At 36.9% G+C, this 72,089-nt stretch overlaps 1 protein-coding gene across 1 annotated transcript; it reads right to left on the bottom strand.

Annotated features, from left to right (window-relative positions):
* Positions 1-20,366: 20,366 nt before the first annotated feature.
* On the bottom strand, positions 20,367-70,698 carry LOC131050476 (uncharacterized). The gene is made up of 5 exons (XM_057984662.1): positions 70,567-70,698; positions 65,576-65,670; positions 65,295-65,452; positions 27,953-28,085; positions 20,367-20,657 (listed from the first exon to the last, which is right to left on the bottom strand). The coding sequence occupies exons 2-4, from the start codon at positions 65,660-65,662 to the stop codon at positions 27,992-27,994; spliced, it is 339 nt and encodes a 112-aa protein (XP_057840645.1). The 5' UTR covers positions 65,663-65,670; positions 70,567-70,698; the 3' UTR covers positions 20,367-20,657; positions 27,953-27,991.
* Positions 70,699-72,089: the final 1,391 nt, after the last annotated feature.

Raw genomic sequence — 72,089 nt, 5'->3', positions numbered from 1 at the left:
AAAGACATGTGTCTTCCCATGTGGGAAGACATATATCTTCACTACGTAACCCCTCATCCACTTATATAGCATGCTTACATTGAGGAGGATGCATACACCAAAATTGATAAGTGTGGTGCATCTTTAAAACACGCTATAGCAGATAAAATACAACTTTCAAATCATATCTCCATCTCTTCTATTTTGATCATAGAATTTTGAAAGAACTTAACATGGTATCAGAGCCAAGTTAAGGAAGATCATATTAAAATTCTGTAACGATCTCATAAACTTTCACCAGGCTCTTGCTAAGATCACATTCCCATAATCCTAATGACAACCGGAGTTAGGTTTGAAGATAGATTAGATGGAGCATCAAAGATTCTATGTTGGAAATTTAGGATCATGCTTGTTTTGAAATAAAATAAAATTGACACCCATGTCAAAAGTGAAATTCCTGAACCCTCTAATGATACAGAGAAAATTCAGTGGAGCAAGGACAATGAGAAGGCCCTTAAGATAATTGTGGATTCAGTAAGAGACCACATTGTACCAGTCATTTCTAAATATGAGACGGTCTTTCAGATGTTCAAAGCACTAGTTGGCATTTATGAAATCAACAACACTAGCAGGGTTCTCACCCTAAAGAATCAACTACACCATATAAAGATGAATAAAGGAGAAACAGTTACATCCTATTTCTTGAGGATCACTGAGCTTAGGGATAAACTATCCACTATTGGACATCTAGTAGACAACAAAGAACTTTCTATGATGGCCCTAAATGGACTTCCTACCTCATGGGAATCATTCATTCAAGAAATCAGTGCTCGTTCTAAATTTCCTAAGTTTGATAGATTGAAAACTGATTGCATTCAAGAGGAATCTCCGCTTGTCACAAGAGGAATAAAACAAAACAATGGTAATGAAGACATTCAAGTTCTAAACTTTAATTCCCACAATAAAGAGGGACAACAACTCAAATGGGAAGAGGTCTTCAAAGAAGAAGAGAGACATTTCTGAAGTACAATGTTTCAGATGTGACCAATATGGGCACTATGCAATGAAGTGTCCAAACAAGATCAAACAACAAGCTTCAATGGCAGAAATTAAGGAAGGGAGTAATTCCGAGAAGCTAGTCTTGTACTCAGCCCTCTCTAGTCAAGTCACCTCCATTTTCAACACATGGGTGATTGACATCGGAGCATCTCGACACATCAGTGGATTTCGTGAGCACCTAGATACACTTGAGGAAAATTCAAATGAAGAAGTGACAATTGGTGATGACTCAAATTATCCAGTTATGGGAATAGGAACCTGCAATATCAACCTAAAGTCAGGCATATCCCTAGAGCTGGCTGGAGTTCTATTTGTACCTGGTATAAAGAGAAACCTTGTCTCAGTTTATGCACTTGAAGATAAGGGTTACAAATTAACCTTTATGGAAGGAAAGGTACTTGCTTGGCCAAATAACTCCACCATCAAGAAAGCCCACACCATTGGAGTAAGGCAAGGGAGCCTCTACAGACTTTGTACCACTCCACCTCTAGCCTCGATTCATGAGACTCCAGATTCGAATGAACTTTGGCACAGAAGATTAGGGCACCTTCATTTCCATGCCCTACCTAAGATAGAGAAGATGGTGATCGGCTTACCCAAGCTAAGTTAAAATCTGAAGGAGCCTACAAAGGGTGTGCCTTGGGAAAGAATACTAAAGGGTCTGTTAATTCTAGCAACAGTAAATCCAAAAATGTATTAGAATTAGTTCATTCTGATTTATGTGGACCCATGTTTCTACCCTCATAAGGGGGATTTTTATATTATGTAATATTTGTAGATGATTATTCTAGGAAGACCTGGATATATTTTCCGAGGTACAAAGAGTCTGGAGAAATCCTTTCTAAATTTAAGGAATTCAAAGCTCTTGCAGAAAATATGATAGGTAAGAAAATCATAACCTTAAGAACAGAAAATGGGGGGGGGAATACACTTCTGATATGTTTAAAGATTATTGTATAAATGTTGGGATTAATAAGGAGTTAACTGTACCTTATAACCCACAACAAAATGGGGTAGCTAAAAGAAAGAATAGAACTATAGTAGAAGTTGCTAGGGCTATGTTGTTTGACCAAAATATAGAAACCTCATTTTCGGCTGAAGCATCTAGGACAGCTATGTACATTCAAAATAGATGTCCTCATTCTCTTGTTGACAATAAAACCCCTAAAGAAGCCTTTACTGGCAACAAACCTGACATAAGTCATTTCCGGATCTTTGGGTGTCCAATCTATATTCATGTCCCCAAAGAAAAGAGGTCAAAGTTAGAACCTTCTGAAAAGAAAGGAGTATTTATTGGGTACAGTGAAACCTCTAAAGCCTACAGAATATAAATACCTAGTCAAAGACAAATTGAACTAAGCAGAGATGTCATCTTTGAGGAAGACATAGCATTCAAGAGGTCCAAAAGCTCTAATGAATTAGAACACCAAGATCCTCCTACAAGCTTGGATGAGGATTCCACCCCTGAGATTCAGAGGGAGACCCCTGAAGATGTTGAGCATGAAGTTCAAGGCTTACCTTTAGAAGAAAATTAACCCGAAACTAGGAAGAGACCACTTTGGGCTAAAAAGATGCTTCAAGAAGCTGAAAAAATATGTTGCTCCAAAGGGGACCTTCAAAGAAAGTAAGAGACCTAACCTATTTTCCAGTTATACTGCCTTGATGAGTGAGATCATTGGTGCAAAACCTTCCTGTGTTGGAGATGCGCTCAAGCATCAAGTTTGGAAAGATGCTATGTCAGAAGAGTATCAATCAATTTTGAAAAATGATGTCTGGGATATTGTGCCTAGGCCTAAAAGCAAATCTGTGGTATCTTCTAAATGGCTCTTCAAAATCAAACATGCAGCAGATGGCAGCATTGATAAGCACAAAGCAAGGTTTGTTGCCAGAGGTTTCTCAAAGAAAGAAGGTATTGACTATGAAGAAGCATTTGCTCCTGTTGCGAGATAAACTTTTGTCCGAGCAGTTTTGGCTATTGCAGCATCTAAAGGATGGAAAGTCCATCAAATGGATGTCAAGACTGCTTTTCTAAATGGTAAGATTGAAGACGAAGTTTATTTGGAGCAACCTGAAGGTTTTGTGATTCATAAGGTTGAATCACATGTCTGCAGATTAAAGAAAGCTCTTATGGACTGAAACAGGCCCCCAGAGCATGGTATGGAAGAATTGATCACTATCTCTTGGAATTAGGGTTTTTCAAGAATGAAGCAGATCCAAATCTCTACTACAAGGTAATCAATGGTGAATTATTAATTCTTATTCTTTATGTTGATTATCTACTAATCACTGGAGAGGATAATTGTTTTTCTCGATGTAAGAAAGAATTAGCCTCTAAGTTTGATATGAAAGATTTAAGAATTCTTCACTACTTCCTTGGATTGGAAGTTTGGCAGCAGGCAGATGGTATAATCCTTAATCAAGGAAAATACACCTATGGAGACAAATCTGCACAAGCTAAAGGAAACAGCTGCAGAATCTAAGTTTGCAGATCCTACACTCTACAGACAGATTATTAGATCTCTGATGTATTTGGTAAACACAAGACCTGATATATGTTATGCTCTAAATGCACTAAGTCAGTTCATGTGTGAACCCAGGGAAATGCATCTTGTTGCTGCAAAGCATATTCTAAGATATCTTTGAGGAACTATTGGTTTTGGTTTCAAATATAAACATGTAGAACTTGACCTATATGGATTCACTGATTCTAATTGGGTTGAAAGCATAGTTGACAGGAAAGCACATCAGGATGTTGCTTTAGTTTAGGATCAAGAATGATCTCATGGATATGTAGAAAACAGTCTTCAGTTGCTCAGAGTTCTACAGAAGCTGAATACATTACAGCCTCCATGGGAGCAAGAGAAGTTGTATGGCTCCGGAAATTGCTTGTAGGACTGTTTGGTCAGCCCTTAAATCCTATTTTCATCTACTGTGACAATCAGAGTTGCATCAAGCTTTCAATGGATCCAGTATTTCATGACAGGTCTAAACACATTGAGATTCCTTATCACTATGTTCGAGATATGGTGGAAAGGAATGTGATTCGACTAAATTATATTAGCACAGGTGATCAGATTGCAGACATTCTTACCAAGCCTCTCTCCAGGATCAAGATTGAACACTTTAGAGATAAACTTGGTATGGTTGAAAATGTTATTTAATTTTGAGATAGAGTCTCATTTATTCTAATATACTAATATATTTAAAAATGTTTAGTGTGTAAACTCTTCTATTTGTCATGTGTGTGACTCCATGACTGCATGGGCCTTCTGTGAACATTATTGAAGGGTGACGACTTTTCAATAATGAACACTTGTTTCAAACTGATATTGTAAGGTGACGATTTTACAATTATCAATTTAACTATCTTGATGGATATCATGTGACTTGATATATGTGGACATGTCATGATAGTATATATATCTCTGAGACATTATGGTAGATATATGTTGGTTGATATCATTAAATAAACCATAATTATGATAGAGATCTTCATGGTGAATATTATGAACATAATATTTGTGGACATGCCATGACATCATTATCAGTATGGTAGGCATCATGTGACTTGATGCCAATGCACATATCTTACTTGATAACTATGAGTTATGGTGAGTATCATGAGACTTGATATTCATTATTGAACCATATCTCTGAATATCACTATGGTGTGATATCTCCTCTCTTCACAATCAATGGATGAATTGTGATGTTTTCTCTAATATGAAATGTGTCCTCCCTAGTTAAGAGGAAGTGATAAATTTTGTAACGTTGATCATAATAATATATATATATATATATATATATATATATATATATATATATATATATATATATATATATATATATATATATATATATATATATATATATATATATATATATATATATATATATTTGGCCAACGGTTACACCGTTCATGGTATCCGGTGGTAAAGCGATTCTCAAACAAGTCACACTCCTTCTGATCGGGTAAGTAAACAGTGACTAGTTTATATATTGTGGTGAGAGGTACATAGGGAAGAGATGTGTCTTCCCACGTGGGAAGACATATCTCTTCACTATGTAACCCCTCATCCACTTATATAGCATGCTTACATTGAGGAGGATGCATACACCGAAATTGATAAGTGTGTTGCATCTTTAAAACATGCTATAGCAGATAAAATACAACTTTCAAATCATATCTCCATCTCTTCTATTTTGATCACAGAATTTTGAAAGAACTTAACACAAGAATTTAAGAAGCAACACTAAATAACCCAAAAAATATATTTTGACCAAAAACTAACTCTATAACTCAAAATTCAAGTTATATTTAAATCCTAAAAAGTACATTTTATAATCTTGACTTAAGAAGCAAGGAAGAGACACCTTTCTTAAAATTCTCCCACTTGTCGAATGCCTTGCAAGAGAAAAGGGAGCACTAACACCATCAACTAAGTGTTAGGGATCAAGAGAACCATAGGCTCATAACACTACCTAAACTCTTGTATGCTAAGTAGCTTTTTGTCAAAGCACCTATAACATTCTACAAAGTGTCAAATTTCTTCAACTTCACCCTCCCATAATCTAGCATGTCATGAACAAAATAGCATTGGACATACGCATGCTTTATCCTTGCATGAAAGTTTAGAAGCTTTTCCAAACTTATGGCACTCTTACTATCACTTAGAATTGTAATAGTCAGATAAACATTTATTCTCGCATTTGTATTGAATCCTTATTTAGTGATAACATTTGAGTCTCTTAATACCTACATTTTAACTTTCTTTTGTACAACTAATTGTAATCCATAAATTAAAGACTCGTGTTCAACAACATTATGTGTAAATGTTGAAAATTTGAAGAGCAATAAAATTTATATAGTGATAATAACTTTATTGAATTTAGATTAGATTTACAATGAATCGTGTAATTACTTATATATATGTTTTGGATTTTTAAATTATGTAAATTAATGGAATGTAGACTTTTTAGTTTATTGTATATTTATATTTTTTTAAAATTAAAAAAAAAATGTAATATTTTGTAAAAATTGACATTATAATTTAGTTGATAATAAGATATTAAAAAATAAAGTTAACAAAAACATCACTGTTCATATAGAAATCTTTTTCTTTCAATTTTTTTTGGTAACTCAAAACTTTACTACATCCATTATTTTTTCTCTATTTTGATAAGTATATTTTTTAATTTCTCAAACAAACTATTATAACTACATTAAAAAAACCAACATCATTTTCGGGAGGGTGACAAGAGAATGGTGAGGAGCAGGTTTTGAGGGTTTCAAGGGCAGTTTCAGTATGGAGGATTCCCTAACAAGAATGGTTGGAGAGAACATTTGATCCCTGGTAATAACGGCAACAAAGAAATATCAACAGAAGCGAAAGCGGCAGCAGTGGAAATAAACGTTTCAAACGAAGTGGAGGAGGATTTGGATATGTGGACAAAACATGCAGTTATTGACAAATTTATTGGTCTCAGATTCAGTGGAAACATAATAAAAGAATGGGTGTTCAATAATTGGGATTCCAAAGTAGTTATTAAAATCATGCCTAAAGGTTTTTTCATTGTAATTTTCTCGGATGAAGATGTAAGAAACAAAATCTTATCACAACAGAATTGGTTTGTGGAGGAATGTCCGCTTTATTTGCAGCCTTGACAGCCCAATTTCAACCCATTACCATTGGTGGTTTACAATCACCCTGTATGGATTAGACTATACAATCTTCCTCTAGAATATTGGAATGATTCATGCCTTGAAAAAACTGGAAGAATGTTGGACACTTGATTGATATTGATAATGGAATCTCGGAAAGCGACTCATACTTGTACGCGAGGATGAAGATAGTGGTTGTTCAAAAAATCCCCTTACATCTTTCACTTTTGTTAGGGGATAATGTTTGGATGCAGCAAGTGGAAGTCGAAGAGCATTATCCGACTTGTGGGAGATGCGGCTTAAAGAACCATCAAAGCGTAGATTGCAGAGTCTTTGTCAAACTTGGAAGGAATGCCAAGAAGTGGGTAGAGAAGTCAAACAGTTAGTTAACGGTTACAAATGCAAATAAAGGGGTTGTCACTAACAAAACCTTAAATTTGGGTTCTAAATCTTCTTCTCCTAAGCATGTGTGTTCTAGTGCACGATCGGGAGCCGCTATCGAGGATGAGGTTAGATTGCCCCTGTCCAGTCTAGATCTCAAAGGTTTTTCAGACAATGAAATTAATTACGACTTGGAATTGGGAGATGAATTTCATTTGGATAATGAATTCATCAACACCGATCCAAGAAGTATTAGCCAATCAACAAACATTCTGTTGGGTAAGGCTAAAGGTGGCAGAGGTAGGAAAAGCAATAGACAGAAGAGGGAAGATAGGTTCAAAGAGAAAGGTATTATTAGTGTGTTGGATTTCATGAGAAAAACCAAGGGAGATGGACTCTCCCTTGGAGAGAAATGAGAATAACTACTTGGAATGTCAGGGGACTCTCTACCCCTGACAAAACTCGCTTGGTCAAAAGTGCTTTAATTAGACTATAGAGTGAAATTATCCTGTTGCAGGAAACCAAGCTTAACATGGAAAAAGCATCAAAATTTCTTCTTTCATGTAAAAATTGGGATGGTTTTTTCAAGAAGCCAATGGTTCTACAGGTGGATTGGCTATTCTATGGGATCCTGATAAAGTTTCCAATAAATTGATTCAGAAATCTGAGAATTAGATTTTTTGTTGGGTCAAATTTTTAATAGAAGATGTCGAATTCCCATTGTGTAATGTATATGGGCCTACCAAAACAGAGGACAAACTCAAAGTATGGATTGAACTATCGGAGCTAAACAAAATTTTAGATTGTAAGAAAGTGTTGGTGGCAGGGGATTTCAATGCATTGCTAGATATTGATGAAAAGAAGGGTGGTTTAAGAATGACCAATCAAGTTATGCAAGATTTCAGGGAATTTGTGTCAAACAACAATCTTTTTGACGTGGTTCCGAAAAATGGTTGTTTTACTTGGACCAATAGAAGAGCAAAGTTTGCAAGCATTTCAGAGAGGCTTGATAGGACTTTTGTTGGTCTGTTTTGGGTGGAATCTTCTTTTAATTTGGAATCACGTATCCTTCCTTTTTCCCTTTCAAATCACTTTCCGATACAAATTTCCCTCAATGACTCTCTATTAAGTTCTTTCAAAATTTTGTGATCAAAATAGAAGAGATGGAGATATGATCTGAAAGTTGTATTTTTATCTGCTATAGCGTGATTTTAAAGATGCACCACACCTATCAATTTCGGTGTGTGCATCCTCCTCAATGTAAGCATGTTATATAAGTGGATGAGGGGTTACGTAGTGAAGAGATATGTATTCCCACATGGGTTGACACATATCTTCCCTATGTACCTCTCACCACAACACATAAACTAATCATTGTTTACTTACCCAATCGGAAGGAGTGCGACTTGTTTGAGAATCGCTTTACCACCTGATACCATGAACGGTGTAACCGTTGGTCAAATGTGATAAGTTAACTTTGGTTTTATTTATCATTTGTTAACGAATATACTACAGTTTAACTTATTAGTATATGTCATCAAATTAATATATATCGCAAGCATGAAATAGCACGATCGATGTTACAAAATTAACACTCCCTCTTAACTAGGGAGAACACATTTCATGTTTAGAGAAAACATCACAATTCATCCATTAATTGTGAAGAGAAGAAATATCACACCATAGTGAAATTCAGAGATATGGTTCAATAATGAATATCAAGTCTCATGATACTCACCATAACTCATAGTTATCAAGTAAGGTATGTGCACTGGCATCAAGTCACATGATGCCTACCATACTGATAATGATTTCATGGCATGTCCACGAATATTATGTTCATAATATTCACCATGAAGATCTCTATCATAATTATGGTTTATTTAATGATATCAACCAACAGATATCTACCATAATGTTTCAGAGATATATATACTATCATGACATGTCCACAAATATCAAGTCAGATGATATCCATCAAGATAGTTAAATTGATAATTATAAAATCGTCACCTTACAATATCAATTTGAAACAAGTGTTCGTTATTGAAAAGTCGTCACCCTTCAATAATGTTCACAGAAGGCCCATGCAGTCATGGAGTCACACACATGACAAATAAAAGAGTTTACACACTAAACATCTTTAAATATATTAGTATATCAAAATAAATGAGACTCTATCTCAAAATTAAATAACATTTTCAACCATACCAAGTTTATCTCTAAAGTGTTCAATCTTGATCCTGGAGAGAGGCTTGGTAAGAATCTCTGCAATCTGATCACCTGTACTAATATAATTCAGTCGAATCACATTCCTTTCCACCATATCTCGAACATTGTGATAAGGAATCTCAATGTGTTTAGACCTGTCATGAAATACTAGATTCATTGAAAGCTTGATGCAACTCTGATTGTCACAGTAGATGACAGTAGGATTTAAGGGCTGACCAAACAGTCCTACAAGCAATTTCCAGAGCCATATAGCTTCTCTTGCTCCCATGGAAGCTGCAATGTATTCAACTTCTGTAGAACTCTGAGCAACTGAAGACTGTTTTCTACATATCCATGAGATCATTCCTGATCCTAAACTAAAGCAACATCCTGATGTGCTTTTCCTGTCAATTATGCTTCCAGCCCAATCAGAATCAGTGAATCCATGTAGGTCAAGTTCTAAATGTTTATATTTCAAACCAAAACCAATAGTTCCTCGAAGATATCTCAGAATATGCTTTGCAACAACAAGATGTATTTCTCTGGGTTCACACGTGAACTAACTTAGTGCATTAACAGCATAACATATATCAGGTCTTTTGTTTACCAAATACATCAGAGATCCAATAATTTGTCTGTAGAGTGTAGGATCTGCAAACTCTGATTCTACAATTGTTTCCTTTAGCTTGTGCAGATTTGTCTCCATAGGTGTGGTATGGATCTACAATCCAACATTCTAAATCTCTTTAGTATATCAATGGTGTATTTTCCTTTATTAAGGATTATACCATCTGTCTGTTGCCAAACTTCCAATCCAAGGAAGTAGTGAAGAATTCATAGATCTTTCATATCAAACTCAGAGGCTAATTCTTTCTTACATGAAGAAATACAATTATCCTCTCCTGTGATTAGTAGATCATCAACATAAAGAATAAGAATTAATAATTCATCATTGATTACCTTGTAGTAGAGATTTGGATCTGCTTCATTCTTGGAAAACCCTAATTCCAAGAGATAGTGATCAATTATTTCATAGCATGCTCTGGGGGCCTGTTTTAGTCCATAAAGAGTTTTCTTTAATCTACAAACATGTGATTCAGCCTTATGAATCACAAAACCTTCAGGTTGCTCCAAATAAACTTCTTTTTCAATCTTACCATTCAGAAAAGAAGTCTTGACATCCATTTGATGGACTTTCCATCCTTTAGATGCTGCAATAGCCAAAACTGCTCCGACAGAAGTGTATCTGGCAACAGGAGCAAATGTCTCTTCATAGTCAATACCTTCTTTCTGTGAGAAACCTCTGGCAACAAACCTTGCTTTGTGCTTCTCAATGATGACATCTACTACATGTTTGATTTTGAAGAGCCATTTAGAAGATAGCACAGATTTGTCTTTAGGCCTAGGCACAATATCCCAGACATCATTTTTCAGAATTGACTGATACTCTTCTGACATAGCATCTTTCCAAACTTCATGCTTGAGCGCATCTCCAACACAGGAAGGTTCTGCATCAATGATTTCACTCATCAAGGCAATATAACTGGAAAATAGGTTAGGTCTCTTACTTTCTCTAAAGGTCCCCTTTGGAGCAGCATAATTTTCAGCTTCTTGAAGCATCTTTTTAGCCCAAAGTGGTCTCTTCCTAGTTTCGAGATAATGTTCTTCTAAAGGTAAGCCTTGAACTTCATGCTCAGCATCTTCAGGGGTCTCCCTCTGAATCTTAGGGGTGGAATCCTCATCCAAGCTTGTAGGAGGATCTTGGTGTTCCAAATCATTAGAGTTTTTGGACCTCCTGAATGTTATGTCTTCCTCAAAGATGACATCTTTGCTTAGTTCAATTTGTCTTTGACCAGGTATGTATATTATGTAGGCTTTAGAGGTTTCACTGTACCCAACAAATACTCCTTTATTTCCAAAAGGTTCTAACTTTGACCTCTTTTCTTTGGGGACATGAATATAGACTAGACACCCAAAGATCCGGAAAGGACTTATGCCAGGTTTGTTACCAGTAAAGGCTTCTTCAGGGGTTTTATTGTCAAGAAAAGAATGAGGACATCTATTTTAAATGTACACAGTTATCCTAGATGCTTCAGCCCAAAATGAGGTTTCTATATTTTGGTCAAACAACATAGCCCTAGCAGTTTCTACTATAGTCCCATTCTTTCTTCCAGCTACCCCATTTTGTTGTGGGTTATAAGGTACAGTTAACTCCCTCTTAATCCCAGCATTTATACAATAATCGTTAAACATATCAGAAGTGTATTCCCCCCCATTGTTTGTTCTTAAGGTTATGATTTTCTAACCTGTCATATTTTCTGCAAGAGCTTTGAATTCCTTAAATTTAGAAAGGATTTCCTCAGACTCTTTGTACCTCAGAAAATATATCCAAGTCTTCCTAGAATAATCATCTACAAATATTACATAATATAAAAATCCCCCTTATGAGGGTACAGACATGGGTCCACATAAATCAAAATGAACTAATTCTAATACATTTTTGGATTTACTGTTGCTAGAATTAACAGACCCTTTAGTATTCTTTCCCAAGGCACACCCTTTGCAGGCTCCTTCAGATTTTTTACTTAGCTTGGGTAAGCCAATCACCATCTACTCTATCTTAGTTAGGGCATGGAAATGAAGGTGCCCTAATCTTCTGTGCCAAAGTTCATTTGAATCTGGAGTCTCATGAATCAAGGCTAGAGGTGGAGTAGTGCAAAGTCTGTAGAGGCTCCCTTGTCTTACTCCAATGGTGTGGGCTTTCTTGATGGTGAAGTTCTTTGGCCAAGCAAGTAACCTTTCCTTCCATAAAGGTTAATCTATAACCCTTATTTTCAAGTGAAGAAACTCGGACAAGGTTTCTCTTTATACCAAGTACAAATAGAACTCCAGTCAGTTGTAGGGATATGCCTGACTTTAGGTTGATATTGCAGGTTCCTATTCCCATAACTGGATAATTTGAGTCATCACCAATTGTCACTTCTTCATTTGAATTTTCCACAAGTGTATCTAGGTGCTCACGAAATCCAGTGATGTGTCAAGATGCCCCGTTGTCAATCACCCATGTGTTTAAACTGGAGGTGGCTTGACTAGAGAGGGTTGAGTAGAAGACTAGCTTCTCGGAATTACTCCCTTTCTTAATTTATGCCATTGAAGCTTGTTTATTGATCCTGTCTGGGCACTTCATTGCATAGTGCCCATATTGGTCACATCTGAAACATTGTACTTCAAAAATGTCTCTCTTCTTCTTTGAAGACCTCTTCCCATTTGAGTTGTTGTCCCTCTTTCTTTTAAAGTTCTTCTTCTTTCCTTTCTTGTGGGAATTAGAGTTTAGAACTTGAATGTCTTCATTGCGATTGTTTTGTTTTATTCCTCTTGTGACAAGCCGAGATTCCTCTTGAATGCAATCGGTTTTCAATCTATCAAACTTAAGAAATTTAGAACGAGCACTGATTCCTGGAATGACCGATCCCCATGAGGTAGGAAGTCCATTTAGGGCCATCATAGGAAGTTCTTTGTTGGCTACTAGATGTCCAATAGTGGATAGTTGATCCCTAAGCTCAGTGATCCTTAAGAAATAGGATGTAACTGTTTCTCCTTTATTCATCTTTATATGGTGTAGTTGATTCTTTAGGGTGAGAGCCCTGCTAGTGTGGTTGATTTCATAAATATCAGCTAGTGTTTTGAACATCTGAAAGGCCGTCTCATATTTAGAAATAACTGGCACAATGTGGTCTCTCACTGAATCCACAATTATCTTAAGGGCCTTCTCACTTTCCTTGCTCCACTGAATTTTCTTTGTATCATCAGAGGGTTCAGGAATTTCACTTTTGACATGGGAGTCAATTTTATTTTCTTTCAAAACAAGCATGATTTTGAATTTCCAAGATACAAAATTTGATGCTCCATCTAATCTATCTTCAAACCTAACTTCGGTTGCCATTAGGATTTATAGGAATGTGATCTAGTAAGAGCCTGGTGAAAGTCTATGAGATCATTACAGAATTTTAATATGATCTTCCTTAACTTCGCTCTGATACCATGTTAAGTTCTTTCAAAATTTTGTGATCAAAATAGAAGAGATGGAGATATGATCTGAAAGTTGTATTTTTATTTGCTATAGTGTGATTTTAAAGATGCACCACACTTATCAATTTCGGTGTGTGCATCCTCCTCAATGTAAGCATGTTATATAAGTGGATGAGGGGTTACATAGTGAAGAGATATGTCTTCCCACGTGGGAAGACACATCTCTTCCCTGCGTACCTCTCAACACAGGACATAAACTAATCATTGTTTACTTACCCAATCGGAAGGAGTGCGACGTTTGAGAATCGCTCTACCACTTGATACCATGAACAGTGTAACCGTTGGTCAAATGTGATAAGTTAACTTTGGTTTTATTTATCATTTGTTTACGTATATACTACAGTTTAACATATTAGTATATGTAATCAAATTAATATATATCGGAAGCATGAAATAGCACGACCGATGTTACAAAATTAACACTCTCAAGTCAAGGTCAAAGGGAATTTCAAGTTTTTAAGCATGTGGTGGAGGGATGTTAATTTTTTCAAAAACTTAGAGGAGTGGTGGCTGGAGAGTAACATTTTTGTTGGTACACCTAGCTTTTGTTTTTCGCAGAGGATAAAGTATCAAAGACAAAATTAAACTGTGGAATGTGGCTTCTTTCAAAAACATTTTTTTTGAGAAAATTAGAATAGAGGAGCTTGATTGTCTTAATAGTTTGATCATTGTCAATGGCATGTCGGAAGCTGATTTCTTAAAGGAAAAACAGCTAAAAAATGGTCTTGCTGAAATTTTTCTTCGAGAGGAAATATATTGGCGAGAAAAATCTAGGGAATTGTGGATGGATTAATGCAGGAGATTTGAACCGTAAGTTCTTTCATGCTTCGGTAAAGGCCAAAAGAGGTCAAAACAGAATTGATTCCATTAAGAACTCGATAGGGATGCAAACCTCAAAGCCAGAGGAGATCGAGGAAATTGCAGTCGAATATTTGAAACAGATTTTGAGATCAGAGGATGATTAGATTCACGGTGGTTTTTCAAATTTATTGGAGGTTATTGATAAAGAACTAACTCTGGAGGACAACGAATTTTTTATGTGCCCCTTCACAATCAAAGAAATCAAAGAAGCCACTTTTGCACTTCACCCCCACAAGGCTACAGGGCCAAACGAGTGACCATGGAATTCTTTCAGAAATGCTGGTGCTTCATGAGAGAAGACATCTAGAAGGTAGTTGAAGAATTCTGTAAGAAAGTTAAATTTGTCAAAGAAATAAATAACACCATGATTGTTTTAATCCCCAAAAAGCAGATTTGCGAATCCATGGCCAATTACAGACCAATTTCGTTGTGCAACTCTTTGTACAAAATCATATCTAAGTCTATGGTCAATAGATTGAAGTCTATATTGGTTAAGTTGATTTCTCCTGAACAACATCGATTCACTCCAGGGAGGGAGTTCTCAGACATCATTATAACTACAGCAGAAACCATTCACTCCATGAGTAGAAATACGAAGCATGGTGTGATTGTGAAGCTTGATGTTAGCAAAGCTTATGACCAGGTATTTTGGTCTTTTCTGTTTTCGATCATTGTTAATGGCTCGGTGTGTAGTTTTTTTTGAGCCTCTAACGGGTTAAGACAAGGAGATCCCCTGTCACCCTTTCTGTTTGTTCTGATGGCAGAGGCTCTTGGTAGAAATATCAAAAAGTTAGTAGATTTGGGAAGATGGAAAGGTGTTTCTATTCATGTAGACCTAAATCCCATATCTCATTCCCAATTTGTTGATGATACTATTATTTTTGGAGAACCCTCGGAAAGGGAAGCAAAGACTATCAAAGTCATCTTGGAGGAATATGAGATAGGCTCAAGACAAAGCATGAACAAATCCAAGTTTGTGGTCTACTTCATCAACACCAATAAGAGAACTCAATTAAAAATTGCAAATATTTTAGGATTTCAAATAGGTGAGTTTCCTATCAAATATCTTGGAGTGCAACTATCTGCAGGAAGATTCCAAAACAAGATCTGGGAGGAGGTGATCAACAAATGTCATTTGAAAGCGGCTATGTGGAAAAATAAATGGCTCTCTCAAGCCGAAAGGATCCAAATGATCAAATCGGTATTGTCGGCAGTATCTATCTATTATATGTCATGCTTCAAATTATCCTCCAAAGCAGCAAATGATCTTGGACTTCTTAAAAAAATCTTGTGGGAAGGGTCTAAAGACAAGAAGAAAAACCCTTTGATAAACTAGGATACGACCTGTTTGACCAAAGATGAGGGAGGGGTTGGTATGAGGAAGATGAATTTGCATAATCTTGCACTTGGTGCCAAGCTAGCATGGAAAATGTACAAACACCATCAGAAAATTTGGTGCAAAATTTTATCCAGAAAATATCTTGATTCCACAATACCAGAAAGAATTTTCACATTAGCAAATTCGGAGGGAGGATCCCTTGTTTGGAGATTTATTTGGGAAAGTAGGAGAATTATCTCGGAACATTTGACCTGGAAAATTGGTAATGGTAAAAAGGCAAGATTCTGGAGAGATTCTTGGAATGGAGATACCCCTCTGGCTGAGGCATTTGATGACCAAGATTGGGTCAATCAGGTGGAAGCTTCAGTTGGCCCATTTGTGGCTGATTATATGCATCAAGTGCCCAATTCTACAGCTTTGATTATATGGAAGAAGGTGGGAGATTGGAATCAGGCAGATGGTAAGAAATTGGAGGAATTGCTCATTAATAAGAAAAAGATTCACTACAATTGTGAAGAGGACAGTTTGATGTGGTGTGCGGCCAAGTCAGGAATGTACAAAGTACAATTGGGATACAAGTTACAAAGGCACAGAGAGAAAGATACTAAGTGGCCTGGGGCACTGTGTTAGAATAAAAGTGTTCTTCCTAAGGCTGGTGTTTTTTTTTGTGGATTGCATTACATGGACGTATTCTTATAGGGGAGAGACTTAAATTAATTGGCATCTCAGGTCCGAGTATATGCATGCTATGTAAGGGGGGTGGAGAGACGAACGAGCACTTGCTCTTTTGGTGCCCTTATGCAAAGCAGTGTTGGGACTAGCTACTTGGTTGTTTACAGTGTCAAATGGTTAGGAACCAGTCGCTAAAAGATTTCCTATGCTCTTGGCCAAATACGGCTAAGAATTCAAAATGGGGTATTCTTTGGGTTGTGAGTCCATCTTTGTTGACATGGCACCTTTGGAAGGAGAGAAATCGTCGTATTTTTAATGATGAGGTTATGGAAGTTGATGTCCTTATACCAAAGATCAAACATGCCATCGAAGAAGTGGTTAACGTCAAGACTCTTGGTAGAATATATAAATCATAGACAAAATGGGACATGGCCATGGAAAACAATTGGCTATTATCGATGAAAAGCGACTATAAGTTCTCAGACTTAAAATCCTGTAGAAAAAACATTAAGTGGATTCCTCCTCCCTCTGGATTTTTGAAAATGAATCTTGATGGGGTTTGCAGAGGGAACCCAAGCGAGTCTGGATTTGGGGCAATTATCCGTGACGAGTTTGGGGACATGATGGTAGCTAAATATGGCCCATTGGGTGTTTCAACCAATAATATTGCATAAGTATCAACACTTGAAGCAGGCCTAGAATGGTGTGTGGAGAAAGGGGCTCACAAGGTTATAGTCGAAGGAGACTCGCAGGTTATCCTAAATGGCATTTCCAACCAACGATTCACGAACTGGAAGCTAGAATGTTGGATCCCTAGGATCCAATTCCTCTTAGGGACCATATCTGAATGTACTTTATCACACTCTTACCGAGAAGGCAACTCAACGGCGGATTGTCTGGCCAACATGGGTATCTGCAGTCCTTCTTCCAAGCAATTGTCTTCGGCGGATGAGATTCTGGACACTTTGTTGCAGATTTTGAATCGGGAGAAAACTTCAATCCCTAGGGCAGGGATCGGATAGAGCCTTTCTTTCTTGGCTTTGCGTGTTCGGGAGAATTGTTGAGCCCGAGGGATTCATCAAATGGTGTAGGTGATGACACGCACATATTACGACGCTCCCCTTTCTTTTCTCAAACAGAGCAAGCAGATTTGCTTAGATTTGCTTGGATTTTGCCCAGACTACAACCTCAATAAAGTCTCCCGAACAGCGATTTTAGGAACATGGATGATCTGCAGGGTAGTTCTCGGGTTAGAAAATTGCAAAGACTGGATCTGTATCTTGAGGAAGCTTCCTTTCCTGTTGTCACAGAATCATGGTTCACGACTTTGGGCTGAGTTGCAAGTGTCGCGAGGAGCGGTTAGGAGAACAATGCGATCGACTTTTTGACATTGAAGTCAATGGGCAGGCGGCTATTGTCGCGATCGTTGAGGAAGCGCTCAACAGAGAGAGGCATTGGTGTGATGGTTTTATCTACAAAACCATTCTCTGTTTGTTAGTGGATGTTCTTCCGTCCAAGGAAGCTTGCATTGAGAAAATGGACGGGTTCGTCAGGGTAGTTGATGGTAATGTTGTAGGTAATGCAATCATAGAAGTGGAAGAAGAATGGGCGAGTATCCTGGGTCCTTTCTTCAACCCAACGTGCTTCCTCTCGGACATGGAGGTCTCAAACTATGAAGATGAGCTTTAGGTTGTTGCGAAAGAATTGAGGACAAAAAAGGAAAACTTCATGGGCAACACTTGGGACGTATTCCGTGTAGGGGTCTCCACTGGTGATTTGGGTCCATTTACAAGGATGATGAACGAAGATCTGGGCTGGCTGTCAGAAAACAATATCGAAAAGGTGGCGAGTTTGGGTGATCGCATTGCTACCATTCTGAGGTTAATGTAGTGGAATGGCTATGTTTGGATAATGTTTTTGTTATTGTTAGGACCATACCCTTTTTGAGGGTCCAATGCATATGTAATACTATTTATTATTAATATAGGGTGTTATCCCCACAATAGATAGCACTTAAATTTTTTTATTTTTTTTAAAACTACATTAAAAAAATATAAAAAGCCAACACAAGATACTTATTAAAATTAATCTTAAGATTTGGTCGTTTTAGATGAGATTATATTACTTAGCACCAATAGACATGTATAATATAATGATTACAGAGGATGGTTAGAGGTAGGATCTTCATTCAGAATAAAAGACAAAATTGACTAATCAAAGTTGGTGAGACATAAGGGAAGGATTAGTTGCCATCCTCTATTATAGCAAATCAAGGAAAATGACAATCATTTGCTAACCACAAGTACCATCATACAAGAAAAGGGCGAACGAATACTTGAAAGAAAAGGTGAAAGCCTTATGCCTTCAAAACAAAAGCTTTTGGATCCAAAGGCTCCCAAAAAGAAATATAATAAAAAAATGGCTCAAAACTAGTCTAGTTTTTAAATCAAAATGGATGTTTATAATGATTCAAGTAAAAATTTTGCAAATGACTCTTTCGCTTTACAAACATACTCACTGGGTAGAAAACAAGGCATATGGTCTCTCAACATCTTGGTACTTACAGTTCCAAGCAATTCTTGTTAAGCATGTTGAAAGTAGCTTGAAATTCAAACACCATTTAAAATATATTATCACCATAAACATTTATTTATTCAATACTATACTTGATTCTGTACATTATCACCTTAAACATTTATTTATCCAATGCTATACTTGACTCTATACATTATCACATAAACAATTATTTACCCAATACTAGACCTGACTCTAAGGCACTTATTATAGATCAATTCCCAATATGCCAAATGATTATTGCCTTGAACAAAAGACACTGTATCTAGCTTGATCATTTATTGAGACCATTTAGTTGAATCCCATCTCTATGGTTGGAGGACGCCATGTGTAGAATCACCCTAAACAACCAATATTCGTACTTCATTCCAATACACTTAATATAATCCATCATGGCCACTAGAGTAATTTTATATGGGCCTTGCAAGCATTATAAATCTGCTATGAATCTAAAACCTCAAACATATCTCGGAAAGTTTTTGGAGCATGATAATGTTACCAATCCTCTCTTAATCTCAACCCTAATGAAACAAAAATTATCTCCTATACGGTAAAATGTTATTACCATGTCCTTAGGTCACAGGTTAAAGGAACTCAACCATATGTGTACATGTGCAGGAGATAGCACCTCTTAAAACAATAATATTCAATAAACAAGTGTTGAGATTCTGAACATCACTGAGCAATTCGCATGGTCTCATTAGGCATGCTCCCTATGTTTAAACTCTCGGGTATGCCACCACCTGAACATGATTGGCAAAGTAGAAAGCCCCTATAAAGAAGAAAATCATTTAAAATAGCATGAGATTGTTATTAATGAATCAGAACTCAATTTCTATTCAATTATAGATTCTCATGAAAAGTTGCTAATCCTCTAGTTTTGATTCTAAATATCAGCTTTTTCCCCAACTCTTCCTCCTGGGCAACATTTTTTTCTTTGCAAAGCACATTGGGGTTGAACAATATGATGGGAAATAATGTTCTGCATTCATAAGCATAGGTTCTAGGTTTATACAAAGATATTATAGCGATGGACCATTTTCTACCTTTGGGTCTTGGACTTTAGCATTGGCCTCTGAAACTTTTGAAGAATTTGGAGTTTCGTGTAAAATGATGGATGTTGGAGGCTTGAAATCCATCAATTTAGTAACAGTCTAGTGGCCTTTTCTTTAGTGATTGCTAAAAGAAATTCTGCTAAAATCCAGGTTTAGCATAGCAATATGGAGATCAAGTGCAGGAAGAGAGCACAAACAAACATAACAATACAACCTCCTAATAGGAATGACTAGGAGAGCACTTATTGATAAAAGCAAAGTAATAAATAGAGCAAGATGGGCACATATTAAAAGATCAACCCACACTCAATCAGAACTTGAACATATGGAGGGCCTGAAGCTCAGTGGTAACAGCCCCGAGATGCATGGGGGATCACGCATTCAACCACCCACAAACCACTTGACCCGCTAGAACTGCATATGCTTAATTTATCACATTCTTCATTTCATACAGGACTCAACAAGCTTTGCTTTATTCACCATATGAACAAGGAATTAGACTTCACTTTAATTACTGGACAAAAGTTATACCAGATGCAAATTCATCCTCCCAAAATGGGGGCTAAAATTTGTTACACTCCCATAAATAGGATTGAGAGGACCATTCAAGCACTGAAATCAGGCCCAAATCCATTAAATTATGTTTTCCTATGGTTGTTGCCAGCCTCCTCCATAAAAACTCTGTTCATTCTTTGGCAGCAAATAACTGTGCTACAGTGACCACCAGCTTTCAATTCTCATGGCAATCTTTTAGCTGACGGAGTTTATCTTCCATCTGAAAAAGCAAATGCAAGTTACTAAGCAGTGATCATAGAAATAATTAATCCATTTGGTTTTGTTGCCTACATTCTTTGACCTGATGCACAATCCACGACAAAGATAAATACCATCATAAGACTAGATACAATTCATTAAAGACGGCATTCTGCTTTGGCATACCCAACCAGCTATAGTTTCTTCTCACAATTTGCTTAGATACCAAAAATAAACTTCCTAGTAAGATACACCCAACAGAAGCCTTTATATATGATACAACCCTTAACAACTTTACTTTCGTTGCAACCCGTTAATGGGCTTGGTAGGATAAATCCTAGAGTTGATCCAAAACAAGGGACAGTGTGGAGTAAACTAGAGACAGGGTGGATAAAGATTAATTTTGATGGTGCATCGAGAGGGAACCCAGGGACTTCAAGAGCAGGGTATATTGCAAGGAATGAGGAAGGTAGGGTCTTGGCCAGAGGAGTGCAATGACTTCTAGACGGAACAAACAATGAGGCAGAGGCAAGAGCAGCATTATTGGCCATCACACTAGCAGAAAATCTTTCGGTGACAAGATTACACCTGGAAGGAGATTCGAAAATAGTCACTGATGCCATTGCGAAAGGAGCCTCACAATGTTAGAGAATTAACAAAATAATTGGTGAAAAAATTTTAAAAAGTTCAAGACTTTAAAGTATCACATATACGTAGAGAGGGCAATTCGGAGGCTAATGTGTTGTCCAACATGGGATGTGAGTTGGTTTGAGGCCGAAGATTATTTTAATTTATTGAAATGTGTGACAGCATGTAATTTTCTTTCCTTTGGGACAATCTTGAGCTGGTATCCTACGCCCATTTAATGCACTAGATTTTGGTACGCTGCCAATTTCTGCTCTCATCAATGTGGCATAAGGTCATGGGATGAGCGGAAGGTGACACGGGAATAGCATTTATGGTTATTGCAAGAGCCAAAGGATGATGTCCTTGAAATGAGGGCACATTAATAGCAACCATTGATGGGACCGCAAGTTGAAAGGAACAATCTAGAGAGCAACAAAAGGTAAGAGTTTTATATTACAAGTAACACTCATGGAAGCGAACTTTTTGCTCCACTCAATAAAACAGCAGTTGGCGTTTTTCGGGTAAGTCTCTGAGAACAGACTTCAAGGAATTTTTAAGTTTGATGATAATTTGTTTCTACAGATTATTGAAAAACCCTATTGGGAGAGGAATATCTGCTTTCTGAGTTTCAGTATCGCACCAACGTTGATATCATCTCAATGATGGTGGCGGGCGTGGGGCTTGATGTTTGGGAGGAAGGAGGAGGTGGTGTGGGTTGCCAAGGCATGTGTACATGCTGTCAAGAGTTGTGGTGGGTTGTGCTTTATGATGCCATTTTGGTGAAGGGATAATGCCAAACGGAAAAGATGTGGAGTGCAGGCCGTTTGTGCTGTGGCGAGATGCTGCAGACAGAGAGGCAAGGGCTGAGGAAGCCCGATTGGGTTGGGAAAACTTAAAAGACTATGTCCGAGAGAAAGAGGTGGAGTTGCAGGAAGCCAGAGAAGCCAAAAAGAAGGATGCGGCCAAGAGGACGAAATTCGCCCCCGAGGACTACTAGATCAACAGCCAGGGCAAGAAAAAAATGAAAACTTGAAAGTTTAAATGTTTATTTGCTTTTTTGTAAATGTTTATAATTAGGCTTAGTGGTGGACGGTTATATGCCATAATTTTGGGGATGGCATAGTAGTTTTTACAGGATGGGTAGCTGCAGTATAGCAAACAGTTTGATAGTTTCAAATTTCATAAACAGTATTTGGGATTATATCCCAATTTTGGTATCTTAAGTATGTAGCTTTTTATTAATATTAATACAAATATACAACTTTACCAATCCAAAAAAAAACTTACTTTCGTTGCAATGTTCATTAAAAAGAATTATTCGTTACTCTTTTAAGCCTTTGATGACTTTGCTTTCCAACTTAAAATATCACAAGAGCACTCATTGAAATTTAAATAGGAAATGTCAGTCCATCAAATTAATGTATAGAGTGCTTTTGGATTCAACTACATATTTTTTGCATCAATGTTTCAGACCGTTTGTGCTGTGGCGAGATGCTGCAGACAGAGAGGCAAGGGCTGAGGAAGCTCGATTGGGTTGGGAAAACTTAAAAGACTATGTCCGAGAGAAAGAGGTGGAGTTGCAGGAAGCCAGAGAAGCCAAAAAGAAGGATGCGGCCAAGAGAACAAAATTCGCCCCCGAGGACTACTAGATCAACAGCCAGGGCAAGAAAAAAATGAAAACTTGAAAGTTTAAATGTTTATTTGCTTTTTTGTAAATGTTTATATTTAGGCTTAGTGGTGGACGGTTATATGCCATAATTTTGGGGATGGCATAGTAGTTTTTACAGGATGGGTAGCTGCAGTATAGCAAACAGTTTGATAGTTTCAAATTTCATAAACAGTATTTGGGGTTATATCCCAATTTTAGTATCTGAAGTATGTAGCTTTTTATTAATATTAATACAAATATACAACTTTACCAATCCAAAAAAAAAATTTACTTTCGTTGCAATGTTCATTAAAAAGAATTATTCGTTACTTTTTTAAGCCTTTGATGACTTTGCTTTCCAACTTAAAATATCACAAGAGCACTCATTGAAATTTAAATAGGAAATGTCAGTCCATCAAATTAATGTATAGAGTACTTTTGGATTCAACTACATATTTTTTGCATCAATGTTTCAGATCAATGTTTCAGATCACGCTCAATGATCCATCATCAAGAAGAGGAGAGTCATGATTTAGATTGAAGGTTTAACCCTTAGAAAAGGAGATGGAGGAGACGGTGACAAGAAGAACGAAAAACTAAGGACAAGAAAGGAGGAAAAAGAGAAAAAAAACAGAAAAGGAGGATAATTACATATGAGATGCATAAACATAATCTATAAATTTATGTTAAAAATAAAAACCAATAATATCAACATCAAGTTAGAACATATACAGTATTTATATTTAGAAAAAGAGAATTAATAATAAATAATAAATATATATCAGTGAGTAATATGTAAAATATAGCAATATGTAACTGAAAATGCAAACATAATACAAATCTATTGCTATATATATGCAAATCAGAATATATGTGAAAAAATAATGTCCGTACAGAAGTACACTGCAGTTCCCCCTTAGCACAGAAACATACCCAGCAACAACCTTGATCTGTGTGGAGGTGTGTTGAAGGCGCAGTAAAGAACAGCATCAGCATTAGCATAGTGCAGCAGTAATGGCAGAGATCACCTTGGTTTCAGTGCAGCTGAGATATCAGCCTAGAGAGGACGTAGTTATATAGGAGAATAGACCCAACTATGTAGGGTCTTCTTTGAATTTCATACCTAGTCAACTACATGGGAAGTGATTTGTAGATGTAACATAATCTGGATTCTGAACTATTTGATTAGGAGTTATTAGTTGTTAGACAAGATTGATTGATTAGACAGACTAATTGATTGTTCAGTCAACTGAGGCATCCCAATGAATTGTAAGCTTTACTTGACACCTCATCTAGTTTCTCTCTGTTAGATTCATGGTGCACTTGTCTATTTAGAGTGAACATTTTCTAATTTTAATCATATAAAGTCTCTTTTACTTACAGTTTAATAGAAGATAGATGTCATACTAAGAGTTCGGTCAAATCTATGAATATCCATTGCGCATATTTTCAGCAACCGTGTGTTTGTAGATTACCGTGTGTTTGTAGATTAGCATACTTAAATCTGCCATTTTGATTGGGGTTTTAGTCTTAAGCTCTTTGCAGTTAGGACTAAATTTTCTAAATGCAGAATCTACTTTCCATGGTCCAAAAACTAATAAGGTATCAGGGAGGTAATTCCAAGTATTCCAAGGTTTCCATGGATGGAAAGGACTGCTGCCTGGGATAGGGAATCACCAATGCCCAAGGTTCAGGGATTGAAGCCAATTTGTACTTTTGGAAGGCACAAGAACCTATGATAGGTGGTTGTGCATGATACCTAAGATTTTCCAAGTGTTTGGAAGATTGACTTTGACCTTAGATAAGTGGCTAAATTTTTTCAGTGGGTTTAATGCCCAAGAGTATTCAGTTATTGAAGAATTCCAAACCTATGAGTGGTTGTAGGTTGAGATGCCCTGAGTGCTCCAGTGATTGAAGTGTTGATCTGCACCTACGATAAGCTGTTGATGTGAGTTATTTTCAGTTGATCTGTTAGTATTAGTGTGTTTTTGGGAGCTGTAGGCATGATTAGTCTCAATCTCAAAGAGAGTGACTATCTAGAGGGTGCTTCAAACTTTACACCTTGGATGTGTAGATTGCAGATGCTACAAGAGGAAGTTTATCTTTGGTGTTTTGTGGAGATGAAGGTTGTAACTCCTGCCAACCCTGTTCAATTGATCAAACATAACAAAATCTTAGCCAAGCCAAAGAATTGTCCTAGATTCAGTAAAGGAAAATTTAATCCCTCACATCATAGAGAATAACAAAGGAGATGTATGATGCCTTGATCGCTCTCTGCCAAAGGTGTGAATATTTCCTGCAAGATATTACTAAAGAACAATCACAATGTCACATGAATGAGCGATACAGACATAGCGAGTGGTTGCCTCATTAAGATCCTTGAGCTTAGAGATCAACTCACTGATATTGCGGAGAAGATGGAGAATGATGAGTCAGTGCCCATGGTCCATAGCTATAAATGGGTTCTCTTCATCTTGAGATCCATTTGTTTGAGATGTCTAAACTTGTGAGGAGCTTCCTACTTTTGAAAATATTTGAGATGAGTGCATCCATGAGGAGACCCAACTGAAAATTGTTCTAGCTAAAGTAGAAGAGAGTTAGAACTTAGGTCTAATTGATAAAATAAGGAAAGGTCGTCAGGAATGATGCAAGAATGGTCAATAAAAACAAGGAGAAATAATCAAATTCTTCAATTCAGGTGAAGAAAGACTTGAGCCACGTGAAGTGTTTCAACTTTCAAGTGCCACAAGATGGGTCCCAACACATCTCAATGTCCTAGGAAGAAGAAAGCCAAGAAGCAACAGTTTGCAGCGAGTGCAAAAATTGCAGCTGGAGTGGATGAGTTAGCAGCCAGACTTTAGACAACTTTCTCTATATATCATGCGTATCCACTAATCCTGCTTCTAGTGTAAGGTGGTGTATGGATAGTGGAGCATCCAAACACATGACCCTCAATAAGAGGGAGTTCAACAAACTTCAAAAATGAGAGGATGACAAACAAGTGGAATTAGGAAATGATGTCACCTGTCCAATTACCATACTGGGCTCTATCTCATTCCAGATGCCTTCGAGTGATGTTCTTGAGCTAGATGATGTCTTGTATTTTCCTATAGTGTATCACTGACAGACCCATAGTGTATCATTGAGTTTAATGGTCCACAAGTGAACCTGGTCAAGTTTTGGATGGATTGGTTCAATATGGTGGCTTTTACATTTTATTTTTTGATCCAATCATGCAATCAAGCATGGAAAGATGTCATGATGGAGTGTCCTAGCATTGTGGAGACGATTTATAAATCTATTGTGGAATCATTGATTGATTCCATGCATGCAACTAATAGGAGTGCTAAAAGTACCAAGATAAATTCATTGACAAAAGATTCTCTCAAAAAGTGGGAGTTGACCTTGATGAGAGTCTTACTTCAGTTACCAAAGGATTGTCTTAAATGGAGGAAGTTGATTTTGTTGACGCTTTTGCTTCAGTTGTCAATGGTTTTGAGTCGCATGGTCAAGATACCCATGAAGGCAGATTGAAGAAGACCCTCTATGGGCCAATGCATTGACTACAAATTTGGCATTTCAGGATCAATGAGTTTTTACTCAGTTTGGCTTTTCTGAGTTAGTGCAAATTTTAAATCTTTATTTGATAGATCTGATCCACTTATATTGGCTGTGTATAAAGATGAGCTTATTATTGCAATAAGTCCTGAACAATTTGTTGACTTGGTGGTCAGCATCTCCTTGGGGACTCATGACATGGCTTAACCGCCTCTTGTGGGTCGGGTCAAATCTGGCGTTTGTATCGGCCGTTGATAGTTCGAGCTTTTGGCACAACAGCAAACGATTCCAACAATTGGTATCAGAGCCTTGGGTGACGGGTTTGAGTCCCCCTTCAGTGGGTGCTGAAAGCTCAGTTGTTGCTGAGGGGGAGATTGTTGACTTGGTGGTCAGCACCTCCTTGGGGACTCATCACATGGCTTAACCGCCTCCCGTGGGTCAGGTTAAATCTGGTGTTTGTATCGGGTGTTCATAGTTCAAGCTTTTGGTACAACGGCAAACAATTCCAACACAGTTCATGATGTGGTGTGCGGAGAATTTTATCCATGAAGTTGGCATGAAGCACGAAGGAGGTTACCAAGTTGGTGCTGATGTTTTCCTTGTACAAGGGATATAGGCCTTGAAGATTCTAAAGAGATTTCATAGAATAGAAGGAAGCAGTGATCCAAGATTATATTTCTTTGAGTCCGCAGATAGTCAACACAATGACAATGCCACTAGTAGAGGGGAGATTCAAGATGCTGTGAAAGAGGGAGTGTTAGAACTTTCCTTGTGTTTCTCTAAAGGTGTTCTTCCTTCAGCAACAAAGCAGTGCACTGCAGTTCCCCCTAACAACAAAAATGTACCCAGAAGAAATCTTGATCTGTGTGCAGGTGTGTTAAAGGAGTAATCAAGACCAGCATCAGCATTCACATGGTGCAGCAGTGATGGTAAAGCTCACCTTGGTTCCTGTGCAGCTGAGAGATCGGCATAGAGAGGATGTAAGGAGAGTAAGGCCCAACCATGTAAGGAGTCTTCTTTCACATCAGCACTCAACCAACTACTTGAGACTCGAGCAATTTGTGGATGTATTGTAATCTAAACTACTTTGATTAGGAGTTATTAATTGCTAGACCAGGATGGTTGATGCCAAACTAATTGATTGCTCAGTCAACTGGGTCTCTCAAGTGAGTGGTAAACTTAACTCAAAGCTTTACTCAACACCTCATCTAGTTTCTCTTAGATTCATAGTGCACTTGCCTATTTAAAGGGCACATATTTTAATTTTAATCATGGTGTATATAGAGTCTTTGTTTCTTTTGAGTTTCAAAAGAGGATAGATGCAGTATTTGAGAGCTCAGTCAGATCTGTGAAAATTCACTGTTCACATTTCAGCAGTATTGTGTTTGTAGATTAGTGTACTTAGATCTGCTGTTTTGAATAAAGTTTTTCATTTTAAGCTCTTTGCAATTAAGTCTAAAATTTTGATGCTAGAATCTGCATACCATGGTCTGAAAACTAGTATAGCTCTCAAGAAAGCCATCTCATCTTTCTTTCTTTGCCATTGCTTGCTTGCTTGGTACATTCATATCTTTCATCTGTTCTTCTACTGAAACAATTCCCGTCTGAGATAGAAACCTGTCAACATAAAAATGTGTAAATGCTCATGTTCATAGACAGAACAATGAATTCAAGATAATGCACCAGAAACTTCAAAGCTTTTGTGTTTCCAGTTGATTTCCAGTTTCCAGTCACAAAGAAATTTCTATGTGAAGATAATTAGATTTCAGTTTTTGCATTCGATCTCTCCCAACTTCCTTTTGGTAAAATGGTACCAAAGGCATATGCATAGAGCATGCACTATGTTGTATATCATTGCAAATTTCCAAAATATATTTTAAAAAAACTTACCACATTATTCAAATTACAGACAATCACCTTGCAAATGGTAAGAAAATAACTTGATTTAGACAATAAAATATCAAGACACATCTGGTAGCATCTCCCAACTCCAAAAACAGAATAAAGCAGCAAAGTATCTCTCAGTTGATAATAAAATTCATACAGGAGCTCATAATTAGCATTATTTTAAGTTATTAATCATCTCAGTACACCATCTTCTAACTGGTACAACAATTTCTAATACTGCAAAATTCTAAAGTGTTAACTATGTAGGTTCTGGCTAAAACTACATCTCAAACATATCCAACATCTTTTGAGTTGCAAGGAGTCAATTTTGTATATTGTGTGCAATCTGTCAACAATTTCTATGCATCAGTCAATTGGCCCATTTTGGCTTACTCCAATTATTGTAATATGTAGAAAATTCAACCTAAAATTTTAATTGTAAAGGAGCTTGTGCTTCATTCGAAAGCAAGATGAACTTACCCAGACACAACCAATGGTCATTTCATTGCTAGTTCTCATTACGTTTGTCTGATTGTCAGCAGATATCTTGAGTAGACATCATAATGAAATTTATAGCCATTAGCAAATCATCGTGCACAAGAATGCTAAAGAAAAGTAATTTGAGACTACAGTAGGAGGTGCCTCTGATCAGACAAATCTTTCACTAAAAAAAGCTGTTAGAGAGCTGACAGAAGGATTTATAGCCTGCCTTAATTGTACATGGGGTTGAAGATTTAGAACTAAAGACAAGTTCCAATGTTGTTCTCCAAATACATGGTCTACATATCCTATCTCCATTTGATTGCATGGAGAGAATCTGGGTTCTTTCATTGTCATTAGACCATCAAATTTTGAAATGTCTGTATTCTAGAATATTTATCTATATTATCCAGTGTTTCTTATATAGTGGGGTCACCATACACAAGTGTCTTTACTATATGGGTATTGCTGGCAAGGCTTTAAGTCAAAACTGTAGCTGAAGCTTGAGATGTGATGCCCCTCCCTTGGTCAGACTCGATTTAACCTAGTTTGACTTTGGATGACCTTTGCTGTAGTTTAAGTGGCTCTTTATGATTTATACTTTATAGATCGCTGGAATGATGATTTATATGATGATGGTCATTGTGTGTTTTTATGATGAGTAGCTATGCTCAGTTAGTCAGATGAATATTGAGATGGATTATATATGTGATGTTAGGATTTAATCATTATATTTATCGATGATTAATTGTTCTGACATACACTGTGCTTTATCCTTGATGTGCTTGGGTGAAAGGGAAAAGCGCCGCACTGCTCTTCACAGGCAAGCTACGTCGCTTCCATTCCCTTTTCATGGTATGATATTATATGGTTTTATGTACATGTTCGACAGTTTGTTTACCCAGCTACAGGTACCGAGCATCAACTCCACCTGAACCTTCAGGTTTGAGCGTGCTTTATGACCCAATGGTAAAGTGGAAAACTAGAGTTATCAATCAAACCCTTGTCGTACCATCGATCCTATGGAAACAAGACCCTTGTTAGGTACCCTTGTTCATTGTTTGTCGGTTATGTCAGTGTTAGTCCTATTGGCATTTCGTGTTGTTAGTCTAAGTCCCTTACCCTTGTGTTTAGTTTAATGTTTTATTAGCGAGAAAGTATAAATATTAATATATTAAAGGTAATTATGAGGATATTCTATCCAAAGAAGAAATTTTCTGGAAGCAAAAATCTAGAGAGAACTGGTTGCAAGATGGGGATAAGAATACTAAGTACTTCCATAATGTAACAAAAGTCCGGAGAAGCATCAATAAGATCACTAGGCTGGGACTCCAAGGCAACAGCTTTATTGAAGATCCTAAGGCCATCAGGAAAGAAATTGTCAACTTCTTTTCAAAGCTCCTCAATAATGAGGAAGGCTCAAACCTAATGGAGCAAAGGAAGCTCCTATCTTGCATCCCAAAAATTATTATGGAAGAGCAAAATAGGAAGTTGAATGAAAGTTTTTCACTATAGGAGATCACAAATGCTCTTAACCAACTCCCTTCAGATAAAGCACCAGGCCCAGATGGTTTTCCAACTGGCTTCTTCAAGAAATGCTAGTAGATTTTTGGGCTAGAATTGGTGGAGGCGTTGGAGTATGCTAGAAGGTCTGGAAATCTTCTCAATGAAATTAATAACACCTTTATTGAGCTAATCCCAAAAAAGGAGAAAGTTATCCGTCTATGAGACTTTGGACCAATCTCCCTCTGCAATACTATCTTCAAAATCCTCTCCAAAGCGATGACAAACAGATTGAAACCTCTGCTAGACAATATTATCTTAGAAGAGCAGACAGGTTTTGTTCTGGGGCATTCAATTCTAGACGGAGTAATAGTGGCTCAAGAAGCAATTCACACTCTTCAAAACGTGAAAAGGCCAGGTATGATAGTTAAGCTGGACATATCCAAAGCATATGACAATGTGGATTGGCGCTTATTATGCAAAGTTCTGCAAGCTTTTGGTTTCAGTAATCAATGGATTAATTGGGTCTTTGAGTGCATCTCTACACCTAGATTCTCAATTCTTATTAACGGAACACCAGAAGGTTTCTTTTCATCCTCAAAAGGTATCTAACGAGGAGATCCAATCTCTCCTTACCTTTTCATAATTACAGATGAAGCCCTGGGAAGAGCCATTAAAGCGAAGCACTTTAACAGAGAGCTGGAAGGAATCAAGACTACTTCCAACTTTATAGCTACGTATCAGCAATTTGTTGACGACAACCTTCTATTGGAAACAGCTAAAGCCAAAAAAGCACGTCAATTCCAAACAAAGATAAGTCAAAGATTTTCTTCTTCTCCACGCCACTACCTTTGGAGCACAGGATCTTAAGAATTCTCAATTGCAAAAAGGGTACTCTACCGTGCATCTACTTGGGCATCCCCATAGACAGGGGCCTAAGGAACTCAAACTTGTGGGATCCTTTAAAGATAAAGCTGGACCAAAATGTTAACTCATGGAAAGGGAAGTGGTTATCTTGGGCGGGTAGGTTGGTTATGCTTCAAGCGGTCATCTAAGCTCTTCCAATTTATTTAATGTCTTATTTAGCTCTAACTGCAGGAATGAATAATTATGTCATTCAAAAGATGAGGAATTTTTTTTGGCAAAAAACTAAAGAGAAGAACAAAATTACATTAATAGCTTGGGAAAAAATTTGCAAACCGAAATCTTCAGGAGGATTGGGAGTCCACAACCTTCAGATTCAAAATATGGCATTGGGGGCCAAACTGGTTTGGAAGATGCTTAAAGAACCCAAAGCAAGATGGGTAAGAATGATGAATTCCAAATATGTAGAAGCAGAGGAATCCCTTAATCTTTTAAGGTCTACTAATCACCCCAAAGGTTCTCGGATATGGAACTTCATTAACAAATGCAGAAATCTGATAGCTGACGGCGTCTCCTAGGATGTCCATGATGGTTCTTCTAGTATTTTTGGGGAAGACTCTTGGGGGGTTATCTGAGTTTAGACAATTTATTATCCATTCCAACTACTAGACAATGGTTACAACAGCATTGGGGGAAAAATGTCAAGGACTATGTCAATCTTGAGAAGGGGAACCCTATACCAGGCTGGAGCTAGAAGAATTTGGAGGGGTTGCCTCTTCCCCCTGCTGAGTTAAGCCAATTAATTGAGTCAATCAAAGAGAGACAATTGTTCTTTAGAGAAGGAGCAAATGCCCTGATATGGATCCCATCTAAATCAGGTAACTATAGTGCTAAGGATGGTTACAAAACTCTAGCAAGTCAAGGGATTTCAGAGGATCAAGGAATTCCTCAAAAACTATTTTGGAACAATAGAATTATCCCTAAGGCAAGCATCTTTGTGTGGCTAGCAACAAAAAGGAAAATTCTTACAGCAGATAGGTTCCGAAAGATGGGTTTTGAGGGTCCATCTAGATGCATTCTTTGCAAGGCTCAAGAAGAAACAGTTAACCACCTCCTCCTCAACTATCCCTTTTCGGCAAAGTGTTGGAGATGGCTATGTGCCAAATTAGGCTAGATAACAGCTCTTCCAAATGACATAGTCTCACTTTTTCAAAGCTGGCCAATAAGATCAAAGAATGGTTCTCTTAGCTCTCTCTGCGAAATCTCTCCTTCCTACCTTGACTGGGAGATCTAGAAAGAACGTAATAGAAGGCTTTTTGACGGCAAAGCAAGAAGTTTAAAGTCAGTTCTCTCTTCCTTGGAAACTTCAATTGTAGAGAATACCAACAGCAGTCTAGCCCTATCTACAAGCTTAAACAATAATTTTACGGCTTGGGATGACAAAACCAGATTAAAGTGGAATGGCTTAAAAATTCCCCCTGATATTGGGAAAAAACGTAATGACAGAGATAGTGTAGCTTGGACCCCTCCCAAACCTGGATGGTTAAAATTGAACTTTGACAGGGCTTCAAAAGGAAACCCAAGTGCTTCTGGTATAGGATCTGTGGTGAGGGACCATAATGGACTCTTCAAAGGAAAGATGGCTCTGTCAATACCCCCTAATACCAACAATATAGCAGAATTCAAGGCCTTATTGCTAGGACTCTCAGAGTGCTCAAGTCGAGGGATTAAATATCTAGTTGTGGAGGGGGACTCAGCTATAGCAATTAATGCAGTTAAAACCATGAGATTACCAAATTGGAGACTACAAGCTCTGTTGGAAAGGATTTTGAAGGAATTGTCCAGATTTGATGATTTCTCCTGCAAGCATGTCTATAGAGAAGCAAATTCAGAGGCAGATGCCCTCTCTAAGATTGCGGCAAATGGAACTAATTTGTCTTGGTGGGCGGATGAATTTAAAATAACCTGTCTTAGTGATTGATGCTTGGCCTGGTTTGATTAAGCGACCTGGATTCAAATTGAGGAGAATTAGTAGACTTTAAGGATAAGTTTGCATGCCAACAGTAGCAAACAATCCTATGTTAGAAATCTCAAAAGTAGCTTCCACGTGATAGTCTGCAGCTCTCAGTCTCAATTTGCTTCGGTGGGTGTTTGAGGTCAAAAATTAGCTCAATGATTGACACTTTGACTGGACCATTTCTCTCTTCATTGGTATGCAAAGTTTGAAACAGAGTGCTTTTAATCAGAAATAGGGGACTCGTTGCTTCTTTCAATGGCTATAATCAAATGTTCCTGCCGGAAATTTAAGTGCCTTGTCAAAGGCTAAGCTAGCACTCAGCACCTACTCCGTCACATCCCACTTGGACAAAGATTTTGGTCGAAGTATTTTTTATTCTTTTTCGGAAAGAAATTCTAAATTCTTTTGCCTGCTGTCAGAAATCATTTAATGAGAAGATTTTTGGCGTACCTCTCGAGAGATTCATGACGTTATCAAATCTGCCACATCCCCCACAAAACTGAAAGGACACCGCCTAAAGGACCTGGACAAGATGCACTATTTGGTGGCATGACATCAAAGGTTGAGCCTTTAATTTCTCTCGCTTGGAAATTCGTATCTCGCCACCTTCCGTCCTAGGGTTATCCTACTCGAGTTATCTTGCATTAAAGGCTGCAGGTAGTCGCCTGTTTGTAGGGCAGTTATTAATATTTTTCTGGCGATTCATTCTCGTCTTTCTGTCCGCTCTTCTAGCTCTTTCGACATCTGGTTTTGATTCTTCCCCTTCCTCCTCATTCTATCGCCTGTGATGGCTTCAGAAGAACCCATTGGCTTCATCATTAGAGCCTTTCCTCGCCCTATTTCCTACTTTGGAGCTGACACTCCTATTTCCCTTTCCTTAGAGAGCCGACAAGTCCCTTTCAGAGAGATTTCAGATCTTAGGCTCAAAAGATTACTGTGCATGCCAAAGCCTTTAGTTATTTTAGCAGTCAAATTAATCCTGGGGAGCACGCATATTAGCAGGAACGAATACCCAAGGGATAGTACCTTCATCTCCCCCAGGTTTGTGGCATCTCTCGTGGATAATCAAGTCACCAAAGAGGAGGTCTCTTCATTGATGAATGAATTATTTAGTCAAGATATCTTGGGAGGTCTCGAAGATGTCCTCAATTGAGCGCTCCTTGACTCTAGAATGCCACGTCTAGGAGATTTGATTCTCTTTTATGTTCCTGGGGAAGTCATTAATTATTATCCATTCCTGCTGGACCTCAAAGGTCTTGATTTAAAGCAACACAGGGCTCTTGCGGCAATGGCAATCAAGTTTCTAAACTGGAGGATATTGTCCAACGATTTGGACAACAAAGACAGGGAGGAGGAATTTGTGGATTTTTTAAGGTTAAATGGTTTTCTCCCTCCTAAAATTGAGCAGGAGGTGCAGAGGCATGCAGCGATTGATTCTATTGGTCGTAGAAGGGCACATGGTCGCAGAAGGCAGGCAACTCCAGGCAAAGGGAGGGGTCGTCCGCGCGGCAGTGGTCACTCTCAGGCAACAGCTTCATCACAAGGCCGGCTACCTTCAAATCACAGATAGGATTTTATGGTTGATTTTCAAAATGCTTTTGCTCTTTTGGATATTATAGGCCTTATTTTTTGTAAACATATAATCTCGAAGGTGATAGATGGTAATGGCCATCAACAGTAGACTATAGAGACTTATAGAAGTCTTTTTTTAATCCATTTTCATGAACTCTCATCCATTTGTTTAGCACTGCGATAGATAAAATTCGGTCTCTTTAGGAGACTTTGTTTGGTTTTTTCAGTTTGGAAGAAAATTGAACTCTGTTTATATGTATGGACTTAATTAATATAATGATCTGGCTTGGACGTTTATCGACCAAAAAAAAATTATTAAAGGTAATTGAAAATTAATGATTAATTAATTAGTATAATTGAAATTGCGCAATATTATATTTAGTTAATTACATTAGCTAAGTGATTTAATCTATTCTACTATTTTTTTAAATAATTATTTAAAAGAAAATTAGATATTTATTATAGGAATTTTATTGTGCTCATGAAAATTAATTTTAAAAGTAATTAATATTTAATTGTTTTCAAAATTTAAAATTTGCATGTGTGGGGAGTTACAAAAAAATAAATTAATTAATGAATTTAATGAGAGGAAGCTTGCATGCTTTTTGTATGGGGAGTTACTTTTGGGGAAAAAGGCATATCTTCTACTTTTGGGAAAAAAAAATCAAGGGGAAGAATTGTTTTGCCAGGAATGAAATCTTTCTATTTAGGAGAATTATTTTCGGGATATGGGGGTTTTGAAATGAATTTTGGGAAATCTCTAGTTGGAAAAGAAGAAATTGAAAATAAGAAAAAAGGAATGGGTATTGGAAGATTTGTTGGAATTTCTGGATTGAAGCTTTCTGGTTGAGCCTTGCGAGGCCGAGGATTTTTCTTGAGGAATACTGCTTCTACCTCTGTGTGATTTCCAGTTAGCAAAAAGAGGTAGGTTTTTTTAGATTTCTTTTCTTTCTTGCATGTAAATTTCTTTCCTATCTGAATGAAATTCAGCTTGCTTTTAATTGTATAGAGAAAATTTGAAAAGGAAATGTCTGTTTATGGGAAAATTGGGGGTTATAGATTTCCAAATATTAATTCTAGGTTTAAATTTGATATCTAGAAAGATCCAATCTGTGACCTTGTTTTGTAAATTTTTTATTGATCTTTGTTTAAAAGAAATTTGGAAAAATTTGGGGTTAGAACATATTTTGGTGAATCTGTGCATTTGGATTTATGGATTTCAAAAGGTTTAAATCTCTGTTCTGTGAATAATTAATTATCTGCATATTAAATTATAATTTTGTGCTCCGTTCTCTAGGTGTTGTGGGCACCCACAGTGGTGGGGAGTTTCTCCACCCACCGTGGGCCTATCCACAGTGGTGGGGAGCCCACCCACCGTGGGCTTATCCACGATGGTGGGATCTCCACCACCACCATGGGGGTCCATGGTGGAAACCCTCCCCCCCACGCGGCACTTCTTCAGAGTCCAAATTTGTTACATTTAAACAGATTGTTAAATTTTTAAGAAAAGTTTTGTGAATATTAATTTTTTTTTATGTTTTGATATATGTGGGTTTGATATATATATATATGTGTGTGTGTGTGTGTGTGTGTGTATAGATGGTGGTCAAATAATTAGATAGATAGATATATATTTTTAATTTGGAAAATGTAGTTTATTTTGATAAGATAGTATAATTGATTAAAATAGTTATATTTTGGATAAATATAGCTAGGTTTTGATAAAGATAGTTATAAAGGATAAAATTAAATATATTTAGATTAATATTATTAGATTTGAGTATAGAGTTATATTTTGCGAAATAAATATATCTATTTTGTTAAATATAGATATATTTTTGAGAAAAGTAAATGTATTTAGATTAATACATATGTCATTTCATATAAACTAATTAATCATGTGGTTAAGTTCTTTTTAGGATTATATCTATGTTTTCATATGAACTTGGCTAATCTTCATTTAATTTGTTGTTGATCAAATATAATGATAGCAATTGTAGGAATGAATTTCAATTTCTTAAATGTTTTGAATAATTAAATGTCGGTATCATTGTGCAAATTATTAGGAATAAAATGAGTTATAATGGTTTAAATTTTGGGTTATTAAAAATTAATGTTAGTTTGAATTAATCGATGTATAGATGGTATTATGGTCTCTTTGGTGTTTTATTGTGTTTGGATTCTCTTATGTTTGGCATTATGAGACCTTGTATTTGCTTATGGACCTTGTCTATCATAGTTGGATACTCGGTTATGTCGCTTTAATGTAATTTGGTTGCAGAGGCTAAGGACAATGTTTGAGTTTTCTAATTGTGTATGGTTTCTCTTCGTCTTTTAATGTAATGTGATTGGTGTCCTACATGACTTCTATGTTAGTCAATCATTCCTTGTTTTCATTGAACCTCCTTGTTTGTAATCCTGTTCTAACAAGTCAGTCAGCCTTGCTATGGTAGAGGGGTCTTGACTCTTGGTGTTTTTGGGTGTCGTAGACCCTGTGTTGAAATTTTATATTGTTAGGTGCAAGCCAAGGGGGAGTGGCTTTCATTGGGGACCGGGACCCAAAGTGGTCGCTAGGGTAACTCAATGAGAGTTTTATAATCAAGTGAAAATTTAAAATAATGAACTGGGGTGGGTAGCTAGTTCACATTAATAAAGATTAAATTGTTGCCTCTCCTACGCTCGGGTGCTTGTTTAGGACTGAGGTAAGTAGAGAAGGCCTGGAATGGCATCGACCAATCTTGTCCCTTCGAAAGGTTGGTGTGGTCCACTAGTGCTTGTATGAGGGTCGGAGGTCGGGAGAGGTCACCATGGCAACCCAGGAAGGGGACCGGGACCTAGTGAAGACTCACCAAGGTAACTCATGACAACCTAGTGATGACACTCTTCCCTATTGCATACCTAGTGGTCTCTCTTGGATTTGTCCTTTTGTGGATTGCTTGGGCCTCTGAAAGTTGCTTGTCTTACTTTTGAGTCCCTGTGATTTTAGCCTTGTGGGCCTCTTGTGATTGTAGTCTTGTGAGCCTCATGGGAGTCTTCAGTTTCATCTTGTACTTCCTTTCGTCTCTTAGGTCTGACTGATACCTCCTAGCACGAGGGGTGGACCTAATGGTACCACATGGTTGGGTGGAGTGCTTTTCGCACCCAATGGGTTTTGTTCATCCTTCTTCATGTTCATGATGGCTCAAGTGCAGATTTGAAGGCCTCCATATTGACCCAGATCCATGTATTCATTTCATTATTGTACTCTTGGAGATTATATGCTTATGGATGCAGTGTAATGTAATTAATGATCATATGTAAATTCTCATGGCTATGTAATGTGTAACATGATCTTTGGCAATAAATGGTGTTCAAAGATTTAATGATGATTCTTGAATCATGTATGTTGGTTTATTGTTATTGCTTAGTGACGACGTTGTGAGGCCTTGAGGACTTTTGATAGTTGTTATTGAATATCTTGTCTTATCATGTTGTATGTAGCTCATTGCATATGTATTATCTATTCAAAAAAAAAAAATATTCAAATTTTCCTTGAAATATGTTTGTCCTCTGGGCCTCATAGCGAGGCGTTATATGAGACGTTTCAAAATTTCAATCATTGCAGAAATCATTTCTCTACAAGAAACAACTAACTAGTAACGTTAATCTCAATTGCTTTATAAACTATTGCATGAGGCTGAACAAAGAACTCAAATTAATTTTCCATTCCAAACATAAAGAAATGAATGATCAAAGTAGACTTCTGTAACAAAAGCAAATTCTTATTTTTTTAATACAATTTCTGATTTCTGTCGAGTTGCTCTGTTTTTCTGTGAATGTGGTTTTTTCTAGCCCTGTTTTTACTGTAACTTCTTGTTTGTTAATATAGCTGCCTCAAAATATATCAAAAAAAAAAAAATGGCTTTGCAAAAATTCGCCCAAACCACGACAAGTGGTAAACAGTATCCTGCGATCAAGAATTCGCATCCAGCTGCGAAGTCCGTTCTTCGCCCAAAAAATATCAATGGGACAAAGAGGATATCCCCAAGGCAAGCTAATACATTTTCTCAGAATGCCCACAAAAACAAGGTGGGTTCAACGAACAGATTTGAAGCCCTTTCATCTATGCAATCCTACGCTACAGGAGTAAATTCGATCCCGATTACTCTGAATCAAATCTGCAAGGACTCGGCTAGGGTTCCAAGCGGCCCCCCAATCAGCCAAAATAAATCTAAATTTACAATAAATAAGGATATCTCTGCATCTGCTGCAGTAGATACTGATTGGTCGGGGAAACAAAGGAACCCTGGATCGGCACTGGAAAACCACAAGGACCACTCGGCAAGGAAGGACAATTGGTGGCCACCACAACGACAAACACGATTTACTGCAAATTCAATTGCCGCGGGTGCAAATAGGGTAAAACTTGGAAAAAAAAAGGTCTCATGTGGAGTCTTTACCAAAACCGCCAATGGCCCTTCCTCAGGCTATTAACATAGCAAGCAAGTCTCAAAATCATAATATCAAGAAGCAAGCCAATTCTCATATCAGCTCTAGTCAGAACACAATTATCATAAGTAACTAGTATACAAACGATATCTGGAAGGATTACAAAAGACGAGGTCTCTTTGGCAAATGGTGCGGTTTTGGCGCTTCCACCCAAGATATTATCCAATGGTTGATCTCCACAACCAAAGGGCAGGTAAGTATCACAACCCTAGAAGATAATTATATGTTTATTCATTGCAAATCATCAGTATTAAGGGATAAATTACTAAATTTTCAACCTAGTTTCTTTAAAGGTTATTGTTTCTCCTTTTTTAAATGGCAACCAAATTTTTCCCCTAAGATTTTCGAAGATCATTCTGTCCCAAGAGGTGGGTAGAGCTACCTAACCTCCCAGTAGAGCTTATTCACGATCATTACCTTGTCAGAATAGGTGACTCTCTTGGGGGTTTTGAAGGATTAGAAGAAAATTTCAGAGATTTTGCAACCATCGAGATGATGGTTTAAATGCCAATCAAAATTGTCAAACATTGAGCCTATTAAAATTATAACAAATCACTCTCTGTATTGGGTTAAACCGGAATTATTTAAGGGCAGCGTGGTTTCAAAAGAAGTTATCCTTCCAGATCTCACCCTTCCCAACCCTAAACCGGGGAAAAAAAAGTCCAACTTTACCCCCAAAGGATAAGATTGTCTTAACTCTCAATCCTGAAGGAGGAGGCTTCACCATAAATACTTTTATGGAGGCTACTACAGATAAATCGAACCTAAGTAGGACTACAATGGATAGGAAGGAAAAGGAAACCCTAATTCAGGAATTAGAGGAAGGGGAAATTGCCTACGATGATGGTGGCATATTTGAGACACCCTCACTTATGGATATAGATACCCCTGTCCCTCTCATCGAAGAGCTTACCCTCATGGATTGGTGCACGCAAGGTTCTCCTAGGGAGAAATCAGAAATGGCATTTAATGGAGGGGTTATCGGCAAGGTAGATGGCATGGACTGCCTGCCTTCTATTTTGAGCGATAAAGCTTGCCCGGTATCACAACTTAATGACCCCCAAAATATGGAAACCAAGGAAACTGAGGAGGAACATTTAAGAGAATTGAAGTAGAAAAGAGGATCATCTTAGATTATGTGGGCAATGAAAAAGTTAACGATCTAATGGATACTTTCATAGATGAAATTGTTGATGATGAGGAACTAGCATATCAAAAAAGGCTTCTTATGCTAGGGCTCTTGAAGAAAGATATTCTGTTGGATGCAGTTCAAAAGGTTATTGGGATCATGGAATCAAAAAAGGAACTAGAAAAAGGCAACCTTGGATTAGCCAAAACCATAGAAGATATTGGTTCCCAGATTGCGCCAAAGAAATTAAAAGAAGGGGTAGGAAACCCCTATCGAAGCTAGTCAATCTGGCAAGAAAGGCAGAAGGCCAAACTAAATTAACAAATCTTTTTTATGCAGGGAAGGGGAAGATCCTTCCCAAGGAGAAATGATGCTCTTCAAGTGGAATGTTAGGGGCTTGAATGCCCCTAACAAGCAGCGAATCATTAAACGTTGCATAACAAAATTTAGCCCAGAATTAATTTTATTACAAGAAACAAAACTAAATAAGGATGATTCAGAAGCATTTAACAAAAAATTAGGGATAAGAGTAGTGGGGCTCCCAACCGTGGGGGCGTCTGGAGGATTAGTAGTAATCTGGGACCCTAGGGCAGTCTCCTATGAGTCAATACATAAGTTTCCCCACTGGTTGTGTGGTTGAAATTAATAGTAACAAGAGCAATTTAAAATTCCTCCTGATAAATGTTTATGGGCCCATTCAGAACAAAGACAAAAAGAAAACCTGGGCTGAAATCGAGCAATTCCTTACTTCGGTGCCAGATCAGTTTAGTATTATAGGAGGGGATTTCAATGCCATAGCGGATCCTCTGGAGAAATGGGGGGGTTTGAAAAAAGTCTCCCAGGCCACCATAGATTTTAGAGAATGGATTATAAATAGCAATCTAATGGAAGTCAAAACTGAAAGGAACTCCTTTACTTGGAATAATAGAAGAAAAAGATTCTGCAATATTGCAGAAAAATTGGACAGATTTTTCTTACAGGGAAATTTGGCCAACATTCCGAACTCCTTTGAAGCAAATATCCTGCCATTATTTGGATCAGACCACTTCCCAGTCCAGCTCAACATCTTAGAAGTCATCCCTACTACCCGAGGCCCATTTAGATTTGAGTTAATGTGGCTAAGAGATAAGAAAATCTTAAAGTTAATAGAAAAATGGTGGAAGGAATCCGAAGCAACAGGTTCCAAATCCTTCCAGGTAGTTGCCAAATTAAAAATAATAAAACAAAATTTAATAGCTTGGAATAAGAACCATTTTGGAAATATCTTCAGCAAAAAAATTGAAATAGAAGAAGCTTCAAAGGAAATAAACGAAGAGGTTATTAGGAAGGGCATGGACAATTACCTCTACCTTAAAGAAAGATCCCTATTAACAAAATATAAAGAAATTTTGGACAGAGAAGAAATTTTCTGGAAACAAAAGTCAAGTAAACACTGGCTAGAATCAGGGGATAGAAATACCAAATTCTTCCACAATAGTACCAAGCAAAAAAGAATAATAAATAAAATCACCAACATTAAGACTAAATCTGGTAATCTAAGCAACAATCCGGAGGTCATTGCCAAAGAAGCAATTGATTACTTTGACATCATCTTTAACAACCTGGAAGGATCAAGATTAGCCTCTAAGAACGAGGTCCTCAACTGTATCCCAAAGCTAATAAACAAAGAGCAGAATCAGTTTCTAAATGCAAAATTCACTAAGGAAGAGATTGAGAAAGCACTTTTCTAGATGAACCCAGTAAAAGTCCTTGGACCTGATGGTTTCCCAGCTTCCTTCTACCAGCAATGTTGGAACTTTATTGGTGATGAGGTCACTAACGCATTAGAAGGAATAAGAAACTCTGGAAAAATACTAAAGGACTAAACAATACAATTATAGCCCTAATACCAAAAAAAGACAAAGTTGAGTGCTTTGAAGACTTTAGACCTATAGCCCTTTGTAACACATCATACAAACTACTAACAAAAACAATTGCAAATAGATTACATAAGTTTCTTCCCAGGCTGATCGGTGAGCAACAGACTGGGTTCGTGCCAGGCCGCTCAATCTATGATGGTATCATCATCCCAAGAAACAATACACTCAGTACAGATTAATAAAGAATCAAGTATGCTAATTAAGTTAGACATCAAAAAAGCCTACGACAAGGTAGATTGGCATTTCTTATGCAAATGCCTTGAAGCCTTTGGCTTTGCAAAACAATGGATCAACCTTATTTACAAATGCATTTCCACACCCAGAATGTCAATTCTTGTAAATGGATCTCCTGCCGGTTTTTTTGCTATCTCTAGAGGGCTCAAGCAAGGGGACTATCTCTAGAGGGCTCAAGCAAGGGGACCCTGTATCTCCCTTTCTCTTCATTTTAATGGCTGAATCTCTGGGAAGATTGTTTAATAAGGCTAGGGAGCAGTCGTCTATACAGGGCATCAAAATTGCTAGTGGACTTGAAGCCACCACGCACCAACAATTTGTAGATGATACTATGCTCTTTGGACATAGTGACATGCTAGAGGCCAAGTCTATCAAGCAAACTCTAGACACCTACTCAATGGCTTCTAGCCAAGAAATCAATACCCTAAAATCAAATATATTCTTCTTCGACACAGAAGAAAAACTAGCAAATAAAATAAGCAACATCATCAATTTTAATAAAGGTAACCTACCCTGCAAATTCCTAGGTATACCCTTGGATAAGGGATCCTCGAATTTATGGGATCAAATTCTAACAAAAATTATAAAAAAGAATAGATACTTGGAAAGGAAGATGGCTTTCCTCAGTGGGCAAGGCAACTAGGATAAGATCAGTTTTATTTGCCATGCCCATATACCAACTCTCCTGTATTGACCTACCTATATCAAAAAAGAAGGAATTGAACAAACATCTATGGACCACCTTTTGGCAAGGAGCCAATGAAAAATTCAGAATGCCCCTAGTGGCATGGGATAAAATCTGTAAACCAAAAGAAAAAGGGGGGTTGGGGTTAAAACACATAACTCTCCAAAGCAAAGCTCTAGGGGCAAAGCTGGTGTGGAGAATGTATAATAAGCCCCATTTAAAGTGGGCTAAACTACTTTATAACAAATACCTCCAAAATTCTGATCCAATCAGCATCTTTGGAATCTCTTCCCTCCCTAAGGGTTCAAGGATTTGGAATTTCATGATGAACTGCAAGGATATCATATCTAATAAGCTTACATGGAATCTAGAGAATGGAGAGAAAGCATTATTTTGGAAGGATTCTTGGGGAGGCTACCCTACAATCATTAGAGAACATAAATTCGATACTGCCATATCCATCCTGGAGAGTCGGTGGGGAGATAAGGTTTCAGACTATATAGAGGAAATTTTGGTCGATGGCATTAAAAGCTGGAAGTGGAAATCCTTAGGAAACTTAGATCTCCTACCTAATGAGTTTAAAGTACTGGAAGGCACATTGGCTTCAAGAAAAATCTCCTTTAGTCAAAAGGAAGATGGATTAGCATGGGATGGATCTAAAAAAGGTAAATATAGTACAAGAGAAGGATACAATGAAGTCATTAGAAAAGGTCAAATCAATGATACAAACATCCCACTAAAATTATGCTGGGATAAAATATGTCTTCCCAAAGCTGGGTTATTTGCCTGGCTGGCACTTCAGGATAGAATCCTGACAGCTTCCACATTCAGGAGAATGGGTTTCGAGGGACCTAGTAGATGCCCTCTCTGTGAGAAGATGGAGGAAACTACCACCCATCTATTGTTGACCTGTGAATACTCCCACAATTGTTGGGGTTGGCTTAAAATGCAGTTGAATTGGTACGCCCTCATCCCAAATTCAGTCCTAGCCATGTTCCAAGCATGGCCGATCAAAAACAAAAAATGCTTATATGAGGGTTTATGGGTTACAGCTCCTTCATTATTGATTTGGGAGATCTGGAAAGAAAGAAACAGGAGGATCTTTAAAGATTGCAAGATGGACTGGCCTCAACTTACAAACAAGGTTGAGGCAGCCATAATTGAATTAATCAATTGTCAATCTATTAAGTGTCATAAAAATTTGGAAATGACTGAATGGGATGGGGAAATGAGACTAAAATGGATTGGTCGGAAAATTCCCCCATATGTTGGAGATGGGCCATCCATCAACCTACAAAAATGAAAGGAGTGCAAGTGGACCCCCCCTAAAGATGGCTGGTTTAAGCTCAACTTTGATGGGACTTCCAGAGGGAATCTTGGTATTTCAGGAATTGGATGTTGTATACAAAATTCGAAAGGGGAGGAAATTGCAGCCCTAGCCTCACCAACAGGTATAAGCTCCAACAATGAAGCTGAGCTAAGAGCCCTACATGAAGGTATAAAATTATGCAAAATCCTAAAAATAGGAAAGATCAACATAGAAGGGGACTCGGCTATCATTATTAATGCCATCAGAAAAGGAAATATGCCTAATTGGAAACTCAATGCTATCCTTTCAAACATCATGATTGATATTCAATCCTTGGATGAAATCACTGTTAACCATATTTATGGAGAAGGCAACTCCAGAACGGATCAGCTAGCAAATAAAGGTACAGATGGTTTCTCCTTCATCAACATTATGCCAGGCCACCATCCTTAAACTTAACATTACCCCTTGATGTATCCATCAAATTCAAATTTTAGCTAGAATTATAACCTTTAAATTTATTTTTCCTTTTTAAACTAAGAGGGGGTTTGGAACATCATCCTCATTAAATCTTAAACGTTAGCCTAATCCTAAGGTTCGGCATCCCCCTCCCCTTATTCGAAGATGTCTAACACATAAATCATGCGCTTAAGGGGCGGGCATAAGTACTAGTATGTAATTACTACCTTGATCTTTAATGATTACACAGATATGTGATCGACAAGATAGATCTGTCATATCAACAATTTCAAATCTTAATTGCATTGGCATATCACCCGAAATCTTAAGTAAATTGATCTAAGTGTCATGTAATCATTACTCCCTGTCCTCGGTTTTGCAAAGACATCGATTCTCCCCTTATTTAACAAGAGCTCTCAGACCGGCCTTTTCGACTTTCTCAGGCTTAACAGAAGTGAATTCCATCCATGGATACCCCGGTTAGATTGATAAGTGTTAAAAGATAGATGGCCTTCTGTGGAGTGATCACGAAGAATAGGTTGAGAAGGATTATCCGTCTCCCTCATGAGGTGGTGATTTACGCAGTCGAAAGAGTTCTAGGGCATGAACATCTCATTAATGAGGACCGCACTAGGGCCAACCAGGATATAGCGGCCATGTTCCTAGCTGTGACAATGTATTTTGAGAAGGACGGAGAGGTCATGGCTGCCCTATGCAAGGATGTCTTCAAAGCATCCATTCTGGGGGAGATGGAGAGGGTTCTTGTCAATATTAGTGACAAACTAACCATCCCAAGGCCAAAGCATTATGACATCTTGATCATTAACAACAACCCGGTGCCCAAGAAGCATATTCCGGTTATTGAAGACCCAACCGCCTTCAATGCCAAAACTGAAGAAATTCGTAGGAGCCTTGAGTTCCTCTTCTGCCTTTTTCACCTTTGCGCTCCAAGCAAGGACTCCTGGTTTGAAGATTACCTGAACCTGCAGGGTATTGAGCTGGATGGGGAGCCTATTAGCTCAGACTCCCAAGGTCAAGAGGATTAACTTGTCGCGCTGCCCCCTTGAAGACACGGAATTTTGTTTGATCCGGTGATATTCGGTTTCCACCACCCTGTTGTTATTTTGCTATACAACTCTTTACTTTGGGGCGGTCTAGGATATAGTATAGTTGATACAAAGGTCTCTCTAACCTATTAGTCTCTGGTACCGAGACTTAGTATGGGCTTTCGGTATGGTAGGGGCCGCTAATTAATATGGGCAAAACAAGCTTCGTTTGGTTCTTATTTTTGGCTGTGTCTGCTTCATTTTCAATTTTAATTAGGCAGTATAGACAACTATGGTTTCCAGACCTTTATAATTAATCGAACTGATGTTTTATGTAGGAACGATATTTCGTTGGATCAAGACTAAGAATTGTATAGAATGGGGTTACCTATGATAGATGAAATACAAGAATTATATTCATATGAAGTTATATGCTCTGTATATGTCATTTGTGGACGAATTGTCTATGAATCATAGCCTAAATTTTATAATTCTCCAAAAAATGTCCTAAGTTAAAACTCTTGAATTATATGACCTGACTGGAGCATTTTCTGATTATCACTATAACATCCACTATACTATGGCAGTCCATTTTCCTCTATTCACCAATGTGTTGCTTGATCTTGGACTAACATATGCTGACATGGTAATTTAAGATGTTTTGCAGATTTTCGAGTGCATGGTTTTGTGTTTTTGGGGTGGTTGGTATGTTTTGCAGGGCAAGGATACCAGGATGGAATGATAGTATCTTTTAAGCCACACCCCAAGATCTATATCAGAAAGCGAATATAAAGCTTCCAGAACTTTCATAATTCCACAGCATTTGTATAATTTTTTACGATCTTATTTCAATGGCAAAATTGCCAAGCAATGTAAGGTAGAAATACCATCAAAAGTTTCAGTATATTTTTCTAGGAAGTCAATCTTCCTTGGGCTAGACTGGAGGTTTTCTTGCCTCGGTTCTTTCCTACTAGTGCCCACACCGAACCGAGATGTAAACTAAATCAATAAAATTCTTCCGACCCTTGGCCTATTACCTATCAAAAAAAAAAAAAAGGCAAATTCTTAAAGCGTAATATAAAATAATTATTAAGAATGGATCATTGGCTCCAAATAATTAGTTTTTGTAGGAAAAGGGTGAATCGAATCATTGAGGAACTTCCTTTTACCCAACCATACGTAATTCCCTCTCAAGCAAACCACCATCAAACCAGGTCAAAGATATGACATAGGGAGGCCAAGATTAACAATCCAGTTGCACACCTACTAGGAAAAAATCAGATTGCCAACATATGTACCAAAGTAAGCTCACAATACACAAGAGAATACACGTACGTGTGTATGGTATGCCGGTACAATTGAATTTTTTGGGTGGTTGGGTATATCTATACAAAAAACATATAAAATCACAAATATATACATATTTACAGCCTAAAAAAAGGAATACCACATAGCATGCATGTGCTAAACAAAACTACCATAAATATTACAAATTTAAAGTGCAATATACTAATTCTATATCCAATTTGTCAAACTTTCAAGATAGTTATTCAAATAATACAATTATTAATAGATCTTAATTAAGACTAACATCATCATTATCATTTACATTTAATGATGTAGATGGACTAGATGAATATCATAACCATAGTATAATCCTCTAATCTTTATAAATTTGTGATTTAAGTATATATTTAATAATTATTAGAATAATTAATTATTTTAGTCATATACCTTTTTAGTGGTTCTATTAATGGTCATTTAGTTAGTCATTTAGCTTTTTAGTTCGTCATCTTAGTGGTCGACTTATTTAGCTTTTAAGTGCAACTATTGCTTCTTTTATAAGAACGCATAGTTTGCTTTTTAGTTTTTAGCTCTTTAGCTTTATTTACCATTTTAAGCTTTTTTAAGCTTTAGTTTAACGGTTCGTTCTTTTTAGAACACCATCTTGTAATTCCTTTATATACGGTTGTATATTCGTAATTAATTCATTCAAGATCATTCAATTATTTTTCATGGTATCAGAACAAGTCGATGGGGTTTTTCAAAATTTGGCGAATTTTTTAATAAAAAAATCGTAGCCTCTTCTGATCTAGAATTTTTCCAAAAAATTGTTTTTCAATTAGAGGTTTTGTGTGTTGGAATCACCGCTGCCGTTACGCCAAAATCTCGAGTTGTCAACGAACAAGAGGGCGGCCAGACACAAGAATCCACGAGAGGAAAGAGGAAGCACATGTCGTGAATCCTGAAGGGGATGCTGACCAATTCAACAATCTCCCCCTCAGCACCAATTGAGGGTTCCGCACCAACGGATTGAAGGAGGCCTTAGGATTCGAACCCATAACCCAGCGCTCTGATACCACTTGTTAGAATCACCGATGCCATTACGCCAAAAGCTCGAGCTATCAACGAATGGGAGAGCAGCCAGAGACAAGGATCCACGGGAGGCGGGAGGAAGCACATGTCGCGAATCCCGAAGGAGGTGCTGACCAAGTCAACATTGTGAAATCGTTGGAGCCTTCTTCTATATTTTTCCAAGGTTTTGGAGAGCAATTTCGAAGGTTTTTTTTCATGGCTCAGAGGCAGGGGTTTTTATAATTTTTTCCTATTGATGGTTTTATAAAAAAAATTGAAATTCTTTTTGGGTTTTTATGATTTTTCCCTAAAAAAAACATTATTTCTAGGTTTTAAAATTTTTGTCCCTTGAAATAAATTATTTATGGGTTTTTCATAATTTTTTCCTTAAAAATTATCTTTCTAGGTTTTATTAATTTTTTCAATAAAAATTATTTTCTAGGTTTTCTGATTTTTTCCACAAAAAATCATGGGAGGGTTTTGCTTGATTTTTTCCTCAAATATGGTTTTGTCGCATGATGTCTGGTGTTTTGCATGCGACGTTTTGTGGGTTTTCACGATTTTTTCTTCAAAAATTGTTCGCGGGATTTACAATTTTTCCTTCAAAATTATCATTTGTAATTCGCAAAGTTTGTGTGGGATTTTGGTTATCTGGGTTTTACTAGTTTTTTTCCACAAAAACAATGATTTGTAAATCCAATTTTCAGGGTTTGACGGTTTTTTCCACAAAAATCGTGCTTTGTTGCACTCTATTTTGGGTCACACCTGGAGTTGCTAGGGCTAACATCTGCAACCGTGGTATCTTGCAGTCTATTTTAAAGTTGCTAGAACAAACAGTGCTCAAGTACTCTTCTGCAAAAGTTTTTGCAGTTTTTATCTAAAATCGTAATTGTTGCTCTTTAAACAGTTTGTCGATTTGTCCTAAAAAATATGGTTTCAGGCTCAGTAATTCGCATGTGACACTTCTATAATTCACGTGTGATGGTTACATCAATCATCCGGAATAAGCTATTCTTGGGCATTACCACTTTGCAAATCCTAGGAGGGTCTCCACACAGCAGAGTGTTCTTGTGTTTGTGATCAAAAGACCTGTTGTGTTTTCTGTTGGGTACTTAGTTGATACAATGACCATTAAGGGAGGGTATTAGAATAATTAATTCTTTTAGTCAATTACCTTTTTAGCGGTTCTATTAATAGTCATTTAATTAGTCATTTAGCTTTTTAGTTCATCATCTTAGTTGTCAACTTATTTAGCTTTTAAGTGAAACTAACTTCTTTTACAAGAACGCATAGTATGCTTTTTAGTTTTTAGCTCTTTAGCTTTATTTAGCGTTTTCAGCTTCATTTAGTGTTTTAAGCTTTAGTTTAACAGTTCGTTCTTTTTAGAACACCGTCTTGTAATTCCTTTATATACGGTTGTATATTCGTAATTAATTCATTCAAGATCATTCAATTATTTTTCATATATATAGAATAAGCCAAGAGATAACCTTCTTGAGGTGCCTATTTTTAATTTTTTAATCAATTGATCACATTACCATGAAATAGGTGCCTCATGAAGAATATCTCTTGGCTTGTTCTATATATAAATATATATATATATATAGTAGCAGTTGCAATGCAAATTGGAAAACATTAACTAAATTAATATATAATTTATAAAACCGTATTCTTATATATAATTATATTATATTATAATTATGATCCCTAACCATAAATTTTATTGTAACCCTAACCCATAATTTTAGTTGAATCCTATATTATATATGACAAACTCTAATAGCAGACACTCAATTCCTCTATATGAAGGGCATTGTATGGAAGATACGGGTGATACTTCGACATCCAATTGGACACCCATGATGTATGCACATTACTTGACATCTTCCTGACCTACATGGAAATTATTATTAGCTTTTATATTATTATCAAATAGGAAAAGAAATATATTTTCCAAACTAATTAGAAAATTGCATAAAGGATAGTAAACATTAAGCAAATGTATGTTACCAAAGTAACTCAAAGTATATTTAATCCAAGTGATATTTATAGACAATTTTTTGAAGGTTAGTATATTAAATTAATTTTTCGAAACATTTTGAAATAAATATTGAACTATAAAATGAAACACAAATACCTTAATTGAATCACGATCATAATTTAACCTTAGTCCTAATCATAAATCAGATATTTCACCTATATTTCTTATTATAACCTAACCCTAACCCTAAATGAACCCTATTCCTTGTTGAAATTAAATAGCTAGTTCGAATTATTTGATGGCAAATATATATATTGTAATAACTTAAGTGATTACAATACTTGTAACTTGTAATAAAAAAAAGGGCAAGCCCTATTTGGGCAATTGATTTAACTTGTAAATTGTGTATGGGTCCAGACCCATATGTAACTTGTAAATTCAAAATTATATCTTGGCGCCAGAATATGCAAGGCCGACCAAGGTTTATTGTTGACGTGAATTCCTTTTATAAGTAAGATGATTTGAGGATCACAAATTATCAATCACAAGCAAATATATATCTCTACCTTATGTGATCTGCTTCCAACTGCAATCATCATCATCAGCAAAAGGATATTCATCAAGTGTGAGCAAACTTCAGCGAATTGGTTTCTTGTTGAAGCAAATCTGATCTGGGAGTGCAAATCTGTCCTAGGGCATCCAAACCTCATATACCCTGTCGAATTTCTGTTCTTGTGGCTGGGCGAATTAGTATGGAATCTAAGTTGTGAATCTACCTTATATCAAGGCGAACTATTGATCATTCTAAGCTCCATTCCAAACCCGAATCTGATCACCATTGTGGAGCACACTTGTGCCAATTATGGGCGACTATGCTGGGCGATATTGAGTTGTCTAACTCACTAATTTAGAGCAGCGATCTGTAATGGACACCCTAGAATGCCCAAAAACTAAACCAACTGCTGATAGGAATTTAGTCAAACAGTTTGCATCCAACTCCTTATTTCTCCGTTTAATGTTTAAACCTCTTATGGCTTCGGAAATGAAATGTTTGTTTGTTTTTAAGTCTTTGCATAGGTTTAAAATCACATAACATGAACTAGAAGGAAATTACAATAATATGCAACATGAAGATTGAACTACTGCTGATATGATATTATTTCCAGAATTAATAAAGTCAAATACATGGCAGATTTTTCAACTCACTAAATACTCCAGCATTTTTGACATAATGTTCCAACAATGACTTCCCATCTTGCTGCTACAGTAACATGAATAGTGCCGTGCTACAATAACGTGAATAGTGCCGCGCTACATTAGCGTGAATAGTGCCGTGCTACAGTAACGTGAATAGTGTTGCGCTACAGTGCTGCTACAGTATTAATTAGTCTTCAATCAGTCCAATATCTTCATAAAATCATCCCTTCAGAATGGCATAAGCATTGGTCAAGAAGTGAAGAAGGTATGAGCAAAACACCAAATCTGCCTGTAGTTGGAGATGCACCCAATCTACCTGTTAATGAAGCTGATAGCAATGGATTCCAAAGGCCAAACCCCAAGGGAATGACATCTAGAATGTCACAAGAGAGGATAGACGTCCTCTAATGCCAAGAACGGATCTGCAACTCACACATCAATTTCTTCTCATATTCAACATGCTGAATGAAGCCACAAAAGCTTCCTTTTATTCTTTCTCCAAGGGTCGACCCAACTCACTTGAGCAATGTGGGATAAAAGATGTGCAATATAAAACATATTAAAATATTCACTTATGTCTCCCTTGGGTGCCCCTTTGATTTGCACACATCCCCATAAAATAAATATTAAAGTAACACTTTAATATTTTACAATTAAATTAAATGTTACTTTAATAACACTTCAGGCATTAAAATATATTAGCAATCGGACTCCGAATAGCGCGAGTGATAGCTCGTCAGAAAGCTCTCGCCGAGGAGTATCGAATCCAATCACCAAAACTAGCCTCTGTTGTGTCCTGCTGACTTACTAAAAATAGTAAGTATGCCTAAAACTAAGTAAATCAACTCCGTTTTGGCCCAAACTGAAAATGACTAGGCCAAAACACTCTAGGATCCCCTTAAACCCTTCGTTAGCCCTCGGGACCACGTAGAGCTAAGCTAACGCACATACACTTGGTCAACTGCTAAAGTGGGGACATTACACGATCATCCTCTTATGTGGTGTTGAAACCCTACTTGTGGGATCAGCGAATTAGGGTCTGCACATCAGTGATTTAGATTGGGCAAAGCTCTGCCCTAGGTTGATGACTTAATCAGATAAGTGATCCGATCTTCATTGTACTTGTAATTTGCGCATGATTAAAGGATTTTGATCTAGACTTGATGCTGGGTTTTTCCTCCAAGAGGGAGGTTTTCCCAAGGTATTCTTGGTGTCTTGTCACTTTTGTGTGATTGCTTTGTGTTATTTCTAACTTATTCTAAATCTGATCACTAAAATCAACATTCCTAACCCTAAGCCTAATTATAGCCCTAAACCTAAACCTAATTGAACCCTAACCATAATTAAACACTAACCTTATCCCTAATTGAATAGCCCTAAATTTAATTGAATAGTAACCGCAATTCTAATTCTAGTAGAATACAAGGTAAAAGATAAAGAAGTGAAATGTTTTGAAAGGCCCGATTTGTGCCATGGTGACCATGGTAACCCACCCCCTTCATCAAACACCTATCATCATTAACAAAAAAAATAGATTTTGATTTAAAAAAAAGGAAAAAAAGAATCCACCCCTATAAACCCTCAATTTGGCATTTGGAGATCATCGTGTCCCTATTTGCGACTATGCTACTGCTCCATGGGTCAAGAAAACAACAGAGAAAAAAATATGTTAACAATATTAGGATTTCATTTCCTTTTCCTAAGCAGACAAATACACAAAACTAAAGAACCGCAACAAAATAAGTCTAGATAAAGAGTAGCAACAATCTGATAGCAATGATCAAATAGAGATAGTCCACTCAATATGGTGGATAGAAAACAGTAAAAAAAGGTGTCAACATATTTAACTACTCTAGTATCACAGAATTGAAGATATCATATAATTTAGTCCATATAATGAAAGCCTCAAATTCTTCTTCATAGCACCCTCTAATTTCACAAACAATACGTCCAATGACATCTTGTAAATGCAAGTGCTCCTCTCGTTTGGGTATCATGTGTGCCATCATCTCTATTGCTTCTACTTTGAGGCACTCCATCCAAAAATTTGATACCTTTTTGTGTATATGTCATCTCAAATAGGCAAATCGGAATGCATATGACTCTTGCACTTCCATGTGTTACAATCGTTGGCTCCACTTCCTATTTGTAACTACATGCATTTGTAACTATCCTTTCTTTTTTATGTACACGAACTCACTAACTCCGCATTGCAACTGTAGAGGATGCCTCTCAACGTAACGAATATCATAACCATAGTACAATACTCTAATCTTTGTAAATTTGTGATTTTAAGTAAATTTAATAATTTCATGGCCTCCACTTTTACATCACCCATTTCCAAAGATTATGGCACCGAGGTATTCTATAGTGGCAGCAAGGCACAAAGTATCATGTTGTGACCATGTACATAAAAACCAATACACAACATACATTTTTTTTTAATAAAAACTATAAAATAACTTTTAAGTAATTAAAAATAGCTCTTCAAATAAAAATAAAGTAAACAATGTAAATAAAATAAATAAATCTTTTCCCTAAATAAAAAATTCTTGACTAGTTCTATAGTAAAATAAAATAAATTTTAAGTAAATAAAATAATTATAAAATAACTCTTAAAGTGAATAAAAATAGCTCTTCAAATCCCCCGGTAATGGGGTTGGTGGTGGAAAGAGAAAAGAAGCCACATGGGAACCACCATTGAATGGGTGTTCCATACTTAATTTCAATGGTGCTTCTCAAGGAAACCCAAGTTTGTCTAGCATAAACTATATCATCCGTGATTGGGAGGGAAAGACTGTCGATCGCATGCGCCCATAAGATTGCTAGTAGGAACTAACAAAGAGGCAAAGCTACAAACATTATTGCTTGGTTTGCAATTGTCTTTAAAATTAAAACTAAAGAGAGTTGAAATAGAAGGGGACTCTCTGTTAGTAATCAACATCGTAAGAACTAGATTGATTCATTTTTGGGATCTTAAAGTTGGGTTGGAAAAGATCATTGAGGTGGTTAACAAGCTATAGAACATTACCATTAACCATGTTTATCAATAGGCCAACATAGTGGCCAACGAACACATCAACTTGACAATCAATGGGACAGAATGCCTAGAGTATTCATGTGGCCATCTAGGATGATAAAAAACACATTAATCATCAAAGTTTAGGGTCGACGCCTATCATTTTTGGATCATCCGTGGGTGGGATCGGAATTGGCCAAGGATGCATTTGCGAAGGAGCATTAAAACTCATTATTTCTTGAGCATGTGAGCTTCCCTGAAAAGAATAAATCTTGATAAGAGGGTAACTGAAGAGTCATATTGCAACAACTGTAGTAATTAGTATCGAGAGGGGAGGTATGGACACTACAATCTAACAAACATGTTCTTGCAAGCAGATGGCCTTCATAGGTGACATTAAGGAGAAGAGGTTGAAAACTGTTTTTGAAACCCATCACAGATTGATTCTAAATGCAATGAGAGGAATGTTGGGGGGAGCTTTCATGGCCACCAACCACAAGTATAGGGTTAACACGGACATCTTGTCAATGTTTATCGCCACCCTCGTTTATCTGGGAGAAATGGTGGACACTATGGGGGAGCTATCCAAAAGATTAATTAAGAAACAATTCTTAGGCAACTTGGAGGATGTGTTGTTAATAGTGATTGAGAGCAAGGGCATCCCCTTTCTTGAGGATTTCTTCAAATTGAAGACTCAAGGTAAGGAGGTTGAGAGATTCGCTCTAGTCTTCCTTGCCATTACCATACAGCTACAAAGAGTACCTAGTTCCTGAAAGCAAATCCTAGGAATGGAACCCACAAAGGGTCTTACCTGGCTCCAACAATTTATCACAGAGGAGCATCTGGAGCATCTAGACTGAAAATGTAATGCATTGGTAATGGCTAGATCTTGGATATAAGTTTGTAGTTAATATTAGAAGTGTACCAAGATAGAGAGCTCAATTTGTATGGTATGGGAGCTGGTTTTATGTAAACAGAAGTAGGAAGTAGAATGAAAGGCCCCCCAGTTTTTGATGAATCTATAACCTAGGTGGCAGAAATGGTTATAGAAAAGCCAGAAAAAAATGTAAATCTTTCTTTCTGATAATATACAATCCCCAAGACTGCAATTTACCTATCAAAAAAAAATAGCTCTTCAAATAAAAACATAAACAATGTAAATAAAATAATATAATACTTAAATAGTCCTAAAGTAAACCAAAATAACTCTAAGTAAATAAATAGTCTTATGTTAGTATGTCCATCCCTCTAAAAGTCAAATTTGATTGTAAAATGCAATACCTACTACACAATAGTGTAATGATTTCTCTCCTACATCTCTCGTTGTGCAGTATTCATTTCTATGGTTCCCTTATATTAATCACAAAAAAGAAAAAAGATTTACTACTAATTACATGACACAGGAGGAATTTGTAATAGTTTGAATTCACAATGCCATAACACATCAAAAACTGACCATCATTTAGGGTTTTGGGCAAGCAAAATGTGTTTCCCACCATTGGAATCATCATGTAAACACTTTATCCAACATGAAATTATCATGAAAATGTCATGTCAAAGATGGAAACACCAAGGTTCATTAGCTATCAATTTGAAATGATTCATAGGAGAAATCGCAAACCTTGCCCAAATCCGCAGGCGCATCGTTTGAGAATCCAATTCTAGGACATTTTACACTGTGAATCAGCCTGGTTCTGCCAATTCAATAGAATACTAAAATTTCTATAGCAGTTGAGAAATTTAGGCCAAATTGGACAGATCTGACAAGTCCAAAAGAAATCAGACCAGACAAGAATAGAACCAGATTCAACCAGATCTGGTAACAGGGTTAAGCACATATCCCACTTGCGGATTTTATGTCTAAGTTTGCCCCAAAAGATCATGAAACCATGTTGTTAGGTACAAAAGTTCAGAAATACTCTAATTCGTAAACATAGTAATGAAACCTTCTCATGAATTCCCATGAGGATAACATACAAAGGATAACAATTGAAGTTGTCACCTAAAAATGTTAATTGTATGACGACCCCAAAATACAGCACAAATCCTTCTTGTGGTGGTCAACATGTGATTTGAGCCAAGTTGTGGAACGATGATGTGGGTATCAATGAACATGTATTAGAATAAAATATCCAAGGATACTCTATCCTCTCCTGAACAAAATCACTAATTGTGCCAAGATTGCGAGAGACCACAAGGCAACTCCAAGGTCTATATGTGCGAACGGGCGACTTTATGTTGGATAGCTTCCTTGGTGATGTATGCTGAAATACAAGGGGGACTTACACTCAATTATGTTGATCACAAGTAAGGACTTGGACAAATTTAGCAATGAATGTTCTCTCTTCTTTTTTTTCAGATTTTTAACTTCCTCAAAAAAGGATAAAAAGTATAAAGGGTTCAGAAGTTCTATGCTACTTCTAAGCTAATCCTATGAACTCAAGAGACGGTACAGACTGGGTGAAACCAATAACAATACTTTGTTTCGCCACACTAGGACAACTACGCAAAGCAAGTGCAATCTTCCAAGGGTGTGCTCAACATTTTCATACTTGAATAATAACATCAATCGAACAATATTTACTCGAAGCAAAAGTTAAGCATCCACATTATAAGCTCAGGCTAACTTTACACATTGAACGGAAATCATCCATCCAAAGAAAGTATGAGCAAGATTTCACCAATCTATACTATCAAATCCTTCATTCATCAAACAAACTTTGAAAGCAAATCTATTTTAAGCAAAACTATTCTATTGTTGAAGAAAGATATGCAACCAGGCAACCACTTAATAACAATAAGATTTCAAAGCAACCACTTGCAAATGAACTTTTATTATTCAAGTAGCTCTAAGCAACAATTTCATAAATCTCTCCACAACGCTGAAAATGAGAGAATGAGAGTTTATATCGAGTTTTTGAAAATACATGAATGGCCAAGATCGATCTAAGATCAACAATTGAGATCAAGACAACACAACCCTAGATAAAGTTTCCAAAAATAAAACAAGATACAAATGCATGCTAGACAAGTGGCATTATTAGCCATCTCCTAGGAATGGGCATCCTTATCCTCACAAGCAGCATTGCGTTCGATGAATCTGGACACAATTGAGTTGACCTCTTCCATGGTGACAAGTGGCAACATATTGATCCTGTATTCCCATCCGTCCAAATCATCTGTGCAAGCAGAAAAAACAATCTCCCACTCCAGCTCCTGTTTCTGTAAGGCATCTCGAATGGACAAGAATTTTGATGCCTTAGTTAAATTCTGCCTTAGGACTAGTCCAGTGACAGGAAAGAAAATCTCCTGAATTCTAAGCTTCAGGCTTTCCAGCTGCATATCATTTTCTCTAATTGTTTCCTTCTCAAGCACATCCGCAGCTAACAGGAAGATCTTATCCTGAATCTCTCTTACATGCTCCTCGGCCTTAGCACTATCTGCCCTCACCTTCTCCTGAACTTCACTGCGGGCAACTAGTGTCCAATGCCATGCATTAAATCATAGGCAGCCCTTGCTGCAATTATCTCCTTATAAATCAGCTCTTGCTTATGCATGCCTTTCAATACTCTAAGGTATGGGATAACTCTGTCCTGAATATCCTGGAGGTCAGCCCATGTTTCCACCATGCTTACAATTCTAGAGAGCAGGAAGGAGGTCTATCCATATATCAGCCTTAATTTGTCCGCAAATGTTGTTGCTTCTTCTTTTCCATTTGTCATCCATTCTTTGGTTTCTCTTGTTGTTGTCTTTTCTTCTTCAAGATTTTCAGTTGCTTCTTGCGAGGAGTTCAAAAGTTGAGGAACTGCTACATCGCCCTGGTTGAGTGGTTTAGTCAAGTGTTGGATATATTCCCTTAGGCACTCCACCTCCTTTTCGTATTCCCTCTTCTTTTCCACCTCTTTGTCTAATCTGGCCTTCATGGAAGCGACTAAATTATCTAAATCTTCCACTTCTTGACCCTTTGTACTTGGTCCCAAGTCAGAGTGGTGATCTCATATTCTGGAGGAGTAATATCCTCTTTTGATTTTTTTACCTTTGGTACAGCAATATGGATTGTACAGTTGCCTACTCCATCTCTCTAGATTGTGGAAAATTTCCTGGTAGGCTTCTTTACAGCAACCTGTTTTAATCTGGCCAAGAAGTCAGCCATATCATCTTCTTCCTGAACTTCTATTACTTGTGTCTTTACTTTCAATCTTTCCTTCAGCCAATTAGGAACTATAGGTTGTTCAACGCCTTCCACTTCCTAATCATTCTCTTCACATGGTATATTATGGCCTCCTCGGAGAGCAGAAATCATTCGCTCCTGAAATTCATCACCCAGAATATTCAATTCATTATCTGACTCTAATATTTTTGTGCCCGTGGGAGATGGTGGTTCTTCACCTTCCTGATGGATTGACTCTTCGTTTTCCCCATGAACAGGAGAAGGAATCTTTATCTCAGCCAATGATTCATCGACAATTAATAAATAGTTTTCATTCCTAGATGCAGCGGAACGAGATTGTTCCAGCTTACTGTCTTCCCTTTTGTTCTTGAAGAGCTTCCTACTTCTCCTTTCTTTTTAGCACTTTCAATCGGTCTGGTACCTTGAGATGCTTCTGCATTTGAAGAACATTCTTCTACTTCACCCATCAAGTTATAAGTCAATATTATATTCTTTCGTCTTAGCCCATGAATCTATTGATCGACCCACCAACGAGAATACTTCATAATTGGCCGCATCAAAGTAACCAAGTCCGCATGCTCAGGTTCTGACCATCTGACAGGCGGAAGAGGTGTATTCGCGTCAAAGCGTGGCTAAGTGTAATCTGCATTATCTTCCAACTGATCAAGCACACAGAAAAGTTCAATTATTTTGATCAAGCTTACTGGTAGTCTAGACCATAGTCTCTTCCTGATGTCAAATTCATATGCAGCATCTACCCAAAAATCTTCTAAGTCCACTCTATGCATGTATCTCTCTCCATTTATTGTCCTAATATTGTCGTGAGGATCATAGTTAGCTCTGGACCTGTAGAATGTGAAGGGATACCATTGCATCTCTAGCCTGGCACTTTCAGCTGCCTGTGCCGTTGGACAAGACTCCAGCATATCTCCAATAAAGAATGGGAAGGGAATAGTTGTCTTTTGTTTTGCTCTTTGGAAGCCTTGATAAGTCTCCAACTGTCTAAGGACCTCAAGTAGGACCATTCTATTGGTGGGATAGATTGGAAGTCGGTAAGGACAACCAATAAAACCTTGAGTTCTTATGTATGTGAATTTTGGAAACTGGATAAAGGATAAACCAAGATCCATACTTGCTAATTAAACTTTTGGCTTCTAGAGTTAGCCTCTGATGAGTTCCCCCTTGTAGTGTCCTTATGATATACATCAGGAATGCATCATTTACTCGCTTGAAATGGCTCTTCTCACTATGCTGCAACTGTGGGTAACAGTCATAAGACTTGAATTCATTTTCACCATTGCCAACTATGCCTCTACAAATCAGTCTGGAATATTTATAATTTTTGGCCAACAAGTAGATAATGTAAGTGCTAATGTAAAATGACTTTGTCCTTTCTAAATTTGTCAATTGTTCATGAAGATTGTTACTGATTATGCAGAACCAATTGAACATCTTGACTCCCGAGGTGATTTCATCAATGAAGTAATACATCCATATCTCGAATGGCGCACCTTGAGGGCTGCCCATTACTCTATTCAGCGGTAGGATAATGTCACCATATTCCTCTTTGAAGTATGGGTGTAGCAGCTTCTTTGGCATTTTCTTTTGAGAAGGTCTTGTCTTTTCCAACCATGACTTGTTGATATTTGCCGCACAGAGTTCAAACCAGTCATCATAGATCTTTTGGGTATCTTCTTTAGTTTTATATGAGGTTTTGTTGTAGTTTGGTATTCCAAACACTTCTTGAATGACTAACTCTGAAAGATTAGCTAATACCCTTCCATCAGGTGCAATGATCGCTCTTTCTTGTGCATCATAGTGCATAGCACATTCAACCATCGGCTCAGCACATTCTTTAGCTGGTGGAAATCCAGCTGCTTGGACGATGCCATTCCTCATCATCCGGCGAGCAATGGGTGTTGGCAGGTATCCATCATGGCCATACATTCTCTTTTTGAAGTCTTTGAAATCCACATGCCCAAGGTCAGTATCTATAACATTCTTCCACTTGGATTTGATCTTTAATTCTGGCTGCAATCCTTTGCTGGTGAACTTCATCTTGAGCTTTCCTAGAAGGAACTCCTTTGGTGGTCTTTAACCTGCAAAACACATGAAAACTTAATTTTATTTTCAAGAAAACTTGAAGATTTTAACTCTGATTTTAGACCCTTTTACTTGAAAATTTCACTTTCAGCTTGTTAAAAAGCTAATTGTCTGAGAAAAATCAGACTGAAAGTGGATGAAATTGGTCTAGTAATTAGTAAATTCTAAGAAATAAACGGTTTGGACAGAAGAAATCAGTCAAGAATGTGAATTTCTTAAACCTCTAGAGTTTTCTTTGACTGATTTTGATGAAAATTTGCCTTAAATTCTGAAAATTTTGTCTAAAACTCAGAAAAAACACTTATTTTCTTCCTTCCAACACAGAGAAAAATTTTAATTCTTCAAAATTCCTTCTTGAAAATCAATTTTCCACAAAATCTGAGAGAGAAAACTTCTTCTCAATTGCACTCCAATCTTCCAACCTGATAATGAATTTGAAAGTGACTAGTTGAAAATATATATAGAGTTAAGAATTTCAATTTTAGGAGCTCCATGTTTTTTTGTTTTTGTTTTTGTTTTTTTATTATTTTTTTGTGTTTTAGTGTTTTAAATCTTTCCAAAATGTAAAGTTTTATTTTTCTCTAAAGGACTCTTTCTTAGCCAAAGAATCTTCTAGATCTTTCTTTCAAATTCCAAAATTTTCCAAGTGTTGAATTTTCGAAAATCTTTCCTAAGTGTTGAAATTATTTTGCCTTCGAAAATACTTCTAAGTGTTGAAAAAATTTTAAAATATTCTATGTGTCAAGTTTAATTTTTCCAGCCCGTTTGTTTGATTGACCCTAAAAAATGTGCTATTTTGTCAAATTTGTTTTTCCTCTAGCCATTTTTTTTTTCTCTGCCATGGCAAGTTGATCATCTTCATGTCTAATCTTCAAATCATGGGCGAATTTTTCATCTTGTTTAGGCATCTTCACATATTCCATTTATGCCTAGGCAAACTTGGCTAGTGTCTAATGTCTTATTCATCTTGACAAATTTTGCTTTCATGTCCAAAATTTCTTGCTTCCTAGGCGAATTTGCCATCATGTTTGGCCCTCTTTCACATATCATGCTTAGCCAAGAGTGGGTGATCTTCATAGAAGTTTGGACATCTTATTTATCTTTGCCTTGGCCTTGAGCGAGCTTGAATGTTTATGTGCCAATGTTTGGCCACGTCTTTCTTTTCCCTCTCAACCTTATCTTAGGCGGATTTGGTATAGACTTTGCCATATTATTCTTGTCATCTCTTTCATGAGCGGACTTAGAAATTTGTTTGTCATATACTTTAGTGTGCTTTACTTTTCTCCTTTATACCTCGGCAGGCTTTGCTAATTATCTAGCCATCTCTTCTCCTTGTCAAGGCGGACTTTGGCTCTCATTGGACATATGCTTTTCTATCCTCCCAACCTTGTCTTGCCATGGTGGACTTCAAGAAAGTCTAGCCATCTTCACGTGTCTTGGCAGACTTCAAACCATGTTTGCCATGCTTTTCCTAATGTAAGGTGGAGTTGGAAGTTTGCTTGTAATATCTTAATGTGCTTTGCTTTTGTTTCTTTGCTTTCCATCTTTGTCTTGGCAGACTTTGTCGCCATGTCTTTATGCTTTTCTTAGCTAGGCGAACTTCAAGGGGTTTTGGACATTATTTTGTCTTGGCAAACCTTTCCTGGGCAGGGCGGACATGAAGCTTTATTTGCATGGTGGAGTTCATGAACTTTTGGACGTTCTTCTTTATGCCAAGGCGGACTTGTCTTAGTCCTTGCCATCTTCCAGCACTTCCTAAGCGGATTTTGCTCTTCATGTTTAGATTTCTTCTTTAACTACAAGTAGGAGTTTGCTTAACTTTAGGATATTCCTCTTAACTGCAGATCAAAGTTTGGCATTCATTTGCCAACTTGTGTTTGTGCATGGGCAGACTTGGAAGGTCATTGGACGTGTTTGGTTTTGTGCTTTATTCGCTTTTATCCTTCTCCTTGTGCCTAGCAAACTTCAAGTGCTTTATGCCATCCTAACTTCATGCCATCCTTGCTTTATGCCATGCGAACTTTGCTTATGTTTGGCCATGTTAAGAGGAGGGCAGAGTTCACATATGTTTGGACAGGACATGGCGGACTTTACCTTCCATGCGCCATCTTCTCTATCTTGACCATGGGCGGACTTCAAGTTATGTTCGCCATATTCTAAGACATGCTAGGCGGACTTTAAGATTGCTTGGAACTCCTTTCCAAAGGGTGGACTTGATCTTTGTTTGGCATGTGCAAGGGTGGACTTTGCTTTGGTCTAGACATTCCAGCCTTACATCTTCCTTGCCATCTTTCAATGCTCCCAGGTGAACTTGGCCTTTCTTATGCCATGGCGGACTTTGAAGACAATCAACCAAGGGCGGACTTGGCTCGTGCTTTATGCCATGCTCACAGCTTCTAGATAGGGCGGACTTCACCCTCTGTCTGCCATTCTTGCATGTGCTTGGCTGGTCAGACTTTGATCTTCCTTTGGACAAATTTTCATCTTCATGCCACTTTTCTTCCAAACATCTTCATTCAAACTGCCATGTCCATCATTGACTTGCCATGTTCGTACCTAGATCATTTGGAACAAAACCCTAGATTAGGGTTTTCACCTTGCTTTTTACACTTAAAGAGGCAAAAAAAATTGATTCTAAGAACATGGGTACTAATCATATGACTTGAGCAACAAAACCCTAATTCTACTTCAAAAAGTAGAAAAAAGCAAAAAGCAAGCCAAAAAAGTTGCTTCCCAAATTGGTCCCAAAGTGTCAAAAATCAAAAAAGCAAAAAGCAAAAAAGCAGAATTTCTAAAAATAGAAAGTTGTCAGAAATGACTCAAAAGCAATTGCGATCCTCGTCCTTTAGGCCTTCTAAGCACTTTGACAATGTCTAGACATTGATCTGAGAAAGAATTTTGTATTTGGCTCGGGGTGACTTCTCAAAATTCTAACTCTAAACTCTCGAAAATAGAGACTTATGAAACTTGCAGAGCTAAGACAAAACCCTAAGAAGCAAACAACAAGGGGTCCCCATTTGCAATGGGGCGATGTGTGAAATAGGTCACAACAGGATACTGTAGGATAAGTTAATAGAAAGAAGACATTAAAAATAATGGGTTGGTCCAAGACTGGAGAGTGGCGTAAGATAACCTTTTTTCAAAGAGTGGGGTAATTCATGGTTTCTGGTGGATTCAACCGGTTTTGACCAAAAAACTGGAACGCCAGTTATGCAGTCACTTGTGTTCTTTAAGAAAAGTTGCTTCTGTGATCATATATAAACACTGATAGGAATCTGACTGCCAATTTCTGTTCATTCCTGGGAGGAACACTAAATTTTTCTTCAACCTATCTCAAGTTGACCGTTGCAAAATTTTCCATTTTGCAACACATTTTCTGTCCATCACAAGATCTCATTTTATGTTTACATTTTCTGAATGCGTATCATTTTATATAAAGCACACTATATGTTCCTATGATAATGTTTTCTGAAATTTTTGCATAATGTATCTATTCATACCTGCATGAAAGTGTTTCTTCTTTATTACAAATCTGAGAGAGCTTTGCAGAATTGCAAATGATGAAGGCAGCATCCAAATCTGAATTTCTATTTCAATCCTTCAAGCTGTTATATTTTACATTAACCCAAAAATTGTAGGGATCACTTGATGGAAGAATGTAGAATGAACTTGACATTATAAACGAGTTATGCAAAAACATATTCATCAAATCATCACAAAAAGATATTTAATTTAGTTGAGTAGTTAAAATATTCTTTCAAACTTCTAGAGGTCTAATTCAATTCCATTTCCTTTCATTAACATATTCAAAAAGCTAATATGTTCCTATTCATTGGTTTGAAAAGTTAGTAAGTTAAAATATTTACGAGCATAGATGAACATCTTGATTCTTCACAATATTAACTTAGAAAAAAAAACATGACACTGCAATCATAGTTACCAGTTCAGTCATGATTTTTCAGACCATACAAATTTATCTGGATCAATCCAGATTTTTCAATCCCTGTGGAGTATTTTTCTTTTCTGAAGTCCTTTCACCTCCCAAATGAATCAATTGTTTTATATTTTTTAATTTTTTAACGATGAATCTAGAAATTGATCTAATAGTTAATGTACTTCCAGTTCCTGTCACTAATATATTCATAAAGCTAACAAAGTCCTATTAGGAATGCATTTGACTAGTATAGCTTATCTTCATCTTCCAAGGTTACAAGGATTTATATGTGCATAAATGAACATTCTCACAATACTAATTTAAGAAAAATATACTGCTGCATGCATGCACTTCCATCACAATAGACAAAAGTATTCCTTATGGGAAGGGTAAATTATGTTCCAAGAAATAAATTCATCTAGCACTTGCTTTTTTATTTTTCCTTTATCTCAGGGAACAAGGAAGGAAGATTACCAGCTTAAGAGGATAAACAGCCCGCCAGATAGCAGAACAAGAACAAATACATGGAATGCCATTACCGAGTGACTAGAATACATGGCTGCATAGAACATGGTTGCAAGGCACACACCTAGTGCCAGCAATACACACTTGAGTACCGTCCAGGTAGGTCTCTGCAATATCATTACATGTGAACTATACATAAAGCGGAAAATTTTTAATAGGGAAACACTGCATATCATATGATAACAAATCAACTTAACAAAGAAAGCAAAAAAAAAAATTAAACCACGCACATTAACACCAGGACCTAAAGCACCCAACAGTACTGCTTCCATAGCAGATACTTTTTCATTTGTATGAGAATTCTCCGACTCTCCCATTGCCCTGGCTGGAAAAGATAACAGTTTAATTGGTTAAATGATCAAAATGTTGACTTTCAACAAGAACTGTTTATTACTTATGAAAGACAAAAATTGTGAATCTCCAAGCCCATCAAGAGTGTGGCAAGTTTATTTGCCAGATAACTTAAAGACAAACACACTGTACAAGAAAAGCAAATTCCAATGTTGAATCATATACAGATATTGTATCAAACAAAAGATAAAGCAGCCTAAGGCTGCATACCAGACGGTACTCTCTCAGTGCCACAACCTGATACTGCAAATTTTGATGTAAGAAAGCATTTACCCGATTACAATCAGTTACCAAATTTCTTTTGTAAAGAGAAACTTAGCATTTAGAAACTATTTTAGCATTCATTCTGAATTAAAATTTACTATAGAATTTGTAAAACATTCTTCAAATCTTACAACTCTATGGAAAGGTGGCTCTAAAATCATGATAAGTTTAGTCAGTATTCCCTTCTGAAGTGTGGCTTGGACTTGCACATTAAGCTAGATTTCCCTGTCACCTCAAAAAATGTTGCTTCCAAAAATCAATTATTTTTATACTGTCTTGTGAATGAACCAATCTGAGGGTCACAAAAATGAGCAAAAATATGGTAAAGGAAAGTGTTTGGGATAGATCTAAAAAGAGATTGAAGAGACCTAGTAAGAGTTACAAAGGTCATTATAGAGCATATAAGATTCCTCCAAAATCTTCTAAGTGAATATGCATTTTCATGTATTAAAGTTATATTAAAGAGAGTACATTCTCCATACTCTGCCTGAGGAATGGCAACCCTCAAAGGACTCTGTAAGGTACAATCTGATATAACTATTATTGGTTGCTAATGGGGTGAACTTCATCCTCCATCTCCAAAAGATTTGTTGCTGTCTACACTAGATTTTAGCCTGCATTAACATTGTTTCTTATTGGTTCAGTTGCGAGAGAGTAGGAAGAGTAAAGTTTTAGGTCTTAAGATGAAATTAAACCACAAGCAGCGACATTTGAGAAAGCATGCCAAAGACAGCAACCAAAAGGCAAGAAGATGCACAACGCAGACATAAGCAGTGGCACCATAAAACAATATTAGTATCATACAATATTCGCACATATTTTCTAGGGACTTACACCCCGATGCTTTCCTCTAATTTGACAGAGCTTTTGGCAAAAGAAGTGACTCGTGATTGTTATCAACATTTACACAATACATGCACATGACAAGATGGAGAGGAAGTATCAATGCTGGGGATAATCCAAAACAAGTAGTATGTGACAGGTTAAGTCAGCAAGCATATAATTAAGGAAAAGATCAACACAAAGAAAACCAAGAGCACAAATGGCAAGCCTAGGAAACTTTCTCAAACATTAAGATGAATTAGGAATTTAATACTCCCAAACACATTCCAAGTAGCAGCTATTCCAAATGGTATTTTCAGTCTTGTTACTTGTTGTTGTACAATGCTAGCATACTTAACAATTTCAAGTGTGACATAAATCACATTTATACCTTCCCTATGGGCTCAGTATTGATGCCATGCCTTTTACATTTGAACCTTCTATATACAATTTAGTTGCAATTTTATATCAGATTCATCCATGTTCTAATGCAACCTTAATGGATGGATAGCATGTGAGGGAGGCATAATAATATCATAGGTAATGGTCGATTCAAATAGAGTGAGGAACAAACTCATACCTGGTTTGGAAGTATCGCTATCATCCCAGTTTGGCATTAACTTATTGAACCTTTGGTAAAGAGAACAAAAAGGCACTAAAATGCATTTAGAATTATGGAGGGATAGGGCCACAATTCACACCTAAGACAAAGATGGACATGTAGTGAGGAGCAAATGATAAAAGGTGTCAGCCATCCCATGGGTACGCTATCTGAAAATATAAAGTAAATGGAAAGAAGCCCCCCTTGGCTTCGATAGGGAGTCAAATATGCCAAGTTGGCACTTGGCTTGGTCATGACCCAAAAAACAATCTTTACCTTTGCATGGTTACCCGGAAAAGAATTATAAATTTTGGTAGGGTACAATATATATTGATATGCACTCAATTTAAGTCCTGTCTGGTTGAATAAGACAAGCGCGTAAAGAGATGTAAATAACCCCAATTGGTATGCACCTCTCCACATATTTTTTACTCATCCAGATACAAAAACAGTGCACTGCACTACATAAAGATGGAAAGTTAATAAAAGAAAGTATTACTAGAAACCTGTATCTTAACAGATTTCTCAATCCTTTAGTACCTACCCATACAAAGGTAAAAATTATTTTCTGGGTCATGTCCAAGCCAGGTACCAATTTGGCACATTAGACTTCCTATAAAAGACAAAATGGCTTTCTTTCTGTTTACTCTATATTGTTCCAATTGTGTACCCATGAGTGTTATCCTTCTGACCAAGCTCAAGACTTTCTATGGAAGCCAAAGGCATTTTCTTTCCATTTACTTTATATATTGATCAAATTGTGTACCAATGGGTTTTAACCGTGTGACCAAGCTCATGAGAAAAACTGAATTTGCCAATCCACCTACTTATAGACTTAAAAAGAATTCAAAGTCCATATAATGGTTTGCTTCATGTACACATGCACTGCTGTCTCAAGCATGGCCTAGCCTTACAGAGTGATTTGGAGAACATTAAATAAGGAAGGATTCATCTCTGAGGTGAAATTACCAGCTTTTGATGAGATAAAGGATATCTGAATGGTACTAGATATCGAGAGACTTGTATAATCCAACAAATTCTTGTTGCTATTTGAATGAAAGTCTAATAGTGTTAATGATGTATGAAATTTCTATTATGAATGTATATATGGATAAGCCTTAGATGCACAGCCTTGTATGAAAGACTAATTTCATGCTGACAACATGCCCTTTTGTTGTAAATAGAGAGAATGTTGGCAGTTCAACCTTCTTTGTAAACTCAATAGGGTGTTTTACCTCTGTAATCCGATAAAAAGAGCATCAATGACTGAATGAATATTTTAAATAACGTCCACGAGACCAAACAGCCTATGGGACCCACCAGTAGCCAACAATACAGATAATAATCCTCTGCAAGACTCTGGTCCTTCCAATCTCTTTTAAACAGATTAGGGTCACAATTAAGCTCTCTAAGAAGGGAATAGTGGTACTGGTAACACAATCACATTGTAGGGTAGGATAAATACGGTAGAATTATTGGACCCATTGATTAATTAGTCCAATCTCCAAATGGCGCTCTTCAAGAATTGGTATAACATGTTTGGTGACAGCTATAATACTAACCTCACTACTAGGTTTTAAAAAAAATGCCAATTCATCATTTCTACTGTGCCTGTGCAGGATTAGTTACACACTGCCATACAGGCAGAAGTCCATTGTTCTATGAGGGAATGTAGATCCAGCGAATGTGGTCTTGAACAAAATTATCCTGAATACATTATCTATTTTCAATAAGAAAAATAACCTTATTTTTAATAGTGATTTTGTAAACCTCAGCCTTGGGACACAAACAAGGCACTGCTCCCCGTCGCATCACTACATGCTAAGTCACAAAATACGGCGATTTTCATGGATGAGGTTCAAATTTATTCGAATTTCAAACTTTTATAAAAAATTGTTCAAATTCGGCCATACAAAAATTCTGCTAAAAAGTGGGCAGACCGCAGAATAACTTTTACAAAAACTACAAATGTGAAATAAAGTAATCCAATACAATGACACTTTTGTATATAAAAGAAATGGCAAGTTCCTAGAATAAGAGGGTGGTTTCCTGCACGCTAAGACTCAATTCAACATGATCCCCGGCTGTGGCTATATAAAGGCCAGACAGAAAATGATAACTTGCAAACCCACATTGAACTATCGCCTAGTACAAATTTTGTTAGAGAAATGCAGGTGTCAAGTGCACTTCCTTCTGCAGGTTCAAAAGGGATTCCGCTGTACATTGTATTAGGCATATCATATATGATCACTAGCATTACTGAAATTCTTATGTTTCTTATGGTTTATATTTTATAAATGTGCCATCTTTTTATAATTACTTCAAATCTATTTAGCAATGTTAAGCTATTTTGATAATTTATTAGAAGTATACATATATTTAAAAATAAACAAAATTATATAAGGCGAATTTTATCCGAATTTTTTTTTTGAATTTTTCCCTTGTCGAATTTCATCTGAATTTCATGGATGTCAAATTCGAATTCAAATTTGAACCTTGTGACTTAGACTACATGTACTTCTTGGCCTGCTTTATCAGGGACGAGATTTGCACCTGGCTCTTTACTATGGTAAGGCTCCATCTTCACCATTCTTTAAAAACGAGATTTCCAATGAGTTGGAAAATTAAATTCAACGGGAAATACTACAAATACCACAGCTCCTAAATGTTTCAATGAAATAGTAGTGTTTGGGATGTAAAAGAATTCATAAAAATCAATTGTGATATAATGCTAATGATTAATGAATGTATGAGCATGCAAGGGGAATATCGATGGCAGCTTAAATACAAATAAGTCTGTTGACTGCTGTAAGGGTTGAATAATCAATTCAACTATTTATCAAATTTACCATAGCAAATCAATGTCCAGGACAAATGGTCCAGAACTGGGCACAGAATTTTTTTTTTAAAGCAATACCTAACTGACAAAATGCACATTTACACTATATCAGTTGCAATTATGAACAACGTGGGAGAGCCAGAAAAGATCTGCCATCAGAGCAAAATTCTAAATGAACTTAACCAATACCCGATTCATATCATAAACATTCAAAAAATCTATAATAAATTTTAGTAAGTTAGCCAATAAACCCTAATATATTTGCGATCCAGCCATGTAAAACTTTTCAATACTGAATACAGTAAAAGTACAATTGAATGCACTAGAGATAAGATTTGATTCACCTGTAATGTTCTTCGGGTTTGCTTTGGCCGGAAAGCGTTTTTTAGAATGAGTGTGAGCTCTTAACAATTTCGATATGAACTCGGAATGAAATTAACTATCTCATCATGCCAAGGGGCGTTGAAAAAAAAAAATATAAACTAATATTTATATAAGCTCAATTAGTATTTGATTCATATTTAATGATTAGCAATTGCATCTTAATATGTAATCCGTATATGGAGAGGTGGGGAAAGTCAAATATGTTAGAAAATTGGTATCTTAATTTTGCATTTATATAAGATTATTATTTATAGTAAGTATTTATTTGAGAAAAATTGATCCAAGATTTTGCTCAAAGCTTCAAATTGGCTAGATAAGCATGTCGATAAATTTGTGTTACAAAATCGTGTCTAAATTTGGAGATATTAAAGTTTTCATTTTAAAAAGTTGTGAACGAAAGTTTCAAAGTCAATTTTGAAGGCCTTAGAGGCTTTGAAATGGCTCGAAAGTGTTTGAAACCAACATAACAGGTTACAGCTTGATAGAGCATGTTGCAAGCTTTCTAGTGCTTCAAACGGTTCATCAATCATATGCTCGGTTCAAAGTTATGGCCTATGGAAGTTGAGTCTCCTAAAATAAGAAATATAAAAACATGTTGGACACATAAATGAGTTGTTAAAGGGGGTTACATGTGTTGGTGTGTGTGTTGACACATCACAAAGCATCTTTGATTGGAAATAAGTTGGACACCACTTTTTGGGTGGTTTTAGCTCATGGTTTGGCAATATTGTTCGATGGTTTCATGTATTGTATCTCATATATATTAGGTGTGAGATATGGAGGTTATGTGAAAGGGTGTTATAGCTATTGAGTTACATTTAGATCTCTGGTTGGTGATTCTCTTATGAGAAGCTTGCTCTGCAAGTATATTGTATTTTATTATTGATTTCTAAATAATATATTGGGCAGTTTTTGGAGTGTGATGTTTTTCTCCTCAAAATAATTCTTCCCACGATACATCTTGTGTTTATTGTTAATCTATTTGCATGTTGTATATCTCCTTCTATATGTGTTTCTTATTTTATAATAGTTTGAGATTTGTAAGAAAATTTGCATTATCTTCACTACTAGATTAGTGTTAGGAAGTGTTTTCCACACCTTAGCTTCCTTTCAATTGGTATAAGAGCTTGGCCAATGTTGGTTGCATTGTTGGGTAGTGGGTTTTTTATACTGATTTTAGTTTGAGTGGGACCTTTTGCAAAGTATTTTCAAAATCTTGTTGCAAGAAGAAGATGGCAAGCACATCTGGAAAAGTTGATATGGGGAAGTTTAATGGTAGCAACTTTGAACTTCAGAAGTTTAAAATGGAGGATATGCTCACGGATAGAGATCTATGGGCTGCAATATATGAAACAAAACCTTAGACTATGAGTCAAGAAGCTTGGGATACAATGGATCAAAAAGTTAAGGGCCTCTTAAAGCTCTATTTAGCAGACTTTGTTCTATCAAATGTCCATGAAGAGAAGATTGTGAAAGATCTTTG

This window comes from Cryptomeria japonica, chromosome 1 (assembly GCF_030272615.1).
Source record: "Cryptomeria japonica chromosome 1, Sugi_1.0, whole genome shotgun sequence".
Lineage (NCBI taxonomy): Eukaryota > Viridiplantae > Streptophyta > Pinopsida > Cupressales > Cupressaceae > Cryptomeria > Cryptomeria japonica.
Note: the sequence above shows the minus strand (reverse complement) of the source record. Positions and strands in the feature narration are given on the sequence as shown.

Excerpts from the sequence above, each read along its gene's own strand:
- LOC131050476 (XM_057984662.1), bottom strand. The coding sequence starts at position 65,662 with ATGGGAGAGTCGGAGAATTCTCATACAAATGAAAAAGTATCTGCTATG. Across the intron at positions 65,453-65,575 it reads CTTTAGGTCCTGGTGTTAAT|AGACCTACCTGGACGGTACT; the intron begins GTGCGTGGTTTA and ends ATGATATTGCAG. Across the intron at positions 28,086-65,294 it reads CTGTTTATCCTCTTAAGCTG|GTTTCTATCTCAGACGGGAA; the intron begins GTAATCTTCCTT and ends TTATGTTGACAG.